Source organism: Schistocerca nitens, chromosome 2 (assembly GCF_023898315.1).
Source record: "Schistocerca nitens isolate TAMUIC-IGC-003100 chromosome 2, iqSchNite1.1, whole genome shotgun sequence".
Taxonomy (NCBI): Eukaryota; Metazoa; Arthropoda; class Insecta; order Orthoptera; family Acrididae; genus Schistocerca; species Schistocerca nitens.
In genome coordinates, this window is record NC_064615.1 from 615,462,318 (window position 1) to 615,534,406 (window position 72,089).

Below are 72,089 nucleotides of genomic sequence, written 5' to 3' on the forward strand. Positions count from 1 at the left end.
CTGTAGTTTCCCCTTGCTTTCAGCCGTTCGCAGTACCAGCACAGCAAGGCCGTTTTGGTTAATGTTACAAGGCCAGATCAGTCAATCATCCAGACTGTTGCCCCTGCAACTACTGAAAAGGCTGCTGCCCCTCTTCAGGAACCACATGTTGGTCTGGCCTCTCAACAGATACCCCTCCGTTGTGGTTGCACCTACGGTACGGCCATCTGTATCGCTGAGGCACGCAAGCCTCCCCACCAACGGCAAGGTCCATGGTTCATGGGGGGATGAAAAATATTATCAAACCATAAAAAGAGAAATAAGCTCGGACACTGTGCACCTCCGTATGACGTCGGCCACTTTGGGGTGGGGGGGTGGGGGGGCAATTGTAATGTATCAAATTGTTTTTCTTTTCTTTTCTACCAAGTTCTTTTATAAAGAAAAGAACGAAGTAGAAAAGAAAATTTGCGTGAGTTGTTCGTCCCTATAAGTGATAGTGACGTATTTCCGGTTCCGCCGAGTTAATATTGTTAAAACATCTGTTCGGGCGGACGTATTACGAGTTCCATCGAGTTAATATTGTTAAAAAATCTTTTTTCTCCATAAGTGGTAGCGGGTGGACGTATGAAGAGTTCCCCAGCATTATTATTGTTCAAAAGTGTGTATTCTAACTGGACATTAATGAAATGTTATAAAAGTTATATGGGAGACGAGTTTATTAAAAACCATCTATTCATTATTCCGTGACACGCCGAGAATCCTGCACACAGAGTATTGAAGCAAACAAGACTAATTTGCGTGAGCATCATAATGAGCTCTATGCATAAGGGCGATAACGGGAAGTACATAAATTTAAACGGTGAATGTTGATCTTAAATGTATTGAATACGGTATTGAAGGTCTGTTGATATTAGTGCCAGTTAAAATTCACTCAGGATATGTGTACCTTCCAGTTTCTACCAGTCATTCTTTCAAAATTTCCCCTTTAAATTATTTAGGCAGTTTCCAATAGGCAGTTTCCAATAGATATTACATTTTATTACTCTCGAAACCATTCAAATTCTGCTAGCAAAAACGAACCAATCCATTCATCATTAACAGCAAAACCTGTTCCACGTAATTTCTGAGCATTATCTACTATCTGGTTCACATAGCTCGTCACTGAATCACATTTTTCTAGACCTGTTTGATATCAGTGTTCTCAATAAATTTATCCTTCTCGCAGCCCAGTGTCGTCAAACTTTGATGTTAGTTTCTTCCCCTAAGTCCACTATTGTTTTTGCATGTCTTAAGTGAACATATAAAGATTGATCATTCGTAAGAATTATCTTCGCTGTGGCTTCTAATGAAACTATTCTGAGACACATTTCGCTAATCCTTCAAGAATAAGCACATTTTCGATAACGAACGCCCAACATCCGTACTTCTCATATTCTTTCAGTTTCGTCACATTCAGATAATACGTTGGCATATTTGTCGACTCGAACAATTCTTCTATGTGAACAGCAGCAGCCACTGGACTTTGAAGCACGACATGTGGGTCTTTAAACAGCGATTCCTGATACTTTTAACGATCGGTTACTTGGGTACCTGGGCCCATAACATGTTGATGTTCCGTGGATATTGATAACATAATAAACATGTACATATTCGGTGATTTATTGTAATATTACACACAATAAATATGGACAAACTAGGACTGAACAGCATGTAGGAAAAAAGACGTAAAAAAAAACAAAGATAATACCACATAACCCACTTCGCAATGTGTATGGTAACTGATTGATGGCTTTACTGTTGGCTGCTCGCCAAGAACGCTTTGTGGTTAGCATTAGATTGCCACTTGTCCTTGTTTCTTAATCGTCCCCAACGAACTACGAATAAATATTTTATAGCAAGTACCTCCTTTCATGATACCTTTAAGTGAAGGCCGTGAGTTGTATAAAACCTACTTTCCAAACTGTTTGTGCCTATGACATCGACATTCTGGAAATAAGTACATATTTCCCCAAAACTCTTTTTACGAAATTAATTTCACGGTTCACACATTACCAAATCGGCAAATCATGACGTTGCAGGACATTCACAAAGAGTACGTTTGTAAGGGTTAAATTGTTTAAACATTTCCTCAGTTTGGTGCTAGCTTTGTAAGTCTCATTTCTATAAAAGTCATAGATTCTCCAAGTGGTACAAGAAAAAAATCCTTATTAGTCAAAGTAGTTACTTCACTTAATTTTGTTATGTTCGTTAGTTCACGTACTGGAGACCCAGGCTTCACAAATCCACATGTCTTTAAGTTTTATTTTTCCCTTAACACTGCGGAAATTCCCCGGCCGAGACTATTCCCTAACATAAATATTTTCTCGTATTTTACAATTTTCGCACTCGGTTGATCAAGTAGCAACGGCCTGTTTACTTTTTTGGATTAATTTCCTAACTTTTCGGCCTTGGCTGGCGTGATCATTGAATCTTCAGCAGTGAACGTAACAAAGTTTTTATGCACTGAAGTTTCTCTGTTTTTATACACTGAAGTCCCACTGTTTTTACACTCGGAAGTTTCACTGTTAATTTGAGATTGTACTTCCTGAGTACAGATTTCTTCCATTTACGACTTGTCTGCCGAGGGCGAATCTTTTTACAGTGTGTAAACTTTTAGATGGCAGACCTCTCCGTAGTCCTGAGTCGGTAAACGTCGGGAGGCTTCGGTAGGCACGCAGTTTCGACTGCTGCCAACATTACGTAGCTGACTGTCTTGTACAAGGTAGCCATTGTCGTCTGCTTCGTTATTGTTTTGCGCTGTACTGTTCTGCGTGTTTTTATTGTGCAGTTGTGCTAAACATTATCAAAATGAGTAGTTGCTGGCCCATCTCGGGAGTCGCCAACAATTTCCAAGCCTTTCGTCTGCTTTTGTGTAAGTATGACGCGCAATTTGTAGTGCCAGCACTGCAACTGGTAGGCGTGCCTTGTCACCCCCCCCCCTCCCCCCACGGGTCCACTCCCATCGCCAGCTTGCTTCCTCCTCTCCCCACACTCCCCTCACAACTCTGCCATCTTACAGTTAACAAACTGTACTTCATCAGCGTTTCACATTTTTCAGTTTGAAGTTTCTTTACGTCTCGTTTTAGAGAACCAATTATAAATACGTTCATTTAGCTTCGAAATTTCGCCCTTACAATTTACGCACGTTATCTATTTACCACCGAAATTTACTGTTTATCGCGGCTACACACGATTTACCTCTACGCTCGCTGCAATTTTGCTTCCTGTTGCATGTGAACTGTTTCTTGCCATTGCAGAGACATAATTATTTAGAAGGTTATTAAATGTACAGTATCTATTAAAACTGATGTGTTAAATCATTTGATGAAGAATGAGTTGGATATTCTGGTACTTCACGTGAAGGCATCCATGAAATGTGTGACTGCAAATGGGAAATGCCTTAATGGGTTCTCCCATCAGTTACCACACCGAGTGTCAACTTTGTTTGTTCATTTAGTAAGTGTGGTCTTCTTTCTATTTATCACCTTTTTTCCACTCTCACACATTTACAAGTTATATAGGTCAGCTACGGTCTTTTGCAACAGTAATAAAAGTCGTATTAAGTTGAGAGATGTTTTACTTTATTTTAAAGTAGGCCTATCTTGAGTCGTTTCTGGTACAATATCGTTTTTTCTCTTACAATTTTGTCTTTCATGGTCATTAACAGTTTACCTGCTGTACTTATTATTATAAAGGGCTATTATTGTTTTCGTTTTTTGTTATTTATTTCATTTTTCTTTGTCTTCCATATGTCTGTGTTGCATATTGCAAAGGAGGTGGATTAATGAAGCTCCCTTATAAGCCATCCTATATGATTTGTAATCTTGTCTTCCATTATATGCAGCACATACTGAGTTAAGTTTGTCTCTCAGTGTCACATTATCAATGAAGCACACCAATACAGAAATGCATCATCACAGCTTAATCCTTACGAACCATTGCAATCAGACTACATACATGATAGCGTGTAACAAAAAAGAATAAAATAAATTACACATTATTGTCCCATTTATGATCGTGTTTTCTTGATTCCTTTTCCTGGGTACTGTGACCACATCTGGTAGAGTACACAAATGGAGAGGCAAGACACAAAATATCACCTTGAAAACCAATATTTATCATCAACACAAGATACTAACACACATCTGGTTGGAGCTGAGCATATACAACCTGGTGGTCCTCTTGCAATAGTTCTATCCATTTTCCTTCTTGTAGGTCTGGTTAGCTCATCTTCAGTCGCTAATAAATTTTCATTCCTCTTCCATTCGTACTGTGGATTTGATGACCTTGCAGGTCATTCATCTATGGTCACTCCTTCACAATGTCACACCAGAAGCAGAAACAAGGAAATTATTGACAGGAAATTGACCTTTCTTAGTTCTGTGAGTCATCACTTCTGTAGCTGATAAACAAAAACATCAAGAGCCTTATTCTGCAATCAAACAATAGGAAGACGAGGTTAGAATATCATTAACTATGCAAATGAAAATCAATATTCATCTCAAAAATGACAGAAATCACACACACACACACACACACACACACACACACACACATCTAAACAGCCACATTTCACATATTTACGACCAATATCTCTGGCCAGAGTGGAGTAGTTGTCAGGTAGTGTGCAGTGTGCCTGCTTGTGTGAATGTGTGTGCGTTCTTCCTTCTTTGCTGATGAAGACTTTGGCTGAAAACTTAGTATGCAACAGTCTGTTTGCTGTGAATGTTTGCAACTCTGTGTGTCATATTTACATTGATTAGCAGTCTATCTCTATCATAACTGTTACCTCTGCAGCATGTGTGTGCAGGTATTTTAATTCTGCATTCCATATGCGGGTATTCAAAAACTTGCTTCACTGCTCACTGCAGTCTTTAGCGAAAATTAAATATTTTAATGAACAGGAGATTTTGAAACAGTTTCTGGACTCCTCGACTTCCATGACATTTCGAAGCATTATCACTCTTTAAAAGGTTTTCCCACAACTGTGAAAAATCGCTCCTGATAGGAGTAGTTTTTCATAAACTGGATGTCGAACGAACCAGGTGAAAGTAACGCAATAAACAGTAGTAAGTGCGCTATGAAAATATTGTATCACCAGTGATTTCTCCATACTCATGGAGCAATTATTTGTGCACATGGTTGAACTTCAAACATGACAAATATTTTTGTTCTGCATCTGCATTGAAACCAAGCACCTGCAGCCATTATCGCTAACCAAATTTTTTGGGCCTAACCAGGACTCAATAGCTACAATATTCGTCGTTTGTGACTAAGCACAAAGAGTTATGGAATACTGAAATTTTCACCAGTATCAGTTAGCAAATCTAAACTTGATAATTTTTTAGCTCTCCCTCGAATGGTGTCATGTTATCTAACTACGAAAAACGTTTAAAACAAATTCAAGTTACACAGTTTGCAAATGTTTAAAACGAAGTGCCATGATGTAAAGTTTTATGACATGAACTTCAATCCAGCATGTAATCAGATTTTTGACTAAGTAAAGTCAGTTGTTATACAGCGCCAGATCTATGATATTTCTGAACAGGTGCAAAAACTTGGTAGTGGCACCCACCCTTGAGCGTTTGAGTTTTGATGTAAAAATTTAGAAAAAAACTCGATTTTTCAAAATACATTTATTTTGTAGCGCACGTCTTTCTGAGGAGTTTGATATATAAAACAGATATGTTCAGGTAAAGGTAAGACATGTTATTCGGTCTTCAGTGAGGCAAAGTGCAGTGTCACGCCTCTTCACACAGAGTTTTAGTACTGTTGGTCCACAATATTTCGCTCTGTGGAATTCAAACGAGTATATTTTGTAATAGGAACTATGAAACCTATACTCAGGAGACTGGGAATTAAAATATCCCATTGTGCCTCTCCAGCTCCCAGTCGGAAAGACTGACATACTATCCTCCTTCAAAAGGAAATACAAAGCTCGCAATTCGGTGAGATTACTAATGACAGAGAGAATAAGAACTGTTCAAAAAATTTGTACTCTTAATTGCCTATTACGTGATAACTTTCTCTTTTGTGGGACAAAATGAAATACAGAAAACAAAAGCCCACTAAATACAAGAAACAAGCTAGAGTACACATTTCTTCAATCTTTAAGTCCTGGCATTTTTTCCTCTCTAAGTTTGCTACAGCTTTACACTGCGTGCTTTTCTTTCTTTGAAAGAATCTATTATCTCATCAAAGTTCGTCAAACGTTTTGGTACATGTAAAATCGAAATGTCGTTGTCTAATACTGAAAAAAAGCTATTAATACGAATAGTACCCAAACATGGTGTGATTTCTCGAACTGATTACGTCTATTTTGTCACTGCCTGCTACATAAAACGAAATAGGCCTTTCTAATATTGCAGCCATTGCAACAGACGACAAATAATAGAGACTGTTTTGGTACAAATGGTCATTTTTGTGTACTTAATTTACATAAGTAACAAGAGAGAACATAATTCACGATGTACCAATACAAGATGCCTATTGTGCCTACTACAAGCAAAAAGTTTTATTTTAGGAAATAGTTTCACTTTTCATTCATGTGTTCCAGTTTTTTAAACATGAGGTCGAAAAGTAGTACTAGTGCAAAATTTATATATAAATTTGGAATCGTCATATCCTTCCATATAATTTGTGTGATGTCCCTATTTCTTCTCCTTCCTCATTGCAACAATCTTGTCATCATTAATTCTGTAACTATTCCTGTCATTGACAAAAGTTATTCTCTGGTTAACTTTGCTAACCTTGCCAGTATCAGAAGTTCAGTTATCTCGCGTTTTTTCTCCATTTAGGGCTTTAGGCATTATTATGTGTCCATACAACGAGTTTTTCACGCTGTTTCGAGAATAGAACTTAAATCAACTCCTAAATAGGATCTGTACAACTGACGGGGTAGCGATCTAGCGAAACTTTTCTGTCTAAATTTCATTTTCTTTGATAAACCGATAATATGTCATCTTTTATGCTTGTTATTTCTGTTAGTCGTTTGTTTCCGCTCTGGTAGTCTGAATCTATGGATTTCGCTAATAATTATGACAAAGCTGGGCATTTGCACACCCAGTCAACCACATAGACTAACAATGATTGGCGTTCGCGTGTTTGGGTTTATTCGGCTCAGCTCGTATAGTTCTGTCCCCTTTTGTCTGTGGTAAAGTTTTTTGTTTCCAGATGCGACACGGATTCACTTGACAGAGAAATCACGTACACTGTGCATGCATTCAAAAAAACCTAATGAGTTCAAAACAGTTCAAAAACCAACTGGGATGCATTTCGAAATCATATGAATAATCGATAGACTAACATGTGCTGGATGCTAGGCGCTTTGTGAAAAAGGATTTTTTTTTCTTCAAGAACATGACTTTGGCGCCTCCTGAAATTGCTGCTGGAGTCAGATACCCCAGTTTGCCCCCACCCCCTCTCCCCACAGATCAGGGCCCAGTCATACCCAGACTGGTGAAACATGTCACTTCACATCTTGAGTGCGGTTGGCTACAATGCGATTGCGAGTTTGCAATAGATGCTACCGCACACGCCCACAACTCCGAAGTACGTTTTGTAAATGTAAGCTACAATCAACGTTTATACATAAGTGCAACGACGTATGTTATCCTAACAATGGAGAGCCGACGATGGAGACTAAGCATTTGATAGTATATGAAACCAGAAAATAAATCACCCGAAGTTAATGACAATATCTATGAAAAGTCGTTCCAAATCGTTACAGTAATAGCCATGTGTAAAACGTCGTATAATAATGTAAATCTAAGCATACCAAATAACACACTATCCACACTCACAGAAAGAAATAAAGCAACACATTTATAGCCTACCCGGCTGCAGAGAGAAAAAGAATTAATTCTGTATACTTTTACACTCACCAATTTACGATGTCAATGGCGCAATTCCATCCAGTTACGCTTCACTGTCGTCGGAATCGGCGCCAAAGCCGTTGTCTTCCTCCTTCTCATCATCATCATTAAGAGAAATCATTAATTGTTCGTTTTCATTTATAATGCCGTCTGTAGTCTGTGCTTCTCTTATCAGTTTAGCAACATGGTCTACTTTTTTCCTCCATGACGTAGCGTCTACAGTAGCAAGACCTTCACGTAGCAGTTTTTCCACTTCTGCTGTAGTAAAAGTATTGTTGTTACTTCTAATGTAAGCCTTGACTTCACTCCAAACCAATTCAGCTAGATTAAAATGGCAGTGATAAAGCGGAAGCCTATGACGTATTTACTCGTCACAGGATTTTTTTTGTTTCATGAGCGAGTATAACAGCAGCTTTGCCATGCTCATTTCCGCAACAATATCTCTCGCCTGCAACCACTGCACCATAGTTTCTTCACGGCACTAGTGGTGGGAGTTTTATCTAAAATTGCGGAATGGTACGGTCCATCAAAAAAACTGTTGGAACACTAAACTGGAGCAACAAATATTTAAACCACTGTAGAAACCGTGGGTGATCCATATCCCCATGATAGTCGCCGGTTTGTTTCGATCGAAAAACGAGAAGTCCTTCAGGCAAAAAGCCGTTTCAAGTTCCTGCATGGGCTGATGACCACTGCTATTTGGAGTATCATCCATCCAGCATTTCTCAACTGATTCTCCAGTGTTCACCCAGGTTTCGTTTAACCAAATGACTGAGAGTATGTCCTTTCCTACAATTTTGTGTAATAAATGGTACGAGCTGCGACGACATGAGCATTTTCTAGTAACAGCTTTCGCCCATCTAACTTTTTGAAATGGAAGCCCATACTTTTTAAAATCATCTTAAGTGACGTTTTCCCCCCAGAGAAAAGTTCACTTTCTTTTAAACAAATTAGCAACTTCGCTATTGTGGGATATTCTTTCCTTTTATAGTATCCATATAAGTGCCAATGAATTGCATCGGACTGGAAAGAATCAATATATGCAACAGGACGATGCTGCTTTTTTTCTTGCCCAGAGTACTTAAATACACACTGTTTCTTCCACAGGGGCTTTCTGCAACACTGTTTACTTCACTGTCTTGTAAGTCTTGAAGTAGCACCCCTTTCCTTATAACTTTTCTTTCACTGAGTCCTAGAGTTTTGGAGGTACACTCTAAAACTTTATCGGCAGGAATCGATGCAGGCCCATGAACAGAAACAAATTCTTTTTCTTGCTTGTAAAACTCACACGTCCTCCGTAGCAATTTCAAAGCCTGACTATTTAATGGCACTCCACGGCGCAACGGATTGTTGCTTGGTGAACGACATCGTTTTGTTGACACTGTTTAAGAAACAAAAACTGTAGTCGAGGCAGTAACACAACACAACAGCAGGCTTTCGCGCACTAACATACAATGTTTACACGGTAGCTGGCAACGTGGAAGCGTCAAAGACGGAATCGGCTTTTGTTCGGTGCTGTTATTGGTTCAGAACGCGCGGCGCCTCCCGTTCCTCACTTGTTCGTTAGTTATACTACCAAATCTACAGCGCTTGGGGAGTGACCTTGAAGTGACATGTTTCAGCGGGCCAGTTATAGATATCAAAATTTTTTCACATGTAGCGATATGTTTGAACTTGAAATGAGGATGTGATGTTTTTTTTATGACTGGGAATCGAACGTGGCACTTACCGCCGATGTATTCTATCCATGAATTATTTTCTCATCAGTAGGCAGATGTGTGCATGTTTGGCTAGAGAAAATGGCTCACATATGTACCTTTTGTGGAGACCTAGAGGAGTCTGCAGTCTTGGGGAAAACAATGAAATGATCGAACTGTATCATTTGGTATGGGTCAGATACAATGAAAGGCGAGATCCCAATTCGAATTCCAGTCCAGCACTAAATTTTGCAGCGTACCAAGTTCAAATAAAATAAGAGAACTGGGATCTTAAATGATCATTGCCTCATTAAGTAAAATAAATTTTCTGCTGTAGGAAGCTCTGTGCCTACACAGTTTTTGTTTGCCATGATTTCTGCCTCTGCTATGGACAAACCTAAATTATCTCTGTTCCAGTTGGTAGTGAAAAGACGTGATGTTTGTAATGTGGACCCTGAACTACAATGCAACCTGATGTTCTTCAGTTGGCATTATTAAAGTTAAATGAGATCTGTTTGTGTGTGTTTAAAATACTTGCCAGAAGTAGGAATCGAACCCATACCTAGAATCAATCCGTCAGACCACTGAAGCCCACATTTGTTGCAGTCATGATTGTCTTATAACTCATGTTTTACTTAGATTATTAATTAGGCATGGTGAAAAAAATTCAATTCTCTATCAACTGGTTAATATTAAAATATGCATTGTACTAACTCGAATGGAATTCATATTACTACAATATCCTTCTGACAAATGTCTATTTTAATGAAACATAAACTATCTGTAACTGGAGTATGCCTAATCCAGGCAAATTAGTAAGGCATTACTCATTCTGGGCTCCAAAACGGTCTGTATTTACTTGCAGTCCTGTGTCACAATGAAATGGCATGAAAATGTGGTTTTTCATAAATAAAATAAACAAAAGTTATTTACTGGTTTTTGATCTGACTTCTTGTAGCTCTATCACAAAACAGCTAAAAATATATCCTTCAGCAGTAACCAAAGGCAGTCCTATTTTTACAGGCAACCATGTTACCTCACAGCTAGCAGGATATTACAGGATCGAGCATTCCCTTATTGCTCCAGTGCTGGCCAGGATAGATTAAACTTGCAGCACAACAGACAAAATTAACTGCAGTTTCCACACTGAACGACTTTTCCGGATTCAAATTAATAACTTTATTTAACCCGTGAGAACTTGCGCCCTTAAAAGGTATGCGAATGCTCGCATGTCGGGCATTTTGCTTATACTCAACAAGCAGTATAAAATGTACCTAAAATGTTTAAATAGTTTGTTTTTTGACTATTTTTGCAATAAAACACCCATATTTTAGTTTTTAATGTATTTATTTGCAGTACACAACGGTGAGTTTATTTATGTTTTTGGCAATAACCTTAGGACAATTGCAATCGCCATTCTTCTGAGGCACTTATAAAAAAAATGGAAAAAAATAAAGAAAATACGTATCTTGTGACTTAATCTTCATCATATATCTGAGCTTTGCACGTATCACATAACAGTGCAGCATGTTCATTACACAAACATGTTTAACAATGAATACAAGCCATTTTTGTCTTCCGATTTTTGTGTCTTAAACAGACTTGACATATACCACTGGGTTTGTCAGCTTTTGAAACTTCAGTTTCATTGGTAAATTGTTTTATAACTTGCTGTAGAGAATGAGATAGGTTTTTCCATTGTACTCCTACTCACATTTTGTGGCCGTGTTAGCTCAAGAGTACTGTCTTCTATCAATAATCACATTTGTATTATCTTTATATATTATTTGACTGTCAATGCTAGTAACATTTAAAATCGAAAAAAATAATTTCAGTGGCCGCCTACATGCTCTTCGAGCCACGGAGCATTCTTCTTTCAGTCGATCCGCCACATCGATACCTCCTTTTGTCCGATTATAATACGTGATGATTTCGGTTTTGTGTATTCCCCAATTGTTGGATCAATCTGATCTTTGTCATAGAGTGTACGTTTTGTTTTTTTATTTCATATGTATGAAACTGGAACATTTTTCTCACGAAAACCAAAGATAATGCTCAGTGTTGGTCTTATTTTAGTATCTAGGAAGATAGGAGGGATTTCTTTTTTATTCTTTCATCTACATCTACATCTACATGATTACTCTGCAATTCACATTTAAGTGCTTGGCAGAGGGTTCATCGGACCACAATCATACTATCTCCCTACCATTCCACTCCCGAACAGCGCACGGGAAAAACGAACACCTAAACCTTTGTGTTCGAGCTCTGATTTCTCTTATTTTATTTTGATGATCATTCCTACCTATGTAGGTTGGGCTTAACAAAATATTTTCGCATTCGGACTGTGACTGAAATTTCGTAAATAGATCTCTCCGTGACGAAAAACGTCTTTGCTTTAATGACTTCCACCCCAACTTGCGTATCATATCTGCCACACTCTCTCCTCTATTACGTGATAATACAAAACGAGCTGCCCTTTTTTGCACCCTTTCGATGTCCTCCGTCAATCCCACCTGGTAAGGATCCCACACCGTGCAGCAATATTCTGACAGAGGTCGAACGAGTGTAGTGTAAGCTGTCTCTTTAGTGTCCTTGTTGCATCTTCTAGTGTCCTGCCAATGAAACGCAACCTTTGGCTCGCCTTCTCCACAATATTATCTATGTGGTCTTTCCAACTGAAATAGTTCGCAATTTTTACACCCAAGCACTTAGTTGAATTGACAGCTTTGAGAATTGTACTATTTATCTAGTAATCGAATTCCAACCGATTTCTTTTGGAACTCATGTGGATCACCTCACACTTTTCGTTATTTAGCGCCAACTGCCACCTGCCACACCATACAGCAATCTTTTCTGACTGTACCAACTAAAGTTGTCCTTTTGCTCATCAATTCGTCAGCCAATGGAACCCAGGTGGAATAATTATCAGTCACTGTATTTCTATCAGTGTATAATATAGCTTGTGATAAACGATTAACGACAGCAAATCCAGTGTTATCGATTTTGTATGGGCCATTTGACTGCTCGCCAGGGAAAATTTCTACTTGATTTGTGTGAAAACAATTAGAGTAGCATAAAGTATACACCTTGATTCCGTCCTTACCAGGTTATTTGCTGTGTATATAGGGAATTTATAGTGGCCTCGAAATGCTTCTAACATTTTATCAGTCGTTACATTTTCTCCTATCTGATAATTCGGTAGACATTTTGCGACAAATGAATCAAATATTTCAGAAATTGGGGAGAGATTATCATACTTAGACCTCTCTGAGCTTGTCTGAATACAGTTAAGCCTTACAGTTGTCATCAGAAAACGAAATCTAGTACCGCTCATATCGGCTCGAAAAATAGCAGTGCCATATTTGTCCCACATTTCCTGCACATTCAAATGAGGCATTTTTCGTACCAGCCATGTATAAAATGCCAGTAAACGCTTTCAATTCTATATTTATCAGTCTCTTTACGATCTCTCTCTCTTGAAAATCGAGCCTTGACATATCTAATATGAACATTAGTATTTGTTACCATGTCAGTCAACATTTGTTAACTTACAAATAGAGGAAAACAGTCTACAATATCTTTGGCATCCTATGCCACAGCTCTTGTCTCTCGTCTACCAATAATAATATGATGAGATCTTGTCATCACATTGGAACGTCCTGGATTATAACTCCACTTTGTTTGTTTATCTTTGTCTAAGTAAAACAACTGACCTCCTGCTCAGATGGAAGACATTTCCACCTGTACTTCATCTGATGACTATTCCGTTTCGGTACCGTGGTCGCTATGTTCACTGTCCAAGTCACTTTCGGTGTTATCGGCTGTAACAGATGCTACTGCAATATCTTGTTTGTCGTCTTCTTCCAGCCAAGCCAAAATTCTTTCTTTTAATCTATCTGTCTACAAAAATACAAAATAATGTAAATTTACGTAGATACGTAACGATCGTAAACATTAAAAAAACCACAATAAATCGAGAGAAATGCACATAAAATGATATTTTAAGAAATATGAATAACAATATATACTCACGTCGACACTCGCACGATGAGCAAAATGCCGTACGGCGAAGATCTGCCTGAAAATGTATCTGCGAGCAACACACACTTACTGGCGCAATGACAACAGTTTGTGCTGGTTGGGGGAAGTACAAAACCCAGCTACGTGAACGCTGAAGGCACTCTTGACAAAATGCCGATTGTTTTAAAATTTGTGTGGGCAAAATGCTCTTAGCGCGAGTTCTTGCTGGTTAACACCTTATTTGAAAACCATTCCGATCATTTAATGGAAATTATATAAATATATCAAGTGAAATGTGTAGGTAAATTCTGTGTCAAACTGAAAATAACTCATCCATCACATGATTGACATGCATATCCTGCATTGTTGCCAAGACTCTGTTTTACTTCTAGCATACTTCTAGACAGTGACAACAATTTAGGTGTCAAAGAAATGGGGTCAAGCACCGAAATATCAAATGTATAGATATCAATGAGTTCTTTTTGCATTTCTGTATTTGGGTTTAGGGACTAGAACATCGCCACTAATAATACTCTAGTTGTATTGTAAATGTTATGAGTAGGCAACAACCTTTTTTGTAATAATAGACGAGGAAAAATTTTTTCTATAGATCGATGCAGATGCCAATGTACATGAAAGACAGGCATACAAATGAAGAGAGAGCAACACAGCAATTATGGCTTATATGGAGATCCATTTTTTTGTCATGTGTTGTGAGTGTGTACATCCATAGTGAGACTTTATAAACTGTGAACGACATGAAGTTCCAAATCAGGGAAGGCTGCAAGGCATAAAACCAAAAGAAATGATAAAATATGCATGGTCAGAATTCTGTTGAAAATTAAACTGGTGAATGTATGCAGTGAAACTTCGATTTCAATTTCTGCTGACGTGAAACGTAAAGCAGTTGTTACCAGAAAGTCTAGAATAAGTCAGCCTTGATTACCAGAAAGTCTAGAATAAGTCAGCCTTGATTAAAACTGCCATTCAGCCCTTAAGTACTAAAAAAAAATACGCATTATCTATTCATTATGATTAACTATATCAGCTGCTGGAGTGATTATAAAAATGAGAAGCACCTATGTTGAAAAACGTTTTGACTTCAATGTGCTTAAAACAGAGTGTGGTGCTGAGGTTCTATGCACTGCTTACACAGAATGTTATTAATTTTGCCCATGGTGTTTTAATGTTCACAATGTCTGTAGGTTACCACAATATGAGAATTATTGCCAGCACAGATGGGCAGACGGTTCTAGAATTTGCAGAGACTGTCCATATGCTACTGGATCATAATGCCAATCTACTACTAAATAAAATTATAGATCATACTTAATTTCTATTTATTTATTTATTTGTCCAAGAGACCATGTTGGTAAATAGAATGTACATAAGAAGTTGGACATCATTTAGCAGAATATTGTTTCTATCAATTTAACATCATTTATCTCTTATGGTTACTCTACCTAGTATTGGAACATTATTTGTATTTGCAATGTTACTACGATTTCAGTGAATAAGACAGGTATGTTGTTATTCATACTGGCACATTGTTATTTGCCAAAATGTTCTCTCAGACTGTAGATGCAGTGATCAATTAGATACGCTTTTACTGCAGCTTTGAAACCTGCTATGTTGTTTATTGAGTATATATCACTTTTTAGTTTCCTAAATATCGTTTTTTCAAGGTGCAGAACTTCATTTTGGCAGAGCTTAGTTGTTTTATTGTGCATATGGAGATCCACTTTTTGCCATGTGTTGTGTGTACTTCTTCATTTTTGAGGAGGAGTGTGGGATTTTCAGTTGCATACTATTGTATGAATACTGTGATCTCATACATATGAAGGTATGGAAGCGGAAGGATTTTCACTTTTCTGAAGAGTGACTTGCAAGATCTTCTATGTTTGCCACCTTCTATGATTATTATGATTCTCTTTGTGTTTATAATTAAGAATAGTTGGGATTACAAATGTAGATTTTGCCATGTATTTGCAGTTAACAGTACAACTAAACATTGTAGTTCAGGAACTCTTCTATCGTATAAAATGATCCTTGTGGTAGGAACTGCCTTAAAGCTTTCTTAAACAAGAGCTCATCTTCTACTAAACTCTTAGTTCGTGAAGGGACAATGTTAAAAATTTTGCAGCAAGTGACATGGACTCCTTTCTGTACCATACTTAGATTTGTCTGTTCATAGTGGGTATCATGTTTTCGTCTCATCTTGTGAATACGATACTCACTGTTCAGTTTAAAAATGGATATTTATTTCCTTATGAAACACATCATTCCTCTAGGATGGACTCTACACATGATCCTTATGGCTCTTTTTTGTGCACATAGTACCTTTTTACCTACTGACTGATTTTCCAAAATTTAATTCCATATCCCATAATGGCGTGAAAATAACCATAATAGGCTGACCTCAAGGTTTCCATACTTCTATAAGAAGAAACAAAGCATATCACATATGTCTGCTTGTGTCTGTATATGTGTCTGGATAAGTGTGTGTGTGCAAGTGTATACCTGTCCCTTTTTCCCCCTTTCCACTTCCGGGATTGGAATGACTCCTTACCCTCTCCATTAAAACCCACATCCTTTCATCTTTCCCTCTCCTTCCCTCTTTCCTGATGAAGCAACTGTGGGTTGCGAAAGCTTGATATTTGTGTGTGTGTTTGTGTGTTTTTTATTGTGCCTATCTACCAGTGCATTTCCATTTGGTAAGTCACAGCATCTTTTTTTGAAAATATAATGTATTTAAAACAAAAAAACAAAACTTACACACAAAAAGACCACTCATCACTTATATTTTTCTTTAATACACACGATATTCCTCACCTATCTGCTGTACCTTTAGAATATTGTATAGTTTTCTCTTTTTCTTACTTGAGATCTTTATTCCAGTGGTTACCCAAGATTTATCTCAATTATTAAACCTCAGTCTACGTTTATTTATTGGGAATGCAGTTTCTTAGTAGTTGTTAAATATTTCCACAAATCTGTTGAACTTTTTACGTGTACTTCCGTGCTCGTATACTGCATTCCATGTTTTCTTAGCTTACAGTTGTCTGAAGGTGCCTGTATTCTGTTTGCTTGGGGTTCATTATTGTTTGGCTAGTTCTGTTGGCATTGTGTTTTTAGGTATCAGTATTGTATGGAAATCAATATACTGTCCATTATGGTCACTTAATCGTGTTCTTATGGTTCCTGCCGGGAAGTCGTTTTTTTCTGCATATGTGAATATTTAGTCAATAGTGGTACATGTACGTATAGTTTTGGTGATTTTTGTGGGAGAGCTTGTAGTGGGCTGTAAATTATACGTTGAAAGAATGGTTATGAGATTTTGTTTTACATTTCAGTTTTACTGGAAATTTATGTTGAAGTAACCACATACTATTATCTTTTTCTTGTCGGCTTTAAGTCTGCAGAGTGCACTGTCTAGTTTCTGAAGGAAAATATGTATCACATGATACCAAAGTACAATAACTGTTGCAAAACTATTTGCTTCCCACACAGGCCATGGTGTTCACAGTGAGACTCAGATGCACACCAGCAGAAGGCCACACTAGACGTTAATTTCTTGCCATCCTCTGACATTCCCAAATACGACTATAGCCACTCCAGCAACGAACAGTGAGTAAATCAGTTATATGTTAATTTAGGTTAAGATAATTTATCATTATGTAACAGTTTTCTGTATGCATAAGCACTTGATGATGGGCACAGCATGCTTCAAATGCATCATAATGTGTTAAATTAAACATAAAATAAATAATTAGTCTGTGTCTCTCTGCCTTAATTTGAACTACACTGAGAAAGGAATGTTCACATACTTGATTCCTCAGTAGCTGAGTGCTACTAAAATGTAACCATAGGCTTTAATAAGACCTTTTCCTCCTTCTCTACTGTAACTGAATTTAAGTAAGAGATTCCTATGAAACCCTCAAGTTTGTACTGCACCAATGCATAGGTTTTATATTATTTTATATTGTTCATAGTATTATGGCTGTCCACATTTCTGGACAATTATTTCTTCCCGTTCTTTCCTTATGAGCAGGACTTTTGAAATAAAATTATGTTATTATGAATAACAAGTAGTACAATAACTTGACAGTCCAGTTACACTTTTTATCACTAGTTGTTGTGCCTCATAAAACAGTTTCTGATGAGAATTAATTGTCTTGGCAACAAGACATTTGCTTAAATCAAGACTTTCTCAGATAACAATCTACCTAATTCAGACTGCTCATTAATATGTGCTTTCATAGGTCATATGAACAATTTATCATCAATTAATTTATTCTGGGAGATAACTGCCTTCACAGTAAGAATAATGTAATCTCATCACCTATGTATTAAAAACTGATGCTCTCAAATCAGCACACACCCAGGCACTTATTATCAGTTTCTCTGTTTCACAAGTGGTAAATTATCTCGTATGTAGTAGGTAACTCCCGGCAAAACTTGAACTTTGTTTTATCACAAGTCTTATCTCACGAAAGTGCATTACAGTAATTTAGCATATGAGCGAGCAGAGCAAGTTCACATGTGAGTATTTGATGGATATTTTATGTTACAATAAAATTATAATTGCTGATATACATCTGTATATATAGTAGTTGAGGGGAACACTTCTCTGCCTAGTAGGTCTGTGCTTTGACATTTTCTCACAGACAGCAATGCCTCACATAAAAATTGTGTATCTTGCCTTTGCTCTTTTCGTATATGGTTTAGTGAAGCAAACTGAGGTAATACAGCACTTAGCTAATATATACTATGTTTTGAGAAAGCAACGTTCTGTTTTATAACAACTGAAATATATCAGTACTTTTATACAACCAGTAATTTTGTGCTTATATCCAATAATTTGGTAGTACTTTAGTAATGACTGTGTGTATTCCATTGTCATTAGTTTTTATCTACTTTTCGAAACTAACTTCACAAGAAAGTTTATACAGTTTATGAAACAATAGTAACTTCTATGGATTAATTATTTGCAATGTGTATCTCCTATCGTAATAAACTTGACATTAATTTTTTTCATAGGGTGCACCACGAATATACATAACAGTCGACACACCTCTGGGTCCCATAAGAGGTCGTCAACTTAATACCACAACTGGCAACCCTGTTTATACCTTCAAAGGAATTCCGTATGCTGAACCACCAGTTGGATCATTACGTTTTAAGGTGAGCAGAAATATTCTTTAAAATAGTTTAATATTTTGTGGATGTATAATGAAATGCTATTATAAAGTTGTGCAACGGCACTATTATAGTAGGTTACTGTTTTTTTGCAAGAAGTAAGTTAAATAAATGTCAATTTGGTAATGTTGTTTAATTTTTCTTTTCAAATGTTAGTTTAATGTATTGTCAAACAACTATGTTGCAACAAAATACCCATAATTAATTTTCATATATCATAATGTGTGTGAGGTGTGGTTATGTGAATGTGTATGTGAGTTGTCCACTTTAGAAGTAGGCCTTTCGGCTGAAAGCTCATTTGTTTAGCAGTCTTTTTGTTGTGCCTGTCTGTGACTCTGCATGGTGAGTAGTAGCGGTCGGTAAGCAGCAGCGGAACCCTCATGTAAAAAAGGTTACAATTATACAAACGTTTGAGGCCAATGGCTCCTTCTTCTGGCAGAAGGGGTGAAGGGTGAAGGGGTAGAAAGAGGGGTGAAGGAAAATGACTGGAGAGGTATAGGAAAAGGAGTAGTTTTCGAAAATTCACCCAGAATTGCAGGTCAGGGGAGATTCACTGGGCAGGATGGGAAGGAAAGACTTATTGTTGGGGACTGCACTGGACAAGATTTGAAAATGTTAGAGCTTAAAGGTGGAAGACAGGGTAATATGCAAGACAGAGATTACTGATACAAGATTGAGTAGACTGAAAAACTAAATTCATTGTATGTAACAGAGGTAGAAGTGGATGGCGAAAAACAGACAGGTAAGAAAATGAAAGATGTAGAAAACTAAAATTCAGTGAAGACAGGAGCAGTTACAACAAATAAATGCTAAGATTTATGAAGATAGCGTAAATTAAGGCGAGGCTGGTGGCAAGAACCAATGATATGTTGTAGCACAAGTTCACACCTGTAGAGGTCTGAGAAAGTGGTCTCTGTGGGAAGAATCCAAATAGTGCATGTGGTGAAACAGGCACCTATATCATAACTGTCATGTTGTAGAGCATGCCTGCAACAGGATATGTTGTGCTGCCGGTACAGACCCTCTGCCTATGACCATTCATTCTAGCTGATAATTTGGTGATAGTAATTATGGCAATGTAAAAGGCCAATCAGTGTATACACAATGCTGGCATATGATGTGTTGTTTCTCAGGTGGCTCTCTCATTGGTAGTACATGTTTTGACAATTACTGGGATGGTGTAGGTCGTGGTAGGAGGATACATGGATCAAGTCTTGCAATGGAAATGGTTACAGGGGTAGGGGTAATAGGGTAGGATGCTAGGTGCAGAAGGAACATAAGGTCCGACAAGAACATTGTGGAGATCGCGAGGGCGAAAAGCATCTATTCTAGGTGTGGTGGGGAGCATTGGAGCAGAATGGATCTGGTTTCAAGGCATCAGTTTAGGAAGTCATAGCTCTGTTGAAGTAGCTAATTAATATATTTCCAGACCTAGATAATATGAGTGACAAGTGCAGTGCACCAAAGTTGTCTTTTGGAGGGATCGGCAGTACCAGGACTGGATATGATGGCCCAGGAAATCTGCTTTTGAAATAGGCTGGTAGGGTAATTATGTCCAATGAAGGTGGAGGTGATAATGGTGGTGTATTATGTAAAGAGACTTCATCTGAAAAAAAAAAGTTTAGCTCAAATGTGAAGACTGTATAGGAGGAATCGTTTGACATGGAAAGGGTGGCAATTGTCAGAATATAAGTAGTGATGTTTGTATGAAAAATAATCAACTACTGGTGAAAAGAAGAATATGTAAGCTACCTGCTTGGTGTGTGGACACCTATTCTATTTACTGTAATTAGAGTTAGTTGGTGATTCTACTATAAATTTCCCTGTACATTTACTCCCATATATTTAATAGATGTGACTGTTCATAGCGTCATTGAACAGTAAATTTTTCTTCTTTCTATTATGTAGAATGTATTAAAATGGTTGATTGTAAATTTTTGGAACAGGTGTTAATCCTTTGCAGGTCTTCTTGCATTTACTATGCTTATCTACTATTTCAGCTTTCCGATAGGCAATGGCACCAACCACTACACAGTGTAGACAGAAACACTATAAAAATCTTGTAAGCATATTGGAGGGTAGGTTGTGCTGGGAAGTAAATGTTAAGAAAAAAATCAATATGCTGTACCATGAGTTAATTAGCATTGAAGTTAGTGTATCAGGTCGCTATCCATGCAAAGTCAAGTGGCTTGCCAGATACAGTTAGTGCCAGTTGTTCTCATGGTGTAGATAATAGCCCATAAGGTTGCTCAGCCCTTACCTGTGATTCAGTGTTTGATCCTTCCCATCTGTAATTCTTGCATCACTCTCCTCTTCAGATGTAGAAAACCAAACCTAAGAGCATTTGGTGACATCATCACTGGTGGGCTACTTGATTTGTGCACGCAACAGCATTACTGGCTAACTTTAGTGCTAATTAACTCAGAAATGGTGCAACATACCAAATTATTTTTTCCCTATTTTTTGCCTACGTAGATCAACACCTTCAACCCATTACATGCAGTCTCCCATCCTTCATCAAAGACACCAACCACTCTCTCGAACGCCTGGAATCCTTACCCAATCTGTTACCCCCGGAAACCATCCTTGTAACCATTGATTTGCATCAATGGTTCCTTATACACAAATATTCCGCACGTCCAGGGCCTCGCTGCGATGGAGCACTTCCTTTCACGCCGATCACCTGCCACCCTACCTAAAACCTCTTTCCTCATCACCTTAGCCAGCTTCATCCTGACCCACAACTTCTTCACTTTTGAAGGCCAGACATACCAACAATTAAAGGGAACAGCCATGGGTACCAGGATGGCCCCCTCGTACGCCAACCTATTCATGGGTCGCTTAGAGGAAGCCTTCTTGGTTACCCAGGCCTGCCAACCCAAAGTTTGGTACAGATTTATTGATGACATCTTCATGATCTGGACTCACAGTGAAGAAGAACTTCAGAATTTCCTCTCCAACCTCAACTCCTTTGGTTGCATTAGATTCACCTGGTCCTACTCCAAATCCCATGCCACTTTCCTTGATGTTGACCTCCACCTGTCCAATGGCCAGCTTCACACGTCCGTCCACATCAAACCCACCAACAAGCAACAGTACCTCCATTATGACAGCTGCCACCCATTCCACATCAAACGGTCCCTTCCCTACAGCCTAGGTCTTCGTGGCAAACGAATCTGCTCCAGTCCAGAATCCCTGAACCATTACACCAACAACCTGACAACAGCTTTCGAATCTCGCAACTACCCTCCTGACCTGGTACAGAAGCAAATAACCAGAGCCACTTGTTCATCCCCTCGAACCCAAAATCCCCCACAGAAGAACCACAAAAGTGCCCCACTTGTGACAGGATACTTTCCGGGACTGGACCAGACTCTGAATGTGGCTCTCCAGCAGGGATACGACTTCCTCAAATCCTGCCCTGAAATGAGATCCATCCTTCATGAAATCCTCCCCACTCCACCTAGAGTGTCTTTCCGCCGTGCACCTAACCTTCGTAACCTGTTAGTTCATCCCTATGAAATCCCCAAACCACCTTCCCTACCCTCTGGCTCCTATCCTTCTAACTGCCCCCGGCGTAAAACCTGTCCCATGCACCCTCCCACCACCACCTACTCCAGTCCCGTAACCCGGAAGGTGTACACGATCAAAGGCAGAGCCACATGTGAAAGCACCCACGTGATTTACCAACTGACCTGGCTACACTGTGATGCATTCTATGTGGGAATGACCAGCAACAAACTGTCCATTCACATGAATGGACACAGGCAGACAGTGTTTGTTGGTAATGAGGATCACCCTGTGGCTAAACATGCCTTGATGCACGGCCAGCACATCTTGGCACAGTGTTACACCATCCGGGTTATCTGGATACTTCCCACCAACACCAACCTATCCGAACTCTGGAGATGGGAACTTGCTCTTCAATATATCCTCTCTTCCCGTTACCCACCAGGCCTCAATCTCCGCTAATTTCAAGTTGCCGCCACTCATACCTCACCTGTCATTCAACATCATCTTTGCCTCTTCACTTCCGCCTCGACTGACATCTCTGCCCAAACTCTTTGCCTTTACAATTGTCTGCTTGTGTCTGTGTATGTGCGGATGGATATGTGTGTGTGTGCGAGTGTATACCTGTCCTTTTTTCCCCCTAAGGTAAGTCTTTCCGCTCCCGGGATTGGAATGACTCCTTACCCTCTCCCTTAAAACCCACATGCTTTCGTCTTTCCCTCTCCTTCCCGTCTTTCCCTCTCCTTCCCCTCTTTCCTGATGAGGCAACAGTTTGTTGCGAAAGCTAGAATTTTGTGTGTGTGTTTGTGTTTGTTTGTGTGTCTATCGACCTGCCAGCGCTTTCGTTCAGTAAGTCACATCATCTTTGTTTTTAGATATAAATTATTTTTTAACAATTATTTCTCAGCACATCTAACCTGCAACAACCTCACAAACTTTTCAGGTATATTTATAACAACCTTGTAAACATTTTCTAGTCAATAATGGTTCTATAACAATCTCCTGTGATGCATTGTAAGCTAATTTGGATTCCATTGATTTATTTTCATTAATAATATCATGCCTAATTCATTTGTTTGGAAATCCTCAACCCATTGACAAAAGTGATATGATCTTACATACTCTTATATTTTCTCATTAGATGACAATGAATAACTTTATAAAATATTTTACAGAAATCAATTAACACAGCATCAATCTGCACATTGATATGTACTACGTATGTGTGTTATGTACAAAGGTTGAGCTGGGTTTCATGTAATGTTTGTTTTTTAAATGAGTATGTTGATTTTGACAAAGTATTCCATTGGAATGTAGAATCACCTTAATATGTGATCATAAAACATGTCCAAATATCCTATAACTGACTGACTTCAATGATGTTGGCCTGTAATTGTGTGGATCTGTTTGATGACCCTTTATGAATAAATCAATGATGTGCGGTTTTTTTTATCTCTAGAAACCCATTATTCTGATAGTAATGTATTATATATTATCAATAGAACAGGATCAAGTTCTTTCATATTTCTGTATCCATCCCATCAACTACAGTCACTATTCTCCCTGTTATGCAACTGTAGATGATTTTCTTTCCTACGATCACATATTTCAATATCTGTCATCTTCATGTTGAAGTGATGATAAAAGTGAAGGAACATAATATAGTGTTTCTAACTGAAACAATTTTGGGAAGCTGAATTTGGTATTTAGGCCTTCCCTTTGTCATCCTACATTTTGATGCTAAGGTAAATACTGGACAGATGCCTTTGACTGTTTACTAATTTTGCCTAAGACCAAACTCTCCTAGGATTTTCTGAAAGAGGATAATATTTTACTTTTCAATTTGATGAATACTTCTAGAAAATCTCTCCTTGTTGCACATTTTTCTTCATTTAGTGTTTTGTTTCTATGAAAGCTGGTTACATTCAAATATATGGTAAAGCTTTCTTTTGTTACACAGCTACTTTCTAACAAAATTTCTGAACCACACCAGGTTCCTCCTATTGCTCACAAACCTGCCCAAGACAAATTTTACAATGCTTTTGAGGTTTTTCAGTTAACACGCAACCTTTCCATTATGTTATGATGTTGACTGTTCTAACACTCTTCTTACTATGGTGTAACACACAATCAGTGTTCAGATTTCAGTATTGAGTTTTGTGTGATTTCATTGTAGACTCTAAACAGAGCATGATCACATTAATAATTTGGTCATATAATACTGATCTCATTATATAATGGCCTTGTTATCATCATCAAGAGTGCCGAATTTTAATTCTGGTTTTTAAGTATGAAGAACGTGTAAATACCTTAATAAATGAAAGTGAATAATTCAGGTAGCAAAAGTTATTAAATAATCTTAACACATTTTCAGTTTGGTTTCTCTCTTCTGTATTTTGTCTGGAAAATAATCTTTTAAATGACAATGTGTTTAGTCTTCACAGTGATTACTTTACAATTTTATTACAAAATAAAAAAAAAATAAAAAAGTACACTCAAGTGTCTAATAACAACTGGAATTGCTCCTATACCAAAACTGGTATGAAAATACACATAGTTCACACAATGAACGCTTTTACAACCATCATTTCACTACAATTAACTGTAAAATTAATCATTACAAGCAAAACCAAAAGTAATTACATTTACATTATCAGTAAATAAATTATTTGATTTACTTTTCTGTAAATTTTGCATAAAAATGTAAGTTAAAAGATATATTACTACAAGTTATAGTCTTCTTTACATAGCTTTATTTTCAGTTAACAAGTTATCAAAATTACGTAATCCAAAATTTTACTTTTTCACTGTATTTACCACTATGCAGTAGTATTAACGGATACATATAAAGTACGTGACTAGATTACAACACACTGCTAACTTAATATGAAATCTGTTTATTTTTACACTCATATGGAAAAGCCATGCCTAGGTTTTTTATTATTTATGTTGACACAAGTGGTCTGTAAGAGTGTAAGGGTTTTACATTTATGTTTTCCTGCCATACATTAAGTGAATGAAAAGATTCAGCCTGTTACTAACCAAAATATCTAAGATGATCCTCCTACAAGTTCTCTGTTAAATTAATGGAGAAGGCATAGAGAATAATATCACTAAATTGCTGTTCACAACAACTGCCTTAATCTCTAAAGTCTCCCAGTCTACAGCTGATATGAAGAAATCTACTCCTAATTCTGTAACATGTTTGGGAAACTTAAGTGCAATTTGTTAAAAATTTTCTGTGACATGTCATGCCATTACAGTTCTTAAGGCAGAGGGTACATAAAAGCAACTGGTTATAAATGCAGTCCCTCATTAACACTTGTCCTCAACCAGCTTATTTTGTTATCAACATCTGCACTATTATGATTACATAGGTTTACTACCATTGTAGTGACTTGGTAAGACAGCCAAGCGATTCGGAGCTAGCCGAAAGGCACGCGTTTAAGCTCACGCAGACTGGCGTGAGGTCTGGAACAGGACAATGTCTTGAGATTTGCAAATAAAGTACGCAGATCTTTGAATACTTAACTTTAATCCATAATTGGAGAACATCGCTCTTGATGATACATAATTTATAATCTCAATATAAACTGGTAATGGCGCCTTGCTAGGTCGTAGCAAATGACGTAGCTGATGGCTATGCTAACTATCGTCTCGGCAAATGAGAGCGTATTTGTCAGTGAACCTTTCCTAGCAAAGTCGGCTGTACAACTGGGTCGAGTGCTAGGACGTCTCTCTAGACCTGCCGTGTTGCGGCGGTCGGTCTGCAATCACTGACAGTGGCAACACGCGGGTCCGACGTATACTACCGGACCGCGGCCAATTTAAAGGCTACCACCTAGCAAGTGTGGTGTCTGGTGGTGACACCACATTCCTCCCCCGCAAATCGGCGTACGGTTGTGTGATAAGGCTTCCGCCCGCCGTGGGGAGGATCCCATGATGACGTACGCGACGAGGTCGGGAGCCTAACAACAGGCGAGGCTGTGCCACCCGCACCCTGCCATTCGGTCCGAGGGGAGCTAGGAAACGCCTGAAAACATAGTCCAGGGTGCACGCCAGCATGCGGTGTATGCGCCCGCAAAGAGACAGGAGGGGCCGAAGATTCGACCTCCATTGGGGCGGGGCAGCCGACGGGCGAAGACGACATCTGGTCCAGAGTGGACAAGAGCTCCATATCGGAGGACAGCTGGGCACGGGAAGCGATCGGCGGCGCGTGACCCAGGGAGGCTCTTGGCGGCTGCAGCGAAGCGTCCACTGCGGGCGTCGCCGGCGGGAAAACAGGCGGCGGCGGCTGTGGCGGCGCGTCGCCATGGGGCAAAATGGAAGGCAGCGTCGGTAACACCTGGGGCTGAGGCGAGCCAGTAGATGGGTCCCCAGGGCGCTGACCGGACGGCACCGTCGCTGAAAGCAGACGGGGAGCGGCAGATCCCATGCGACGACGGAGGCGCAGCTGATTGAGATGCCGACGCACCTCACCAGAGGCCCCCAAAACCAAATACATAGCGCGGCCGAGGCAGCGAAGAATGCGCCCTGCGAGCCAACCCCGTGAACCTCGATAGTTGCGATAGTATACAACGTCGCCTGGAGCAAAAGCAGGTGGCTGCCGCTGCACAGGAACCTGATGCGGCGGATGTAGCAAAGACATCAAGGTTCGAAGAGGACGACCATGCAACAACTCAGCCGGTGAGCGACCATCTCGGGGCTGAGAGCGATACGAGGACAAGAAGAGCAATAACGCGTCCTCCCGAGAATGCGACTCTTTTAGCTTCAACATCTGTGACTTGAAAGTCCTGACCAGTTGTTCAGCGGCACCGTTTGACTGAGGCGAAAACGGCGCAGATGTCAGATGTTGAATACCATTGGCCTTGCAGAATGACTGAAATTCCGCGGACATGAATTGTGGGCCATTGTCGGAAACAATAGTCTGTGGAAGACCTTCAACGCAAAAGATAGCGGATAACGCTTGGATGGTGGCAGATGACGTCGTGGAAGACATCCGGACAACAAAAGAAAAATTACTGATTGAATCTACCACAACCAACCATCGAGCATTCCAGAATGGACCAGCAAAATCTATGTGTAAGCGTTGCCAAGGGGAAGTGGCTTTCGGCCATGCAAAGAATTTCCGCGGTGGTGCGGACTGTTGTTCGGCACACGCCATGCAAGAAGAGCACACATTCGTAATCGCAGCATCGATTCCGAACCAAGTACAGTGCTGACAAGCAAGTTGTTTCGTTCGCACTATACCCCAATGTCCTTGGTGGAGAAGTCGTAAGACAGAGGACTGTAACGAACGTGGGACCACGACCCTGGACTGATCATTATCAGAACGCAACAGCAAAACACCACGTCGAACAAAAAGTCTCTTCTTGTGAGCAAAAAATCGGCGAACCAACGGATCCTCGATCCGTGACTTTGACAAGGGCCATTGCGTAGCAACAAAACGCAAAACGGTAGCAAGGACAGGGTCGGCAGCTGTGGCTGTAGCTACACGACGAAAATCAATCGGAAACGATTCGACCACGTCATCGGTTTCCGAGTCAATGAACATGCAAGCAAGTTCGGAAGAATTGAATGCTCTATCCTCAGCAACAGGCAAACGGGACAACGCATCGGCGTTTCCGTGCTTAGCAGTGGACCGATACAAGATATCGTAGCAGTACTGCGAGAGGAAAATAGACCAGCGAATGAATTTCTGCGCTGTACGTGGAAGTACAGGCTTGTTCGGATGAAAAAGCGATGTCAAAGGTTTGTGGTCTGTGATGATGGTAAAGTGACGACCATACAAGAAATCATGAAACTTTGTAACACCAAATACGAGAGCCAAAGCTTCTTTCTCAATTTGTAAATAATTTCTTTGCGCAGACGAGAGCAATTTGGACGCAAAGGCAATAGGGCGATCATGCGATCCATCTTGGTGCGCAAGCACAGCACCGATCCCGAAATCCGATGCATCCACCATCAACAAAAGGGGCTTCTGGGGATCGAATGGCGTAAGGCAAGTATTGGAAAGAAACGCCGATTTCAACTGGCGAAAGGCGCGTTCGCATTCCGTCGTCCAGACGAACGGAACACCTTTACGGCGTAAGCGATGAAGCGGAGCTGAAACGGAAGAGGCGTGGCGCACATATCTGTTATAGTAATTGATTTTTCCCAGCACACTCTGTAGCTGCTTCAAATTCTGCGGCGAAGGCAAGTCTTGTATGGCACGGAGGTGCTCTGGACTGGGATGTATGCCTTGGGCATTGATTACATGTCCCAGATAGGGTAAGTCACGAGCAAAAAACACACATTTGTCCTTCCGCAAGCGAAGACCATTTTGTCGCAGGACCTGAAATAATGTTCTGAGATTGGCTAAATGTTATTCTTCCGTCTTTCCGGAGATCACAATATTGTCCAGATAGTTTGCTGCAGTAGGGACCGAGGCACAAACAGTTTGCAGATATTGCTGAAACAATGCAGGGGCGGATGCACACCCTAATGGCAGTCGTTTGAATCGATACAAACCAAGATGCGTGTTAACCACCAAGACGCGCTGGGATTCGTCTTCCACTGGTATTTGCAAGTACGCATCTGCGAGGTCCAACTTCGAAAAATATTTACCTGGGCACAGTTTGTCAAAAAGATCTTCTGGGCGGGGTAAAGGAAAAGTTGCAATCACTAGTTGTGGATTCACCGTAGCCTTGAAGTCCACACAAAGTCTCAATTTTCCGGAAGGTTTTGGCAATATTACTAAGGGTGAGGCCCAGGGAGAAGCCTGCACACGTTCAATCACACCTTGTGATTCCAAATCGTGTAAGGTTCTTGCGACCTCATCACGCAATGTGTGGGGAACATTGCGCGCTCGGAAAAATTTCGGTTGCACGTTTACTTTTAGTTCCAAATGGGCTTCATAGTTCTTAGTGCAACCAAGGCCCGGTGCAAAAATGTCTGCAAATTCTTCACATAGACGAGAAACACTGGCTGAAGGCACAGTCTGGTTCACAGATAGGACCTGATTGACTATAGACAAGTTAAACAACTGAAATAAATCTAAACCAAACAAGTTCACTGCAGAAGAAGAACGAAGTACGTAAAATGACACAAGTTTTGTTTGTCCCTTGTATGTTACAAGAAGGCTGCACTGTCCTAACACAGGGATATTCTGACCGGAATAACTATTTAACTTAACATTTGCGGCACGCAACGGAGGTGTGCCCAGTTGTTTGTACGTGTCTTTATTGATTAGTGAAACTGCAGCTCTGGTATCGAGCTGGAATGGGGCCACGTTGCCATTAATGTGTTAGAGAGAGTGGCACTGGGCGGAGTGGAATGAACTGCATGAATGCCCATGGGCGAAGGTTCACGAGCCTCAGTATTATTGGTTCGATTCCGGCGCGAAGCAAAGGGCCTGGAATGGTTGGGAGTGTCCGATCTGAGCTTTTTCTGGCAAACACTCTGAACATGTCCTTTTTTATTACAGAAAAAGCAAATAGCTTGGCGTGACGGGCAATTGTCACGCGAATGTCTAGTTGCACACCGCAGACATGATTTTAGCACTGCATTTGCTTGCTTGCACGGCACACGTAGCGGAGAGCTTGGCGGTAGCTGCGCGGACAGGCGCCAAGGCTGTTTACTGTTCCGTGCAGCGCGCCCGGCGGACCGGTTAATGTGACACACAGCTGGGGAAGGTTCAAATGATTCCTGAGCAAAGTCAAGTGTGTCTTGCCTATCCAATATGTCTATCACTTGTTGAAGGGAGGGATTGACTAGTTTCAAAATCTGTTCCCTTATACGAACATCAGAAACGTTCTGTGCAATTGCATCACGCACCATAGTATCTGAATAAGGGAGTCCACATTCACACTCAAAAGCACAATCCTTAGTAAGGCCTTGCAAAGTTGCAACCCACTCCCGATTAGTTTGACCGGCCATACGTTTTGTACGAAAGAACGTATACCATTTGGCAACTACATTGACTGATTCCTTGAAATATGCATCTAATGCAGACAAAATTTCGTCGTAGGACAGAGTTGCTACGTCGCGTCGGGGAAACAATTTCACTATCACTCGGTACGTCTGGACGCTTACACACGAATGCAAAAAAGGCTGCCGCTCAATACCTTGAATTCTGTAGGCGGCGAGATGGAATCCAAATTGGCGTGACCACTCCATCCAGCTTTCCAGTGCCGCATCAAAAGGACGAAAAGGTGGTGCAACTGCATGTTGTGGCTGCGGGAGTGGTGGAGCGGTGGCGGCCGCATCGTTTTGCATTGCACGTTGACCCTGGACGAGCTGTCCAAGCCCTTGGACAATAAGGCCTGCGTCTGCTGATTCTGCAAGCGATAAAATTCGGACAGTACATCTGGAGATTGTGGCGAAGCCATTACACAAGTAATTTAAGCAAGTATAAAGAAGAAGACCGTTTTTACACTCGTCGCCAAACTGTAGTGACTTGGCAAGACAGCCAAGCCACTCGGAGGTAGCCGAAAGGCACGCGTTTAAGCTCACGCAGACTGGTGTGAGGTCTGGAACAGGACAATGTCTTGAGAATTGCAAATAAAGTACGAAGATCTTGGAATACTTAACTTTAATCCATAATTGGAGAACATTGCTCTTGATGATACATAATTTATAATCTCAATATAAACTGGTAATGGCGCCTTGCTAGGTCGTAGCAAATGACGTAGCTGAAGGCTATGCTAACTATTGTCTCGGCAAATGAGAGCGTGTTTGTCAGTGAACCTTTCCTAGCAAAGTCGGCTGTACAACTGGGTCGAGTGCTAGGACGTCTCTCTAGACCTGCCGTGTGGCGGCGCTCGGTCTGCAATCACTGACAGCGGCGACACGCGGGTCCGACGTATACTACCGGACCGCGGCCGATTTAAAGGCTACCACCTAGCAAGTGTGGTGTCTGGCAGTGACACCACAACCATATTATTCACAGTTGTAAACAGACATGAACCATCATCATACAGTGTATCTTAACAATATGTAAGCATTCAAAATCAAAATCTGATTTGCCATTAATTTGTGGTTTCAGCTTGCTTTCTGTTACTAGCAATATGTGAACGTCTTTACTATTTGTAAGCAAGACAAATTCTGGAATCTTTCCATGGATTCTCATGCAGTAATTTAATATTATATTAACATTTTCTTTCACCTGTCTACAAGATTAGATACTACTCTTTGTAAGTAATAGATCATAGATTCTGACATATTTGGCAGTCCTTTAAAGTGGTATCTGTACTCTAAAATACCCACCTGTGGATGACACACATACCCTGCTGACATAGTTAATCCTTTCTGGTGGTGGTGGTGGTTAGTGTTTAACGTCCCGTCGACAACGAGGTCATTAGAGACGGAGCGCAAGCTCGGGTTAGGGAAGGATTGGGAAGGAAATAGGCCATGCCCTTTCAAAGGAACCATCCTGGCATTTGCCTGAAACGATTTAGGGAAATCACGGAAAACCTAAATCAGGATGGCCGGAGACGGGATTGAACCGTCGTCCTCCCAAATGCGAGTCCAGTGTGCTAAATCCTTTCTGCATATGGTGCATGCCTGATGTATTAAGGAGGGACCAACAATTATTCACTTTATAACTGAGGTTTATTTTGATATCCAAAATGATCACAGAATTGTATGACTCTCTAGTTTCAGCCATCCACTTCACACTAAACCAAAGAAAATGAATTGTTTCTGGGAGTAATTTTGCAGATTCCATCCTATTTGCAAGGCTAGCTGTCTCCACCAGTTCAGTAAGCTGCCTGTAAGAAATGGTGGTATTCTCTGAACACAGGTAGCAGATGTCATTCAGGCTCTCATGGCTGATTATTTTCCAGTGGCTAAGCCAAGTGTAGTTAGTAGAGCCACTGGAAGCTCCTCCTCTGTACCTCACATCAGACCACTAAATTTTCATCCTGAGTGGACACTGGTCTTCCTACACAACCTACACGTTATTTCTCCAAGTGATTCCATCACCTGTCTAACATTGGAGCTGTTAATGGTCAGAAAACCCACACTCTGCACTTGTTCAGAATTTTCACTGATGTTGGTCACTGTCCCAACTGTAAGGCAATCTGTGGTGACTCATATGCATACATACCAATGACCATACCTCAAAGCAGTTTTAAGGCATATAGAGCAGTAGTGCAATGCGTACCTCCTCTCCATAGATTTTTGAGCCTGTCACTCTTAGCTCTTCTTCCTTAGCTCAGTGAGAACTGGCCACATCAAATGAGTCATAAATCATTGAGAAATCATGTATCACAGACAATCTTAGTCCCAACAGCACGTTCAAGTTTTCACTGAAAGTGATCAGTCTTCACCTTGATAGGAGCAGTACCTATCCATCTACATGAGAAATATAATACTAACCCATGAAACCAACAGACACAACCTAAGTACCCCTGCTACGCTCCTCCTGGCTATAAATTCACAAAAAAAACCTCACTACTCCTGTGACAATCGATAAAACACTTTAAAAAAAAACTACCTTACAATAATAAAAACACACCTAATATTCATTTTTTTCTTTTTTTGCAGAAGCATGAAAGATAAAGACTAAAGCAAACATTGTGTACAAAATAGAGACTATAATTGCTAGTGATTACTCATGCTGCAACAACTGGAGCATTGTTTACTTTTTATGATACTATTTCCAATGGCTATAAAATTCAAAATGAATCAGAAAACAGTTGAATGCTGAAGTGATTTTTAACTACAGAAATGAAGTCTATTCATTTAATACAAATGGCCATAACATAAGCAAACAGAAAGAAATTAGTAAACACTATGAAACAGATAAATAGACAAATATTAATTGCTTCTTCACAGAAGAGTCTAAGAAAAGTAGTGAAGGAAATGCTGTGTACAGACTAGGTACTACTGCTACATGTGGCTGTTACAATCTTAATAACTGAACACTGCTTTGCATGTAATGAAACTGACAATGTTTCACCTTTAGAAACAATAGTTAGGTTGCTTCTGTAAAAACGCCAAGGGTATAATGCTTTTTATAATGGAATGTATGACTTTTCATGTGAGAACTAAGAAGTTAATTTATCAGAAAGTAAAAACTGCATTATATGAATATTCAGATCATCAACTAAGGCCTTTCTTTTTGATCGTCATTATCTAAATGTCTCAGAGTTACCTTCTGTATCAGCGAAATCATAGTTATACCTACTCAGTGACTTAATTTTCAGTATAAATAGGGATGAAGAGTGTAATCCATTAATCTCATTATCGTTTTGATGTAATACTTACAGATTATAAACTCTCCCTCTGAAGAATGTAATTTGCTAATAGTTTGCTTATATTTTATGGCATGTGGTAATACTACCATACACTATGTTATTAATGTGAGCATTATCAAGGAATGGATAAAATAGAGGAATAGTAAATATTACTAGATGAAGTGCTCAGTGCATATAAATATCAGAAATTAAAGTAACTGAAGTGGCTGAGTTGGTGGAAGTGGGGATGGGGTATAGATGTGTGAAATTGAATAAAAAGTTCAGTACACCGAAATAAATGTAATACTTTGAAATTTATTAATACTTTTCATTTCAGTTATAAATGAAAAATGAGATACAGAAACTAAACTTTCTCTGCATTTGTTTGAAAATCACTCTTCAAGTTATATTTATTTGAAGAGAAACATGGCGTAAATATTAATTATATTTTTGAAGAAACAAACATTATCAAATATTTCACATAGTCAGTAACATGTTCTTGCTAAGATATTGAACCAGTGAAATAATCAGTGCATGATTTTATTCTGACTGAATTAATAGATAACTCATTACAATGTTAAGTATCTGTACAGATTATGACAACACATCTCTTTGTACATTTTCATTACTGAAGTTGGCTTTCCCTGCACGTATTTGGTATCACTGTATACACAGAATGTGAGAGGTTCTTTCTCCATCCATACTGCAATACTTAGGAAAAATTCCTTAAAACTCATCTGGTACACCAAACGCAAACACAGCATACCTGACCTCGATAATGTATATTATGGCACTTGTTGTCAAAATGTGTTCATCTAAAAGTTTTTAATAAATGTTTATCTAATAGGAATCGCCAATACCAACAATTATAGATGGAAGAGAGAATTCTGAGTGTGATTTCAACATTTAGGCATTGATTTGTTCACCAAGGTCTACCCTAATGTTTTTAAAAATATTAAACTTTTGAAAGCGATAGTATAATACTCTCCTCATTAATAAATGGTACAGAATGAGACTATTATTGATAAGATTATTGTCAAATAGTTTGCTTGTCTGCATAACTATTGAAGCACCTAGCTTATTTGCTGTTCACTGAAATAAGAAATTTCCTAGTTTCCCCTCAACCTCCTGACATGGTTTGCTCTCATCCTGGAATATGAGTTCTCCTAACCCCTTCTAACCTTCCACAGTCTTTCCTTCTTTCCTCCCTTAGAAAGGCAGTGATCATTTCAAATGCTAAGAATAAATTTTCATCTTCTATGTGTGCCTATTGGTAGTACTACAATTTTTCCTCCTGAAGGTTTGCCTATCTCTTCATAATTTTACTGTTTTCCCCAAGTGAAATTTCATTTTGATATATTTTTGTGTATTTTTGTAATGACGTGTCCACTTTTACATGATAATAATGCAATTTTTATTCATTAAAAATTCACAGACACATCATTTCCTGTGAAACAAACACTTGTCTCTCAATTATAATAACTAAATAATAATATGTTTTAGAAGAACTGTACAGTTAGCAGTTGCATAACAATGTGATTGTAAATTTACCGTGATTTGCAGCCACCAGTACCTGTGTCTTCTTGGACAGAAGAAAAAGATGCTCTGCAAACACCAAACCGATGCATACAGATGGATGGTTTGGGAAACATAAAGGGAGATGAAGACTGTCTCTACCTGAATGTCTTTAGCCCAGAGGTAATTTCACAAGAGATTTTCTAATCGATGTAGTTACTGTCAACTTAGCAAAAATTAGTCTAATGGACTGATCCAAATGTTGCAAATCTTTAAAGATAGAAATGAACTAACAGATGAAATAAACACAGAAACACAATATTTATGTACTCAGTATTATGATGCATAAGAGAGAGCACAGAAAAAGAGATACATCCAGTTTTCTTCTGTTGTTTTCTCTTTCTCTATAGTTATATATAGTTACTAGTTCATTAGCACAATAACTGTATCTCACACCTAAACGCTGTTTCACCGTCAGTGATTTACTAAGTGGAAAATACTTTTTCAAGTGACATTTCATCTACTAGACAGAAACAGAGCTAAGTGGAACCACAGCAATTACACAGTTCATCCACAAAGTTTACTGTCTGTTGGACCAGAAGATGTAGACTGCAGGTATATTTTTGGACCTTACAAGAGCATTTGTTTCGGTAAACCATAGGGTATTTCTTAAAAAGCTAAAATCTTATAGTATTGGGGATCAAGCTATGAATCTTCTAACCACATACCTACTGCATCATAAGCAAAGCACTAAATTGTCATACAAACTAGGTAATAAAATTATGGACTCCCAGTCCACCAGTGAACTTGTATTACAAGGTGTACCACAGGGCTCAATCCTTGGACCCTTTCCCTTCCTTATATATATTAATGACATTGCACAACCCATTAACTCCCATATTGTAAGCTATGCAGATGACACGTCAATCTTATTCTATGGGGGTGAATATAATGTTCTAGAATCTGTTGCTACTAGTGGTGTAACAGAAGTAACAAAATACTACAATGATCAGGGACTCTAGGTGAATGTCACCAAATCTCAACCACTGACATTTAAAACAGGCAGTTCTCACCACAACAATATGAATAGTGTGTGTAATATCTCTGCAACAGAAAATAGCAACTGTAAATTCCTGGGTGTGTATGTTGATGAAAATTTGTGGTGGACATACCACATTAATTTCGTATGCGGAAAAGTCAGTAGTGCCATATATCTCCTCAGCCACCTTGCAAAGATACTTCCTAGCCAAGCACGGAAATTAGTATATTATGGAACACTTTACACCTTTCTCAATTACGGAAGTGAACTATAGGGCTGTGCAGCTGATGTACTTTTAAAAAGAATACTACTACTACAGTAAAGAGCAATAAGACATTTACATGGAATGGGACATAAAGATTCATGTCGTGAAGTGCTTGTGCAGTACAAACATCTGACAATATATTCCCTGTACAACTTCAAAATAGTCATATTTTTTATAAGTTGACCAACAGAAGCTATCCAGGGCAGTGATGTACATGATCACAACACTAGAACAAAGTGTAAAGTGTAACTATTTCTGTTTTTGGTATAACAAGCTACCAAACGCTCTAAGAAGATACACAGAACATGTTTTTAAAACAAAATTAAAATGTTTTTTAATAGAAAAATGTTTATATTCTTTCAACAAATTTTGTAATGATTGTAACATGAGGCATTAGCAGATCAGTTGTAATGTGATAAACGTAAAAAATAGACATAAGAAGCAACAGCTACAGAATATAGTGTATTTTATAAGTGTAAATATAACCATGGTATTAAGTGTGATGTTTGCAAAAGCCATTATTACGATAGCTCCACCAAAAGGAAAATGTAAATAAATAAAAAAAAGAAACTACATATGTTTCATGTTTTACTACCTCTCACTAAAGTTCATAACATCTCAGCAAGTATGATCTTAATATGAAAATCATTTCACATACATACTTCATATGTGTCTACAAAACCTATAATATTATAGGATACAAAGAGAAAGGATGATGAAATATATAAAAACTAAATGAAAGACACTACTACATAATAAATTCAACGGTTTGTTATTTGCTGAAGTAAAGCTTGTGTCAGTATAAAGTAGCATACCAAAAATAAACACTATCCTTACAGTTATACACTGGATTTTCATTTTCTTTTTTCTGATTGCTCTTCATTCACAATTCTGATATAGTTGGATATTAAAAACTGAAGTACAGAGCCTAAATATTTAATAATGTGTGATTGTTATTAAATTGGAGTTGCCATCTGATACAAGTGTCCCAAGACCAGTTCTGGTCCTGATACATGTTGGCTGCTTCAGAACTGGCTATGCTCAGCAATGTTATTTAGATTATTATATTGATCATGGAATAGTGGTAGTATCCATACAGTATCGTCTTGGAGCTTTAGGTAAGAAAATTGACAACACAAGAAGAATCTTGACTGTTAAAAGTAATTATTTACAAATGATAATTCACTTATTAAATATAATATTACGACTAGATTGATTGATTTTTAATTGGTCTTGTTTGTTTACATTATGCACAGAGTGTCTGTTTTGAATTTAGGACAAGTATATAAGGGGCATGAAATTGTCGTCTTCACAGTAGAGATGGGCAAACCGAAACACGCAACTGTTTCGAAACAAATGAAACAGTACAATGTAATGTTTCGGTACGCTGTTTCGAAACAGTTTGTGTTTTGTAATCTAATAAACCTAGACATTTTATCATCTTGAATGTCTACTGTATAGGTATGTCCATATAAACACAAATGAGGTGCGAGAGCGCTAATCATATCGCAGAAAGTATGAAACTATCACTTAGGCGTCTTGGCAGTTTCGTATTTCATGCAGCAAATGCGCTGCTTTCGTGTCGTGTGACTTTCATACTTGGCTGAGGACAGCCATAGCTGAAGACAGAAGAACCACCACGAACGGAACTGGAGGTGGGAGCGAACTGCAGAAACAACGGATATGTAACTGGGATTCCCACATTCCGCTAGTATGGGAATATACCCATCCTGCTAATTCCCATGCACATAAAGGGAATCATTGTGGATAATAGGCACAGTGACTACAGACTCACAAATAATGCCAAATGATTCGAATAAATAACAAAGTACAACAGAAAAAATTTTTGTCTTTCAAAGTGTTTCGAACCGTTACTATAAATTCACCATGCTTCCCAGCCCTTCCCGTTCACCATTACACTATCAGTGATATGTCAAACAGATTGCTTGCAAATATACCAACATTAAATTTATGTATATGTATAATAACTGTCACTCTACGCCTTTTTTTATTCAAAATGTTCTAGGTTTACTTGCGTTTCTTAATATAATTACTGTACCTGAACAGAGAAAGGTATGTTGTAAAAAAAAGTGTAATTTAACTGAATGATTTTCACATTTTATTATTTTGAATGTGAATAGTAAGCGTTGTTTTATTGTTTGGTTAATGTTTATAAAGCAAATGTTACGCCATTTCGGAATAGGACAGTCATCTAGAAACGAAGCTTTGTTTTCGGATATCTTAAGCTTCATGCTATTGCTTGTCGAAACGATTTCGACACTCTTGAAAGTGTTTCACAAAGTGGTATGTTGTGTTTCAGTACCTGTGCCGAGCCCGAATCTCGTCAGACACAGAGCGGAATGAAACATTACTGTTTCGATACAATGAGTCCGTTCCAAGCACAGGTGGACTGAAACAGCCTTATTTTGAAACAACGATACAGTTTCTGTGTCTGGCTCGAGACCGATCTGGTCCGGATATCCGAGACAGGGGCGGAATGAAACACCACTGTTTCGAAACAGTGAACCACAGCCGTTCCGAAACATTGAAACAGTTCCACGTATCGATACACTGTATCGAAACATAGAAACAGTGGCCAAGTCTACTTCACAGTATGTCATCTGAATCCACCGCGACAACGTCAATTATCTCTGACGAGCTGCCAGAAACAGTAAGTACATTTCTGTATAATGGACACTTCGTACAAACTTGCAAGAATTGCCGTTTGTGGAAGACTCCAAAATGCCTTAGATATCTATGAATTGGAGCTACCACAAACTGTACGAGAATATTGCAGTTTCGTTATTCAAAATTTAATTACATGCTAAATTCATATAGACTGCCAGAATGCTACATATTTGATAAAAGTGAAAATGTTCCGATGATTAATGAAATAGTTACTGATGCAATAGAAGCTTGTTCAAAAATTAGAGCGGGTATTCCACTTACGTGGCAAACACTCGGTTTGGTTACAATGTCTTTCTTTGATACTACTACATTCTGGCAAAGTAGATTTAAAATTAAAGTATATTTTTATGAAATTACTTATAAAGAATTTGTATATACTATCTGTGAAAATTGCTTATACAAATTAACTGATTCATGGCAAAACCCGCTACTACAACCGCTTATAAATGGAATGAGAATTAATATGTTTACGAACGCACCATATTTTTCATATGGTGTAACTTGTCCGCCTCATCTTAAACAGTATAGCCATTGGTGCATGTTTTGTGCAAACAGTCCATTATTCAGAAGTGTACGTTGTGGTGGCGCGTTAAGTGCGGTATCTGATTCAGATGAAGACGATCCTGATTTGAATGATATCTTTCTTGCAGAATGGTAATGGAGAATTTGCTGGAAGCAGTGCAGACCATCTTCATTCTTTTGGAGGCAGAAATCCCCACACCGTCCGTGAAGGCGATGATATACTTAATGACGAGATTACATTGCAAGCTGGCACAGGGAGATGGACTCTTAGGCAAATACATGTTTACAATTTTGAACTATTTGACTCAATTCGAAAGTTCTTCATTAGTCTCGTCCTTTGGTTTCCAGAGCTTCTCCGAATATCTGAGATCTCTGAACGACAAGTCAACTTACCCCAGTATTTAAAAATATTTAGCCTTAAAATTTCAGTGTAAAATAGTAAATTAGCAATAATGATAGTTGTGTTGCATGTTTTTTTTTCTCTCAATTAATATTTGGGTCTTCAATTTACATACTACAATACATTCAAGTGATTACAGGACACACTTAGAAGTAACAATAGCATTACTCATTCTTTACACATATACTCCTCTAGACTACAAAAATCTTTTTTTGTTAAACAGTTCTTTAGAAGTTTGTGGAACATGCTTTTACTTGTACTGTCCTGTACACTACACTCCTAAGAAAATACATTATCAATTTCACTATTAAGTATCAAGGATCTCTATCAACAGCTAAAAGTTCTGTGTGGTACACATATCTGCTAGTTTGTTTCTTGTGTCATATGAATGATAATCTACATCTTCATCAAGCAATTAATTGCCCTCGATTAGTTGACTTATTGTTGTTAAAAGTCCTATGAAAATGTCAGTATTTTTAGATTATGAAAGACAATTCTGCAAGAATCTGTTGGTTCTTTATACAAGACAGTCCTAATGGCCTTTTTCAACACAAAATTCATTTGGTATTATTGCTGCTGGCGTTTCCTAAAATAGTAATTCCATTTTGTCAGTATGGTTCAAACAGCATGGTACACTGTTCGTAGAAGTTGTTTGTCAACATAGTGAGCAAGCTATTTCATAAAAAATATCACACTGTTAAAAAACACAGCATATCTATGTAAGTTTCCTTGTCTCTATTTGTGAACACTATGAACATTCTTTAAAATGATGTTATATTCCTTTTTACAGTTACTTACAAGAAAGTAAATCACCATGAATACTGCTTTTTCCAGATTTATAATAAATTCATTCTGTATGAGCCATTATACTTTGTTACTTGATATGAACATGCTTCTTTAAAGTGTTTCTTCTAGATTCACTAATGTCACGGGTCAGCATTCCATAGTCTTTGATCTTTATGACTGACATCACCAGTTTTATAAGAAGGTTGAAGTCAAGTAAGCCTAGTGGAAATTCTTGAGGTACATTGCACTTAATATGCCAAATTCAGATCTGCATCCAAATTCTCTTTTGCACATACTGACATATGGTTTTACCCATTGTGCTGGATGTCCATGTATGTTGTAGCTTTCAAGTTTTTCAGTTAGTGCTGTATTGTGATAGTGTCAAGAGATTTAGACCAATCCAGAAACATAGCAGATACAGAGTTTGTATTGCCTAATGCATGTATAACAGGTTTTGTTAGGCTGGAGATAGTAGTTGCTGTATATTTCCCTTTATGGGAACCATGTTCTGGAATCAGAATACTATGTTCCTCTGGGAGCATCACATGCATTGAGCATCTCTTTTGTTTATGAGTAACCAGTGGTTAAAGACACCAGTCTGCAGTTATTCACATTGTCCTTGTCACCTTTCTTATGTTATTGTTACTTTTTCTAGAATTACTTCTTTTCTAAGTGACCAGTTTACTATATCCAAAAGAGATTATTTCTTCATTTATGCACTTTATGAAATAATTTGATACTTCATTATCTTTTGCAGACTTCTTGGGTTTCAATCTATGAATTCTTTTTATGAGTTCTGGTTACATCATTGGTTCCAGGAAAATTAAGTGGGATGGTTGTCAAAGTGTTCTAGACTGCTTTGATCCTTGGTGACATCTTTTCCCCTTTAAATTTTTACAGAATTCTATAAAACTGTTGTTGAGTACATTAGCAATTTCCATTCCATCTGTAATTATGCTGTTCTCACTTCTCATTAAAGTAATAACAGTAATAATAATAATAATAATAATAATAATAATAATAATAATAATAATAATGGTGGTTTTGTGGAAGTCTACATGAAAATGGTGCATTAGTGCATTAAGAAACACATTACACTTCTCATTCGTGCCCTGTATTTGTGTTTTCCCTGTCGAATATTCTTTCATCTCAGTTATATAAAATATTGGTGTTTTGTTGATTAATAATCCTGAGTTCTCTATTGCATAGTTTTATTCTGTTTTCGACCTCTTGTTTTTATAGCTATAAAATTTTAAATGAAGAAAACTTGCTGAAAGAAGAATAGAAAACATTCATAGGAAAATTGACATAGAGACATAATTTCTGCACATGCACCAGCAGGAGGCATGCCTCCTGGCGAGATGTGCACTTCATTTTTCAGTTCAGTCTTTTTTGCTGATACGTAATGTATAGTTATTTCTCTGTAGGTCATGATCCACAAATGTCCAGTACTCATTTGTGTGCTGGAGACTTCTAAAGTTCATCTGAGTTAAAGTACTATGTGCTCTAATATGTTATCTATGCTTTCTTAGTTACAATCCACAGCTGTATTGAAACAAGCCTCTTGGATTTGCAGTAATGATAAGCAGCCATAAACTCTAGATATCAATATTTTGACACATCATGCCATTTCCAGCCATAAACTCTACATGTCGGTATTTTGATGCATCACGCCATTTTTTTTCCTCAGCAACATGCTACTGATAGCTAACACACCACAACAATTATATTAGTTGTAGTGAATTTTTTGAATGAATTTGTCCTATGACTTACAGTTCAAAGTAGGAGTATGTGAAACAAGAGGTCACATGCCCCTTGTCAAGAGGAGGAGGACGAGGGAGAAGGAGATTAGTGTTTAATGTCCCATCAGCAACAAGGTCATTACAGAGAGAGCACAAATTCAGAGTAGAGAAGGACTAAAAAAAACAAAAAAAAATGGCCGTGCTCTTTCAAAGGAACAATCCCAGTGTTTTCTTTGAGTTACAAAAAATCGCAAACAACTTAAATCTGGATGGCAAGACACAAGTTTGAACTGACGTCCTCCCAGATGCAAGTCCAGTGGGCTTACCACTGCATTACCTCACTCGGTTCTTTCAACAGAAGATACTCAATATTTTAATAGTAAACACTTTAATCTCACATTCAGAGGCACAGTTGCTGTAGTTAGACAGCCTTCTTACAGTTATGACCAGGTGTGCAGCTATTTCTATATCACATGATGATTGGAAAGTGGTTGCATTTTAGATGATTGACAAGTAATGTAGATTTCCAGCATGCCATCATTAGAAAAACTATTGGCCCACGATGGATTACTTCATATCAGAGAGTCAGTGTGTTGAGTCAGTGATATAAATGTTTATTCAAACATGATGAGTATGTTCCACTCTTGCATATGTGCTAACCATTTACCACCCAACATACTGGCTTAATTTCACTCTTGTGTTCATGCACTGTCTGATTCATGTTCTGTGTTCTTGTGTGTCTGATATTTGCAAATAAAATTTTGTTCAATAAGATAATTTGTTTTGGTGCTACTATTCCCCTCATCTATTGCCTATTGCAAGGGGACAGAAGTTACCACACATCAGTAGCACACCTCAGTAGATTAGTGACAATACTTTTGGAGCATGTATGTCCTAAAGATCAGTAAAGTATTAATATTTTAGATCATACTAACAATTTGTTATGTTGCTAAAATTGATCTGTTTTATGTAACTGAAGAACAATACATCCATATTCAAGTTGTGCATTTCTTTCTTTTTTCAGAAATTACATCATACTCCTCTTCCCTCCCCTCCCCCCTTACAATCTCTCTCTTTCTCAAATTAGAAAAGTAAAATATAGCACATCGGAGAATCTTCCTTCCTAATATCAACAACCTTTAAACTAATAAAAATAGTACATTCATGCTGTCTAATCATTTATTACTTTTGCAGATAATTAAAACTTTACTTTTATTCAAATTGCAATTTTTTGTCTATTACAAATTATATACAACAGAGTATCTGCAAAGAAATTTTTGTTTTCAAATGACATGTCTTCTGTTCCATGCTGAAAGAATTTTTGTTGAATACAGGATTCATGAGCACAGGTGACTCTCTCCTTCCTGGAAATCTTGGAATGAAAGATCAGGTTCTTGCACTGAAGTGGATAAAGCAAAACATTAGAGGATTTGGTGGTAATCCAGATGAAGTTACTATTTCTGGTCAGAGTTCAGGAGGATCTGCAGTACATTACCACTTGCTGTCACCATTATCAAAAGGTATAGCAGTAAAATTTAAGATTTGAAAATCATATAATATAATGTAATAGATTGTGGAGCAGCATACTGAGTCAACCAAACAGATAATTTATGACATGCACATCAACAATACCATCATTTCTTAAGGTGCAAAAAAGCTTGTTGTGTTACTCATTGCAATTACAGCCCCACTTCATGAGAAACTCAGAAAACTAATTTACTCACTCCTTTGGCAGAAAATAATCTGAAGTATTCTGGGATTTAAAAAGAAATATGATTCAATTCTTATTTAAAAAGCTATAAGATATTTCCATTCTAAATGTGTTGAAAAGTGATGCTACATACCAAAACATCAACACAAGTCCAATAAACATGGGTCAAGAAATGCAATCATCCTATCTGAAATCTGAATCTTAATTCATAGGAGAAGATGAACATAATGTCCACTTATGATATTTTTCCATAGTGGTGTTCATTGTTAAATTCATCCATGACAATGCCTCCCTCTATGATTTTTACTTCTCTTAGCACTAGAAAATCAGAGATTTTGTGATGGCTTTGCACTGCACTATTTTCAAAGGGCAAAAAACTCCAGAATTGAAATGTAAGAATGCAAAGTGATTACAAATATCACTAATTTCCAATTGAAATTGTATGAGATTGTACTGAACAACAGACATATTTAAAAGGAATTTTATCAGCCACCGAAATCTCAATTACCACTGAAATATTGGTATTTTCAAGATGATGTCCCTGCATTATTCATTGTGTAGTCTCATAATGTGGAACAGTTTTCAGATGCAAAGTCCATACCCCTTCACCATGTTTCAAAATTAGTAATAGAAAGTAATAATAAATTGTTTTTATACATAAACTTGTTTTGTAACTCCTGTTAGTTAGTAGAAACTTCTCTATTATAGTTTTTCTCTGCTGTTTACTTTTTTACTCATGGGAAGGTAGAAGACATTTACAGCATATTTCAGAAACAAATGAATGGCAGTAAATCTCATTACAGTATGATAATGAGGGATGTAAATGCAAAATAAAGTAAATATTAATAATTTGAGTGAAATGCATAAATGACCAGTGTCATATTAGTAATAATATTTAACATTGCAGGAGCAAATCATTGTGACAGAAATTAACAAAGCCAAAAACAATTTCATGTCAAGCAAAGATCTTAAGTTGACATAATGTACTTATTTTCTCCTTTCTTTGTGTTGAATAAACAATTTTTGTGTGCTAACAGGTCTTTCCAAATGAGCTATAGCACAGAGTGGATCTGCACTTAGTCCTTGGGCATTTACTACAAATGCTACTGACAGAACATTCCGTTATGCATCATATTTGGGATTTATTGGAGAGACCACTTCAGAACTTATGGAGTTTTTGATGACTGTTGATGCAAAGGAATTTGTCAAAGCAAGGGGGCCAGCTTTGGATCCAAAGGTAATGATTCCAGATTTGTCAAGTGTTGAGAGATGTAGTATACAGAAGTTAACAGATTTATGATTCTAATCTGAACAACCTACAATATATTTAACTGTCAAAGGATTGAAACACACCTTGTTTAAGAGTAGTCTGAATTAGCACAGTCTGTGTTTATTTTCCATGTATTTGTCCATCCAGACACTGTTAAAGAGATAGGCAGAGAGAGAGAGAGAGAGAGAGATTCGCCATATTCTCTATTTTGTGAGAAATTATGGTCCAAAACATACTGAATCAAATGACAAAGAATAATTTTCAAAGCTCTTCAGTCAACATGATTACAGAATATTTTATTAAAGAATATTGTCTTATTTAATAGGAGATTCAATTAATGATTCACATTACCTTATATTTAAAACTGAAATTTACATTAGAAATGTCACTGGAAGTTCTCCTAACATATTCTGTCACTTCTACTCACTATACACAAGATGATTTGCTCACACCCTCGACGTGTTAATTCATTTATGATGGATCGATCCCTTGACTAGCTTCTGACATGTTGACAGTGGTTTATACCATACTTCCACTTTACCTTTTCTACACTGTCTTGTAATCATTGGAAATACTGTATAACATATATACTTCGTGAATTCCCAGCAAATGTTCTGTTACAAAAGAAAACATAGATTATGAATCTTTGTGTTTAGTTACTAGAGCTTAATAAAGCATTGTTTTAAATGGAGAAGTGTCATGGAATGAAGGGAAGAAAAATTAGTTACAAATGAAATTGTAATGGTGTGAAGTTCATTACAGTTTTCATGACCAGATTCACAACTTTTCTTCCAAATTTGAATTTCAAATTTTTCTTTGTGAATGTGACTAAAACTAGATCACAATGTATATTAGAGAAGGAGATTCAGTCTTTTTAAAAAAAATTAGTTACCTGCCTGTACTACATAACAAGAGGTTTTTTGTAGATAAAGAAATTGCAAGCCAAGAAATGAAATATGAAAGAAGCAGTTGTTCGTAGGAACATGCCCAAGGCTCTTTTATGGAACTGAAAAAAATTTCATTGCAGTAGATAAACTGGATTGAACTTATAGTGTATGAAAAATACACCAATAATGAATATTTTCTAAAGTTTTGACAAGTTTGTTAAAAGATCAAAATGAGCAGATGTGGACTGATATCTTAGTTCTTAACATATATTTCAAAAATTCTGTGGTCAGGCCCAGAGAAATGTGCAGAGGTTACTGTCCACAATTTCAGCATTGTGAAATATGGTGCCATTTAGATGCAGTATGGAAGGGGATAGAACCATGCAACACTCAGCTTCTGCCAGGGTTGCAAATACTGTTGGCTGTATTATCCTTCCAAGCAGCTCCTCAGTGAGTCTCATACGACTGTATGGAACTGTTCTAGTGCTGCCACCAATGGAAAAATCTATCAAACCATGAGTGTTAAAGCCTGCTCATCAACATTGCACTGCTGATGACCTCTCAGCTATAGATGCCTTCATACCAATGCACTATGACATTTTTTCCTTAGTAAAATTTTGCCTTTTAATATAGCAAAACATCACTGATAAAAAAGTAAGCCACTAAGAATTATGTTTCCATCAATTGTTACATGATAGTATAAGGAAAGAAGACTTCATGTTATTTCCATTTAGACAAACCGCTGTCTCAGATATTTATATGAGATGCACAACAAAATGTTGAACAAATCCCCTTTGAGCACAAAGTCATTTAGTGACATGAATTTATGTAAGTTGATATTAATATTTGTGTACAGATGATTTGAACGAGTAAGACCACAGAGATTTCAGTTCAGCAAATGTACTTGTAGCATAATGTGCAGGAGTAGATAATAAACACATAAGCAATGGAGATGTTGAGTCACAAATAGGTACAACAAAAATTCTATGCTGGATTTTCCATTGTTTGACTTAAACAAATAAGTAAGATTTTCTTTCATTCCAGGACCATAAAAATGCCCTTATCTGTGTTTGGGCTCCACATGTGGAACCAGAAAACGAAGGTGCATTCCTGACAGAGCATCCAGCTAAACTGATATCAGAAAACCGCTATACGCATGTGCCATACTTACAGGTGTTACCAGCTATGAACTGCTTGTTAGGACACAAGGTATGATTATAGATTATACATATATTTATTCATAGAATGAGCAGATTTAACACTCAAGATAACAGCTGCTTCAAAGATATGGATAAAATGAACTTGCAATATATTTTTTAAGAGTACTTTCGAGTGAAAAGTGCACAATTCTACCACTACCACAATATTAAGTTTATACTGAGGACTGTAAAAAAATAACTTCATCAGCCTCAGATGCAGGTTTCACTTGATAATATGATGATCACCAGATCAGTTATGACTATGTAAATTTTTTTAACCATGACGAATGCAATAAAAGTTGTTAGCTTATAGTATTATATTTGTATACAATGAAATGAAACTTTTTGTACTCTATCTTTAAGCAACACTAAATAGATACATTCCAGTATCTCATTTTATTCTGTAATGAAGCAAAATCATTGCTGTCTTAGCTTTTCAAGCATTGGCCATCTACAAATTCTCAAAATAACGCAAATACACAGTTTCTAATTCATCAATTTGAAAACTTATTTTTGTGTAGCTCATATGTAATTGAAATAAATATAAATATAATACAGGGACACATTCCACGTGGGAAAAATATATCTAAAAACAAAGATGATGTGACTTACAAAACGAAAGTGCTGGCAGGTTGATAGACACACAAACACAAACAAACACACAAAATTCAAGTATTCGCAACCAACGGTTGCTTCATCAGGAAAGAGGAAAGGAGAGGGAAAGACGAAAGGATGTGGGTTTTAAGGGAGAGGGTAAGGAGTCATTCCAATCCCGGGAGCGGAAAGACTTACCTTAGGGGGAAAAAAGGACAGGTATACACTCGCGCACACACACACATATCCATCCGCACAGACACAAGCAGACATTTGTAAAGGCGAAGAGTTTGGGCAGAGTTGTCAGTCGAGGCGGAAGAACAGAGGCAAAGATGTTATTGAAAGACAGGTGAGATATGAGCGGCGGCAACTTGAAATTAGTGGAGGTTGAGGCCTGGCAGATAACGACAAGACAGGATATACTGAAGGGCAAGTTCCATCTCCGGAGTTCTGACAGGTTGGTGTTAGTGGGAAGTATCCAGATAACCCGGACGGTGTTACATTGTGCCAAGATGTGCTGGCCGTGCACAAAGGCATGTTTAGCCACAGGGTGATCCTCATTACCAACAAACACTGTCTGCCTGTGTCCATTCATGCGAATGGACAGTTTGTTGCTGGTCATTCACACATAGAAAGCTTCACAGTGTAGGCAGGTCAGTTGGTAAATCACGTGGGTGCTTTCACACGTGGCTCTGCCTTTGATCGCGTAAACCTTCAGGGTTACAGGACTAGAGTAGGTGGTGGTGGGAGGGTGCGTGGGACAGGTTTTACACTGGGGGCGGTTACAAGGGTAGGAGCCAGAGGGTAGGGGAGGTGGTTTGGGGATTTCATAGGGATGAACTAAGAGGTTACGAAGGTTAGGTGGACAGCGGAAAGGCACTCTTGGTGGAGTGGGGAGGATTTCATGAAGGATGGATGTAGCTCTCCAGCAGGGATACGACTTCCTCAAATCCTGCCCTGAAATGAGATCCATCCTTCATGAAATCCTCCCCACTCCACCAAGAGTGTCTTTCCGCCGTCCACCTAATCTTTGTAACCTCTTAGTTCATCCCTATGAAATCCCCAAACCACCTTCCCGACCCTCTGGCTCCTACCCTTGTAACCGCCCCCGGTGTAAAACCTGTCCCATGCACCCTCCCACCACCACCTACTCCAGTCCTGTAACCCGGAAGGTTTACATGATCAAAGGCAGAGCCTCGTGTGAAAGCACCCACGTGATTTACCAACCGACCTGCCTACACTGAAGCTTTCTATATGGGAATGACCAGCAACAAACTGTCCATTCACATGAATGGACACAGGCAGACGGTGTTTGTTGGTAATGAGGATCACCCTGTGGCTAAACATGCCTTGGTGCACGGCCAGCACATCTTGGCACAATGTTACACCGTCCGGGTTATCTGGATACTTCCCACTAACACCAACCTGTCAGAACTCCGGAGATGGGAACTTGCCCTTCAGTATATCATCTCTTCTCGTTATCCGCCAGGCCTCAACCTCCGCTAATTTCAAGTTGCCGCCGCTCATATCTCACCTGTCTTTCAACAACATCTTTGCCTCTGTACTTCCGCCTCGACTGACAACTCTGCCGAAACTCTTTGCCTTTACAAATGTCTGCTTGTGTCTGTGTATGTGCGGATGGATATGTGTGTGTGTGTGTGTGTGTGTGTGTGTGTGTGTGTGTGTGTGTGTGTGTGTGTGTGTATACCTGTCCTTTTTTCCCCCTAAGGTAAGTCTTTCCACTCCCGGGATTGGAATGACTCCTTACCCTCTCCCTTAAAACCCACATCATTTCATCTTTCCCTCTACTTCCCTCTTTCCTGATGAAGCAACCGTTGGTTGCCAAAGCTTGAATTTTGTTTGTATGTTTGTGTTTGTTTGTGAAATAAATATAATTTTTATGAAAAGGTGATTTATTCTTGTTAACTTTTTCTGTAAGAAAATGAATATTTGATTAAATTGAGACATGAGTTAACTCCAGAAAAGCACAACATAAACTGTTTACCAAAATCTTTCTTTCCTCATCACTTGTGATAATAATGAAATAACAATTACTTACTTCAATTCCAATGGTGATTTGTCAGTTACAACTCAATTTGTTATTGCTAGTGGGATTTTATTAACTGTCTTGCTCAATACATGTAGTTTTGCGCTAAGAGTAGATAGTTGATTGTCAAGAGCAAAGTGGCAATTTGTGAATGCAACAAACAGTTTACCTCAAAAAAGTCACAAAGTTACACAAAATGAACAAAATTACTTAAGCTTTGACTGTTTATGACTAAATAGTACACATTTCAAATATCCAAAACTTTTCTTTCATATTATTTTAAACATTTTCTTGGAACTTGATTGAGTCAGTGATCAGCATACTGGATAAGAATTAATTTTGTGTTTACAAAAGAAAAGAGCAAAATTTTTCAACAGTATCACAGAGAAGGGAAAAATTATGATTATTTTTGTTGATGAGACAGTCAAACGCTTTTCACAAGTGGTGTACTTGTTAAACTCTCAACTATAAAACATAATTTCTAATTTGACATTAAACACATCTAACATTTACACTCTGCATGCCGTTTGCTGTGTGTAATGCAGGGTACTTTGTGTCTACCATCACTTTCCCCCTTATCTGTTCCAGTTGTGAATAGGTTGCAGGAAAAATGACTGCCAGTAAGCCTCTTTGTGGGTTCAAATCTCTCCAATTTTTTCTTCGTGGTCTTTTCACAAGATGTACATTAAGGGATGGAATGTATTTGTTGATTTTTATAGGAATGTATGCTCTTGAAACTTAAACAATAAACCACAGTAAGATGCTGAATGTTTGCCTTGTAGTATCTGCCACAGGAGTTGGTGGATCCAGTCTGGGACACATTTGTACTTACATTTGAATAAGCGAGATTTGGCTGATATAACCTCATTTTATGACTAGTTATATCTGTCACTCTGACTGATAATCTCACAGAAAGAGAATCATTATGACATTATTTTCAATATTATGATATTGGCTTATGCCTTCTGATAGGTAGCTTTCGCAGTGACAGGGATTATAGATTGGGAAGAATAAATGTTGTTACATACAGCAGGAGCTGAGAGATTTGGACTATTACTGAGATATGAGTATTTACACAAGCAAATTCACAAACATATTGCCATTGTCTCTAGGCCCCAGTGCCACTGACTCCAGACGAAAGTGCCAAGAGACAGAGACAATTTGTCTATGTAATGCGCTTGTGTTAATGTACATGTGAATTGTAGTAAACGAGGAGAACATTGTCATATGCCTCAAAATTTTAGCAGTCATCGTCACTGTGCCTGTCTACATCTCAATGCCACTTCTATGTCATGAGTAGCACTTTATCATTTCCATATTGTTGTTATTCATTTTCTGGACTTTCCAACATTTGAAAAAAAATATTTGATCAGTCCAGAGGTAGTCATTATCATGTGATCAGGGCAGGGATTACAATTACAGGGGATGGACAGAAATATAACAACACCAAGAAAAATGCATGCCTCAACATAAATAAAGGTGCTAGCCAAACCCCCTGGTTGGATGCTGTATTTGACCACAGGTGTGAGCTGTGCAGTGTCCTCGATATGTTGCAAGTATCTTTCATGATTAGAATACTGTTCTGCGTAGTAACCAAGGTAACAGAAGCATTTGGTGTTACAAGAGACACCATTTTGAAGGTTTATACCACACATACGAAAAGCAGAAAAACCTCTCCTGCTAACTCACGATGTGGATGAATGTGTGTGTTGTGTGACTGTGACAGGCAGTCACTGAACGGGACTGTGATGAAGAAATAAGAGGACAAGGGCTCTAAACGCTACAACAGAACTGAATGTTGCACTTAGAAACACTGTCAGCACTAAATCAAAATGAAGATACCTCCAAAAGCAGCAATTTGAGGGTGAAGTTTAATGTGAAAACCATTCATCATTGATGAAAGTGACCAAGCATAGGAAAATGTGGTGTCAAAGATATAAAAAATGGAATATGGAGCAATGGAAGAATATCATTTGGTCAGATGTGTCTTGTTTCTCACTGTTTTCAACTTGAGGCCATGTTTATGCCCAAGAGTGAAACAAGGTGAGAGTGTGATCATGATTTGGGCTGCCATATTGTACTATTGCTTGTACCCTGTGGTCACTCTGTAACACTGTCATGGATTACATCAGCAGTTTTGCAGATCAGACCCATCTCATGGTTCAGTGCTTTTCCCCAATGGTGATGCTGTGTTTCAAGGTGGCAGGGCCCCTGTTCACACAGCATGCACCATCCAGGACCAGTTTTGTGATACAAGGATGAAGTGTCTTCAGGTCTCCCCCAGCCACCACAGTCACGAGATCTCAGTATTATTTAGCCTTTTGCAGCTGCTTTTGAGGGAAGGTTGTGTGATCACTATCCACTATTTTGCAGGAAAATTAGTATACAATTCCCTTGAAAACTATTTGGGACCAGTATTTATCCATTCTGAAATGACTAGAAGCTGTTTTAAACGCCAACAGTTGCCTACAATGTATTACGCATGTTAGTGTGTTGTACTTTTGGTATTTCTCTATTTTTGTCCACCCTGTTCATAAAGTGGACAAGTGGAAAGTAGGTAATACCCAATAATATCAATATTATTGTGAAAGAATGAGACCTCAGAAGTTATGAAAATATTAACTAATAATACATTATCTATATGTCTGATGAAGACTTGGAGCAGTATGCATTCACAAAATTAAATAAAAAATATAACAAAAAATGTAAATGGTAAAATACAACAAAGAGTTAAAAACAACTGTGGATAATATGTCACAAAGTACACAGGGTGTTACCATTGCTATAAGGTACTCACTGCCATGATCTTGACAGCTTTATGCAGAGTACGGATGTAAATATGGAGGAAGATCAAGATGTAAAAATGGAGGAAGATCTAGATGTAAAAGCAGTTAATGTAACTGGCATGAACTTTTTATAACAGAAGAGAATCTGTTAATGTTTTGATTCACTATGCTTAAAAGCAGTAAGTATAATAGTTAATATAAGAGGAATTGTACTAAAAAATAAAATTGCAATAAAAAACGATGAAGATATTCACTGTCACGTAAAGCAAATGAGCGGGTGGACAGAGAAAATCAGACACAGTACGTGTGAGAGCAAATACAATAATTTTTGATCATAACAAATGAGCTACTGCACCAACAGTGTATCTATTTGATGCAGTAACTTCTAACTCTTAAAGGACTGTAATAAGTAACTTTAGAAGGATGCATACAAGAGTAAAACAAAAATTTCAGAGATAAATTTCTGTCCAATTTAGTTGATCAACAACAGAGAACCAAATTTTACAAATTATTAACAGACAAAACAATTTTTTGTGTAGTGTAGTGGCTATACTTTTGCAGTTTTGTAATAACCAAAATATATTTTCAATCCCAACTGGTCAATATTTGAGTATAGTATAATGTTTTACCACAGGTGTCTTTTTTTGACAGTGGTGCCACTTACTTGCATTTTATTTAATGTATCACTGACAGCAAACTTCTATGCACCTCCCTATAAAAATACCCACAAAAATGAACGTAGCCTGCAGCTAACAGTTACAACCTGTCTCAAGTAAAATTATTTTTCTAATAGTACTGTTTCATTCAGACCATTCTCTGTATAACCTTAGCACTGCCTCCTGCCCTTGCAATTGATACTTCTGTCTGTTCCAAATAGGAACATTCTCACACACTTAAAAAAGCTAGTAAATTGTCTTCAAAACAAGAGAGGAACATTACTTTCTTTTTATACTGAAGTCTTGTATGGAAATGAAATATTATATGTAAAATGTCATATTCAGAGTAATGATATCTGCTAATATAGCCAGTGGCTATACAAACTAACTAAATTTTTACTTCCAGCTGATGGGCTATTTGCAACTGAAGGAGCAAAGAATTTGAATGACAACTTTGATCTCTATGTTGCTGATGAACTTCGCTTCTCAAGTGAAGAACAACAGCTGAAAGTAGCAGAAGAGGTCCGGCAGTTTTACTATGGAGACAACGAGATCACTCCAGCAATGAATGACTCAACTGCAACTGTAAGAGCCAATCTTTAAAATTTGGGTTTAAGGAGATGAAAATTTCCTTTCATTACTATTCTGAGGAGGAGGTACTGAACAGGTTCTAGGAAGATAAGGAATTGCATTGTAAAATTCACAGCTGTTTTGCAATTTTTATTGAAGAGAAATTATTTTGGTCCAACATCAAACCGTCTTCAAATCTCCTGCACCACTTGTTTCTTGTTTTCTCCTGCACATGCTTGTTTTTGTTGCACCACACTCAAAGATGGTCTAATGTTGTACCAAAATTGGTTGTCTTCGATAAAAATATTAGTACAACTGTTTGTTTTTGAATTCAGTATTTAATATTTTAACTGAAGTGTTATCTCCTATCACATATTTATGGAGGGTGTGTATGTACAAACAAATCTAGCCAACAGAATTGTACTTCTTTCTGTAAGTGTCATGAAAACAGTAAATCTTTATTTTTAGGATGTTCTGATAGTGAAAATGTTAATTAAAATGAATGATTAGCTCTCATTTTGAAGTTACGATACCTTTACAATATAGCCTGTATAAACTTTCTCAAAGGAAGGTCACTGAATGCACAACTGCTTTGCAAGATGTTTAGAGATTTCTGCTAGTAATTTAATAATTAGTGTTCACCAGTAATTGGCTAACAATGATTCACTCCACTTTCCCTGGTATCTCATTTCCATGTCTGAAATTTGCTGATAGAAGCACTCTCAACGCTGATTGGTTACAGTACCACAGCTGTCAGGGAAGAAGTCCGACTGATAATCTAGGAAATCTAAATTTAATAACATGTTACACCCCAATCTATTGCAGTAATGCAGAAGATTTGCAACAATATCCTTACAGCTTTCTCCCCTCTTATTTCCTAGAAAGTTTGTTGCACTTGAACAAGGGCATCCCAAGCAAACTTTTCATCACCTGTAAGGATGATGCTTAAATACTCATTGTCATACAGTTTGTGTATTTGAGGACCTATAAAAGTCCCCTCTTTTAATTTTGCCTTGCTAAGACAAGGAAATTTCTCAAGCAAACAGAAAAATATTTACCTAGTTTTGACCATTGTCTTAATAAAGTTTTTCATTAGGCTGACTATTATATGAAGAGCAAAGAAAATTTTGTCCTTGGATACAACAAGCACTTTGTGCATAACATTATGAGATTTAGGTTCAAGTGACTGACATCAGTCTTTCTTTTTATAATGAAGTGCTTTTGTGCAGCTGTCCCAGAGGCACAGGAAGCAATAGAATATGGTGTAGCCAGGTTGTAGCCCAAGTAATATGCCTGTGACTTTCAGATCCCTAGAAATCTGCCATTTAAACTTGTTATAGTTCATTCACAGAAACAGTTGTTTCATGTTATTATATTTCTTTCATGTATGGTGCATATCCAATCAGAATTGATGATAATATGTCGTCATTATGCTGTAGCACACACTTGAGTTACTTTGGAGGAGTCAATGAAAAACCTCCACTGATCACTTTTATAGTCAATGCTCATAGCTGCCATTAGTCCCTGTACATCACTACAAAATACCAAGTTCTTTTCAATTTCGAAAAATGGAGGGAATGGCATATGTCAGTTACATAACAGTCACATTTACCATCTTATCAAGGTAAGTCCACTGTTGTTGTCTTGAGACCAACAGTTTGCTTTATCTTTCGGCTATGTAGATCCCTCACTGGACCATCAGATAAACACAGTAGTAATTTCTTAACCTCTGTTCACTCACTGTTACACACAAAACCAGGATCTTTTGAAGAACAGGGTTTTGAAGGTGCAGCACTAGTTTCACTACTGCCCTTGTCACTATCTTAATCACATAGGACAGGAACAGTGAGTCCCTTTGTGTGAGGCACTGATCACTTGGCTCATGGTATTTTAGGATATGTCAAGGAAGACTTTCTGCTTGGAAATACCATGTGTTAAAGAAGTTGTCATAAAAAGAGTAAGAATTATTCACATGTTTTGATGGTCCTCACAGATCATGTACAGCAAAGCCCATGGAACGTATATTATGATTCAACCATGAATGAAAACTTGAGACTGAAGATATGCAACATACATGAGGAGCCTAGGGCTTGTCCTGGTCCCTGATTTCACAGCCAAAGCAGTCGGAATGCCTTCCTAATCCATGGCAATATCGGTGCCTGTCTGCAAATGTAGCAAAAATTTTCAGCTTTGTTTATGCATTTGTGAGGCATACTGTGTCACAGGAATTTCAATGAGCACTCACACTAATTACACATCAGCAACATGTTCTACCAGCACAGAACTGGAACACAGCTTGTAACAGGCTGAAACTATGCTCAAATGACACATGCTCCACTCCTCCCTCTCCCCTGCCCCTTATTGCTACTAGACTGGGCTGAAAATGGTGACAAAACAAACGCAGCTATTGTTTCCTAAACTTCATCAGTCTATCTACCATTAGTGGGTTTGAAGAGCATTTGGGAAGGATTGACAACAAATGCTAACAAAACATAATGAAATGCACCCCTTTTAACTTGGAAATGAGAGCTAATTCATGTTTTTCACTATTGTTATCATTATCATGTAGTCAATATAGTTAAACTTTTATTTCATCCCAGTCATGTTTCCACTGTTAGCTAGTGTATAACTGAAGCTGAAATTAGGTGTGAGAGAAGAGCAGATCATTTCACAGACGAATCTGCCTCTGATAAAATATACCATTGCATTACTGAAATAGTATGTGGTGGGAGGGTTCACTCACAAGGACAGGAAGGAAGGTTTTGGAAGCACCTGTAGAACTAGGCTACTTAATCATTTGATGAGATTCAAAGTAACACTTAGGAATGGATGGCAATGATTTTGAGTGCAGGGTGGCAATGATTTTGATTTCTGCCAAAGACATCAGATAATTTTTTCAGTATGTCATATAGTTGGGTAATGAGAGGGGTGGTTTTTTCTGATTGATTAGTAGAGTGACTAACCTTTGTAAAAAAGGTGTGAAACAAGACAACTCTTTGTAGACATATCCTACATGATATTATCCATTCTGAGTGTGATCATATTCTAACAAAACAGTAGTGTAACACAAAGCTTTGTCTTACTTTGTGTTCCTGCATATATATATATATATATATATATATATATATATATATATATATATATATATATATATATATATAATTTTGAGAGTACTTGTTTTGTATACAATTAAACACAATACTATAAACAGTCAAGAAGACAAATGAATAGTTAATGACTTACTTTTAATACAAGAATACATCTGTTACATTTCTGAGATCATATATACGAGACATCAAATCAAATTTATTCTGACAAAATCCATTACAGACCACAATATCTATGAGTGAACTAATACATAACACATCCATAAAAACGTTTGAAAGTTTATCAGTGAATTACAGAAAGAAACATGTTTTCGGGATGAAGTTTTATTAAGTGTATTTCTTCCCACAGTCACAATGTTGGCCTATTAGGTTAATCTCTAGTAATAGCTTACAACAAATTATATCAATGCATATTTTAACTTCTAAAATGACACTGTCTTGGTGACTACAATTATTGATTCATTATTATGCTGTTCATGTTCGCTTTAACACAAAATGGTACATAAAGTTTAAATTTTTTTACAGATGATATCAGATCTCCTTATTGTGGAAGGAATAGGCACCACTGTACGCAACATGAGTAGGGATTCTTCAGAACCTGTTTACTATTATCAGTTTTCATTCAATGGACCACTCAATTCATTCCCTGATTTCCCAGGTAATTGTTTTACATTCATATAAATACTGATCAACTATCAATTCATTCTTTTTCAATTTTCAAAGCTTGATAAGTCATTTAGTAGTAGTAGTAGTAGTAAATTATCTGTAATTCCACTTCCATAAAACATTCATTAATTATGCTATCTAATTTTCACAGGAGCTAGCCATGGAGATGACAGGAGATACATGTGGTATTATGAATCTCTTGAAACATGTTCACCAGGATATCTAACTGCAGTGCAGCTGCTACAGATGTGGACAAATTTTATCAAATACAGGTAAAGAAATTCATTCTATTCCATCTATTGCTTCACATGTTCTGAAGATCCAGTTAGATTGATAACCTTCATTTTTGTCATATAGGTGTCTAACGGATTAGCATCAGATGCAAAGAATTGTTAGGGGCCAACTAGTTAATATTAATTATGTAACTTTTTTCAGAGGGATCATCAGTGTCATCATCCGCGAGTGGCAAGAGCCTTATTGTGAAGATACTTGCCCTACAACCCTCTTCCATTTGTATCTGTTGAGTGCAATGTTTGTCCATTTAATGTTGATATTCATCGTAGCCATATTCTCCCACATATTCTCTCATTATGTGATTATGCATCTTCCTCTTCCTTTCATTCTGTCTATTGTCCTGCTGAAAGCTATTTCAGGAAATCTGTTCCCCATCATTCTTGCTACATGGCCAGGCTGGTTCAGCCTTCTCTTCTTTAGCATTATTATGATGTTATAGTGTTTTCACAGTCTTGTAATTCGTTTTCTGTTATCCTTCATTCTGTGTTACTTTCATCACATACATGTCCAAAAATTATACTTAGCGTTTTTCCTTCTCATATTAACAGTTCATCATCATCTTTCTTTCCAAATATTAACGTTTCACATCAGTACCACAATACTACTATAACATACAATTAACGTAAGTGAATTTTTTAAGTTAGTACTAAGTGTGTTTCTCTGTAAGATATCAATAAAATTTAGGTTTTTATATGCATTTTTGTACTTGAGGACAATATTATGAAAATGGAAGAGGATGTAGATGAAGATGAAATGGGAGATATGATATTGCGTGAAGAGTTTGACAGAGCACTGAAAGACCTGAGTCGAAACAAGGCCCCCAGAGTGGGCAACATTCCATTAGAACTACTGACAGCCTTGGGAGAGCCAGTCCTGACAAAACTCTACCATCTGGTGAGCAAGATGTATGAGACAGGTGAAATACCTTCAGACTTCAAGAAGAATTTAATAATCCCAATCCCAAAGAAAGCAGCTGTTGACAGATGTGAACATGACCAAACTATCAGTTTAATATGTCACAGCTGCAAAATACTAACATGAACTCTTTATAGACAAATGGAAAAACTGATAGAAGCCGACATCGGGGAAGATCATTTTGATTCTGTTAAAATGTTGGAACACGTGAGGCAATACTGACCCTATGACTTAACTTAGAAGAAAGATTAAGGAAAGGCAAACCTACGTTTCTAGCACTTGTAGACTTGGAGAAAGCTTTTGACAATGTTGATTTAAATACTCTTTCAAATTCTGAAGGTGGCAGGGGTAAAATACAGAGAGCGAAAGGCTATTTACAATTTGTACAGAAACCAGATGGCAGTTATAAGAGTTGAGGGGTATGAAAAGGAAAATGTGGTTGGGAAGGGAGTGAGACAGGGTTGTAGCCTATCCCCGATGTTATTCAATCTGTATATTGAGCAAGCAATAAAGGAAACAAAAGAAAAGTTCGGAGTAGGTATTAAAATCCATGGAGAAGAAATAAAAACTTTGAGGTTCGTCTATGACATTGTAATTCTGTCAGCAAAGGACTTGGAAGAGCACTTGAACAGAATGGACAGTGTCTTGAAAGGAGGATATAAGATGAACATCAACAAAAGCAAAACGAGGATAATGGAATGTAGTCAAATTAAGTCGGGTGGTGCTGAGGGAATTAGATTAGCAAATGAGACACTTGAAGTAGTAAAGGAGTTTTGCTATTTGGGGAGCAAAATAACTGATGATGGTCGAAGTAGAGAGGATATAAAATGTAGACTGGCAATGGCAAGGAAAGTGTTTCTGAAGAAGAAAAATTTGTTAACATTGAGTATAGATTTAAATGTCAGGTAGTCGTTTCTGAAAGTATTTGTATGGAGTGCAGCCATGTATGGAAGTGAAACGTGGATGATAAATAACTTAGACAAGAAGAGAATAGAAGCTTTCGAAATATGGTGCTACAGAAGAATGCTGAAGATTAGATGGGTAGATCACATAACTAATGAGGAGGTATTGAATAGAATTGGTGAGAAGAGGGGCTTGTGGCACAACTTGACTAGAAGAAGGGATCGGTTAGTAGGACATGTTCCGAGACATCGAGGGATCACCAATTTAGTATTGGAGGACAGCATGGAGGGTAAAAATCGTAGAGGGAGACCAAGAGATGGATACACTAAGCAGATTCAGAAGGATGTAGGCTGCAGTAGGTACTGGGAGATGAAGAAGCTTGCACTGGATAGAGTAGCATAGAGAGCTGCATCAAACCAGTCTCAGGACTGAAGACCACAACAACAACAACAACATAAGCATTGTTTGATGGGAATCTGTTCTATTATTGTTACTTATAAGACATTCTAAGTAATTGAGGCACTCTACTGTTTCGAAAGTGAATTCATCTACAACCAACCATGCATCACTTCAGATTTTCTTACTTATAACTAGATATTCTGTCTTTTTTTCTGGTAACAAATAGCGTGTTTTTTCAGCAATTTTGTAATATTTTTGAATAATTTTGATTACTTCTGTTTTGGAATTACTCATTAATGCTACAACATCTGCATAGTCAAGTCCAGTAATGACCAGCCCTTGCAGCTGAATCCCTTGTTTATTAGTTTTAATAAATCTCCTATCAATTTTCAGTAAGATGAGATTGAATAAAATAAGTGAAGTGGGTGTCCCATCGTCTCAGTCCAATGTACACTTTTTTTAAGAGGATACAGGATTTCTAAAAAGTTCCACATCAGTGTTGCAACATTTAACCTTCCACATACTTTTCATTTTGTCTTAGGCAAGCTGCATTAATGTATTAAGAAGCCATCAGATTTTGTAGAGTGTCTATAATTCTGAATTACCTCCTTTCAGTGATCCTTCTCCCTACCCTGGTGGAAAAGTTACTGCAGACTGGAATGCATATAAGCCAGACAACCCTAATTATCTAGAAGTTGGCTGCACTATTCAACCTGGTACATCACCTAACAAGGATCGCATGGATTTCTGGCACGGTGTTATGCCATAGATTAGGCACAGTAAAGCATGAAAGTTATTTATATGTGATCAACATTTTGTTACAAGAACACTTAATGAAAACAAACTATGTAAGGACAATGGAAAATAAATAAAGAAATGATGCACAATAAATATTGGAATTACTATTCCTTGGCTGTTTCCATCATCTTAAATCTATGAATATTTTATTTACTTTGTGGTGTAAGTGGGTAATTAAGTAGGCAATTAGTTTTGATATTGACCTACAAACATCATTAATCTATGTTCAGAGTATAATCTCCACAATCTCCTTTCTTTATTCTGTCTCTTATATGAAACCACTCCTCCATTTCACTGCATGGCATAACCAAGGCGATGACACATTCCTAGTCCATTTTGTTGCATTTGCTCTCCCCAGGTGTCTCCTCCAAACATTCCTCCAGCCTCTTCACCACTGTTCCTCTTCCTCAGTCCAGTTTACACAATTCTAGTTGGACTGCAGTGCCAGATCAATGCTGAGAGTCAGGATCATAGAGCTGTGTCTGTATATGAGAATGTTTTGTGAATCTGCTAAATTCAATTATGAACATTGTTCAGAACCTCAATAATCATTTAAAAATACTATGGTTTTCGTTATTGGACTGGTGGACTTGGTTTGGCCATATCAGCAGTGTAGAGGATATAAAGAAGATGAGAGATCACAGCTTTGGAGCACTCCAGCACTGGGATGGAAGGTACAGTAGTTGTTATTGTTAATCATGACAAAATATGAGCAATTAAACAGGAAGGACACAATAGGGTGGATATAGTTATTTGGAAGTGTGTATCTTTAATTTGAAAAGGAGACAAGAATGCCATATACAGTCGTAAATTTTCTCTACACTGAGGGAGACAAAAATAGTGGATTTACAGGATCTGAGCTGCTGGAACAGGCACAAGGGTGAAGTGCGAGAGCTGCTCGTCAGAGGAGAATTTGGAACAGAGGACACACAGGTTAATGGGAAGGATATGATGTTGGTTCAGGTACTGATGTATCTGTCAGATTCAAAGACCATGCTGAACACACGAACTAATTGCTTATGATTCTATAACACTGTAGATGTGAGACAACTGCTTGGGATCGTACTTTCATGTGGATCTAGAAAGGGTTATATTTACATTTCAGTCATGGAGCATTACATTATACCTCTTTATGAGGCTGTTATAAACATTTACTATAAGTGTATGTTAGGCATTTAGCCAAATAATAATCTCATTGCTGTTTCTTGGTAATGCCTCTGGTAAGCCAAAGATCATGCAGCTCATGAAGTGGTTCCCCTTTTAAATGATCTCTGCTGTTGTTTTGACAAATGTTAAAGTGAACTGAAGAGACAACTCTGAGAAAACAAGGCCAACCAACAGTTTTGCAATGTCTCCATGAAATTATGACAAATGGTCCACAGATAGAGAGTATATTGGTAATACAGCAATGACATTTTACTGTGAATGGTTTGCTGCCAATCTATGAGTTGGTGAAAGTGTTATTTCTATACATCTCTTTCAACACCATCTAGTATTTTCATTCCATCACTCGACTTAATTCGACTACATTCCGTTATCCTCATTTTGCTTTTGTTGATGTTCATCTTATATCCTCCTTTCAAGACACTGTCCATTCTGTTCAACTCCTATTTCAAGTCCTTTGCTGTCTCTGACAGAATTACAATGTCAATAAGTTACATAAAAATTTATCTTATTATGTGAAGAGCTTGTTTAATTTGAAATCCCTACAATAATTACAAATGTATTTCTGTCATCCCAAAACTTCTGATTGTAAACATTTTTTTCTTTTCTTGAGTAGCATTTTCTGAATTAGGAATAACAAAATATGTTTAAGGTAGTGAAAACTACCCACCATGCTTTGCTATCAAAGATGCATGGTATACATTTACTGTTTGAAATCTACGTAGTAAGATTATAAGTAAGTACTTTTACAATAATTTTATTTCAAAATAATAATAATTTTCTTTTCATTTCCTTTCTGGGTTTGTCAAGATCACTTTATTCTGAGTTATTTGATTCTCTAAAGCACTGCAGTTTACTGGTGAATAACTATAACTGTAACTGAAGCTGAAAATGTCCTGAAGTTATGTACAAATTTAATTTATGGCAGAGTGATTTACACATCCGAGTTATTCACTTCCTTCTTGAAAATTTTCCATTTTATTTTTTTATTCCTGAAATCTCAAACTGCATTCTCTTCAATCCAAGGCTCATAACAAATTTGACATAGAATTTTTCATTCTTTGCTCTATATTATTTACTATTATTTCTCCACATGATTATAAGTTTTTGCAATCATCTGGTTTTGTGATTCTATATCATCCAAATTCATTATGGAAGCTTAGCCATAATATGAATGTGAAGCCAAGTAATCCTAATTTCTTAAGTGATTTGAAAGATGAAGTTTCATGTTTGGAACCACATGAACTGTTAGTGGCCTTTAAGCTAGATGAGATTCACATCAAGTCATATGTAGATTTTGAGGCAGGAAATACTACTGGACTGACTAGATGCTGCTGATATAGCAAACAGTGCACATGTATTCATGATTCAGAGTACACTTCTCCTTTCAATCAGTTTTGCATGTATTTTCTGTCAAGAAACTAAATGCAGAAAGTTTGTTTAATCTAGGAAGGATTTAAGTAGTAGGTGTAGAAGCTGTTGGCTTTCAGATTGTATCATTTGTTGCAGATAATAATGCCATCAATAGAAAATGAATCACACATTTTGCAAATCCACAAGAAGCCAATTTTGTGACCCTTCTCCCACAGATAGTACAAGACCTCTGGTTTTTCTCCATGTCATCTTTCACATTCTTAAGTGGATTAAAAAACAACTGCATAAATTTAGAGAATCATTAGCAGACATTTTGTTATCTAGATTTTGATAATCCTGATATAGTTAGATATTAATATTTTGCTGCAGTTAGGGTAGTATATGGTACCAGGTTTGCTACACATTTCTCAAGTGAAATCCCCTGAGTACCAGGCGTGCTTTAGCATTTTTCCCTGACAAATTTTGAGATTTCAAGGCTAAGGAAGGGCATAAGTTGACAAAAAATGTAAGGATTACTGTATTTCTCCCCAATGTGAGCAAAAATCTTAAGTACTAACATCAACATCTTTTGCAATGAACTGCTTTTAGATGGAGAAAGCAAGCCACATGTTATGTGCATTTCATTAAGACCACTGTTGCTATTTTATTTCAGTAAAACGAAACATATTTCACAACAAAAATACACATTTCCTCAGAGTTGCAACACAGTTTTAAAATACTTTCACTGATTTCTGAAATAACCACAGAAAAAAGTAGGCCTCTTGATAGAACTGCACAAGGCATGTAAACCAACACTATAGTTGATCAACAATAAAATGTTGGTTCTACTATGGTCATTATTGTTGTTTATTACCCACTATATTATGTCTATGATTTTACAGGTATTGTTTGATTTTTCTTTCGAAAAATATATGAGTACATAGCGTACAAACCACCAGCGACTGCCACAGTTTTCTTCTGCTTATCATCCATACTTTCTAATATATAAACAACTTTTGAAGTTTCAAAATGTACTACAATAAATAAAATTTCACACTGTACAAGGTACTTGTGACGAGACAGTCACAATTCCAGAAATCCATTGCCTGCTGGCCTCTGGCCACCTATGAACACCTCTGTCCTGGGCCCACAGATAAACCATGAAAATCCACTGCACTGTGCCACGCACAAACAGACCAGGCTTACAGGCCAATCGGTGAGCCTAGATCCATCAGGCAGGGCCTACACGTTAATGAGAAATCATCGGTAGACCCGATCCGTTACAGATACCTGCAGAAATGGCCTGCCATTTTGGCCCATCATGGAAATCCATTTGTTTGGCCAGCTATTCAGATGTCACAAACAATATATTGATGAAATGAAACTATGGTGATCACTCAATGCAACAGGTAACTTGTACAAATTCTCTGAGAATCAGTACTAATGAGGATATGTAGCAACTCACGTTGAAGATGTTTGTTGAGCCACAGACAGACAAGTAGAAAAGACAATCATACTCTCACAGCTAAATTTTCGGCTAATGCTTTTGTCAGAGAATGAAAGCACACTCACATTCCCCCAATCATTCAGACACACCCCATTCACGCATGACTGCCATCTCCAGTTGCTGCATCAACAATCTTTAAGAATCAAGTCCAAACAAACCACTCCTCATGCCTCCCTGGCTCTCATCAGTAGCTGCTAGGCTAGCAGCAAGAAGTGGTGGCAGAAGTGACTGCAAGCTGAGGGGAGTCGTAAGAAGGGGAGAAGCAGTAAGAATGAGGGAGTAGGGAAGAGGCACACATACTCGGCTGCACCCACACAGTGATGATACATGACATCTCAGTAAACAAAACATTTTATATGCTGAGACAAAAACGAGTTTTTTGGTGGTTTTTTTTTTTTTCATGTTTCCCTGACACGTTTGAAATTCCCTGATTTCCACAACTTATGGCACCACTGGATACAGAAAGCCAAAAGCTGCTAAAATATAGTTATGAGATGTCAAAGAAAACTCTGTCGCCTTCAACTTTAGAAAGGCAAGATGTTCAACTCGGTACAAAAAGTTTTCAGTGATTATGTTGAAAGTAGTTTGGCTGAGTTGGTGCCAGTTCATAATATTGGAAGGGTACAGCCAAATTCATAAATATGATTAGACCCTCGTTGTGTATTTTTAATGTAAAAGCACCTCTGACCAATAAAGGAGAAGACATGTGCTATAGTTACCTTATTACTCTGATAGATGAGTGGAGAAGTTGAAGTTCTGAGAATGGTAAACTGTCCCCAGAAACACACACAAAACTTTGGATTACTACATATAATTAATGCAGGTAACTGAATACTATAGCAAGGAAGCGAATTATACATACTGTCAGCAAATTCTCTGGAACCTAGATTTGGTCTCTGTAGACAATTATCTGGATGTCAGTATCACATCTTACTTAGGCAGTTGCTGGAAACTGAAAAGAAGTTAAGACTTATGAATATCTTAAAAATAAATGTGTACCCACAAACGAAGTTGAGAATTGTAGAGATGCATAGTTGTGATGAAAGTATTGAGAACAGTATGTTTGATATTAGTCATTCAATTTTTAATTTCAGTATCAGTAATGATGAATTCAAACATGTTGAACCTAGTATCCCAGTCTTAACATGCATTGCTGCTTTCTGTTGGCACTCATTGATAAGAAAACTTAAGTGCACAGAGTGCACAGGTTTTTTAAGAAATGATAGGCCTATGAGAACTGACAGGCACTTTAATTTAATTAGACAACTAGACAGAGGCAGTCTCAAATTCTCTTGTGAATTTACTGTGACAGTAGTTGCATATATTTATTTGACTCAGAAAAAGTTGTCGGTAACTCCTTCATGAAGCTGCCGAATCAAAGAGCAGTAGCACCTGAACTCATTTTGAAAAGATATAGTTAATGGTGTGATGTGTAACAATTGATACCCTCAACTCAAGGTACAACAAATCTGTAAGAACATTACATGGACCACTGTAAATATTTGAATGAATAATTCTCACAAAAAGAAAAATAATAAAACTCCTATGCAGTCTCTTCAAGGCTTTAAGAAGAGGAATGCAAATTGCTCATTACTACCTTCCTCATATCACCAATGCAAAATATTTTTACTCTTTCATGCAGTGCATAGTGATTACTGTAAAATCAAAATAAGTGCAGGATATTGTCTCGAAAATACTAAGAAATGAAATGTAGAATTTTTAGGATACAGTTTGAAAATATTATCTTTTATCAGTACATATGCATTGCTAGTTACCTGTTATTGACCTTAAGATGGACCCATAATAAAGTGCTTTTATTCTTTAAATGCATATTGCAGCACTTAATGTTCACAGTAATAAGTGTAAAATGAAATGTAAGTGTTGCACAGTCTCTTGAAAATGCTACGAAATATAAAGTTTCATGCACAGTCCAAGATAAAATTCCCTCTGGATGGTTAATAAACGTTGCTTATTACATACCATATAGTTGCACTTCCAGATATACTCAACAGCAATTATAATTTCTCTTGAATTTCAGACTGCAAAGTCCAAGCTAAATTGTTGTCAGGTTTTTTTAATAAGAAATTGTTGAAGTTTTCATGGCCAGTTGTTGACATACTGTTTGTTGACATCAGCCTTGGGTTCTTCACCTGATGTTCATTTGGTGATTTTTCTGATGTTCCGTCAGCTGAATGGCTGGCATTATCCAAGATTGCCTCACCATTGCAGGTGGTGAATAACAACATAAATACTTATTGCACCAATTTTAAATAAGCAATACATGTTGATTAGCCACATAAGAAAACAGAAAATTTTTCGGTGTTCATATTTTATTACCCTTTTTCAATTTAGTGACTACTATCTAAATTCTGTCTGATACAATTAGTTTCTCTCATATTAACAAAAAACTGCATCTCTGTGAAAAAATTTGTTACTGATCTGATTTTTTTCCTATAAACAACTAAGTTCAAAGAGAAGGTGGGTCACTAAATACAATGTTTCACTGCTAGATGAAGGCAAAAAGTGCAGCAATTAGGCACCGCAATCACAATTTCTTTGCAGTATTTTATGAGTGAGTAAAGAGCAGCAACAGGACTAGCAATGTCGCAGTTGATGAGGGCCACTAAGTATGGCATCACAAAGTTGTTGGCAGGCCTTATATTCTCAGAGGTGTCGGCTGATGTGTGGACATGATGAATGCAGGTCACAGCAGTGTATTGGCTGTCAGATATACTTTGCAGTTTGCTATTGTTCATCTCCTGTGCACAATTCCTCTTGCTGTACCTTTGATGTGTACTCATATTTTTAAAGTGACAACTGGTTTATACAAATGTTTTATTTCAAATTTGAGCATATTTACACACAACTGGTGTCATCAAAGTTAACACACTAATAATAACAATAACAATAATATAAACTTGAGCAAATGTCATGAACTATAAGAAAATAATCCAAGACAGATACACCACATATTAAAAAAATGCCAATAAGAATAAAAAGTTTTCAAACAGGGCAATTACAAGATAAATGTACTACATATTTAAATGAATGACAAGGATACTGAGCAATTAAACAGATAATTAGCATTAAATATGTGAAATAGCAATAAAATAGTTACACGGTACGGCATATGTAAAGTTAGTAGTTCATTTATTATTCATTCTTGTAAGAAATGTAGGTCACACACACTCTAGGAACTCATGAGCAGACTAAATTACTTTACTTTTCATCTATCTCAAAAGACTACTTTTAATTTTACTGCCACTGTTTAGGCATTTGTAGGTAATTTGTTGAAGAAGACAGAACCAAGATATTTACGCCGGCCGAAGTGGCCGTGCGGTTAAAGGCGCTGCAGTCTGGAACCGCAAGACCGCTACGGTCGCAGGTTCGAATCCTGCCTCGGGCATGGATGTTTGTGATGTCCTTAGGTTAGTTAGGTTTAACTAGTTCTAAGTTCTAGGGGACTAATGACCTCAGCAGTTGAGTCCCATAGTGCTCAGAGCCATTTGAACCAAGATATTTGTAACTGTTATGATTTGTTGCAAGACTAGCATATGGCACATTAATTGTATGTCCACTTGTTGTGTAATGATCATGAAGTGTCTCCTTAGGTCAAATTTACTTAGATTCTTTTTAACAAAGACAAGGCAGTTGTAAATATACAGGCTAGGCACTATCATTATATTTAGTTTCTTAAAATAAACTCTAAGTGATTCATATGGACTGAGTCCTGCAATGAACGTTACAGGTTTCTTTTGTTGTTTAAACACTAATTTTGAGCCTACGGAAATGCTAGAATCTGTTGGGAATGGAAGAACACAAAATATTCGTTTAATAGAAGTTCTTTACTGACACTGAACCTCAGCTTTTACAGCGGATAGAGAACATGCTGATCTGCCACTTAATTTTCCTGTGTGAGTATCCAGCTGAGCTTCGATCTACCTGAAATTCTAATAACTTGACTGTTATGTTAGCATGACTGGAAGCAGTCAGACTGAATACAATGTCTTTAGTTTTACTATCATTCTTCTGCAGTACATTGGCATCAAACCAAGCACTGAGTGAGGTAGTGCACTGGTTAGCACACTGGACTCGCATTCAGGAGGATGACATTTCAAATCCATGTCTGGCCATTCTGTTTCAGGTTTTCTGTGATTTCCCTAAACCACTTCAGGCAAATGGTTCCTTTGAAACAGCATGGTCAACTTCCATCTGATTGTTCCCTGATCTGATGGGATTGATGGCCTTGTTGTTTGGCCCCTTTCCCCCAAATCAAACAACCAACTACTCAAACCAAGCTGTACATCTTTCCATTGCCCTACCACGCTGTGTTGCATATTTTCAAGGATAGTACCACATGTGATGAGTGTTCTGTCATCTGTTTATAGCAGTGCATCACATGGCACAACTGTGGATGAATCATTTATGTCAATACTAAAAAGGAAACATTCAAGGACAGATCCTTGCGACACACCCTTTAGAAATGGAAGACGTTCTGACATTTGATTATTTACCTTAACTAACTGTTTTTTATTGTCCAAGTAAGACAGCATTAGGCACAGAGCATTCTCTCTCACCCTGTAGTGGAAGAATTTTTTTAAAGAAAATATTGTGTAAACCAATATCAAAAGCTTTCCTGAGGTCAAAAAGTGTTGCAGGTAAGATCTTTATTTTCAAAACAATTGTATATTTTTGTTTACATGCTCTCAGCTGCTTTGACTGTAGAAAGGATGGATCTGAAACCATGCTGCGAGGAGGTAAGTACATCATTATGTTCATAATATTGACTCATCTCTTTCTGCATGCAGTATTATATTATTTTTTATACTACGGGTATAAGGGGCATAAGTCAATAGCTATATAGAGATGCTGTATCTAGTTTCTTATATACTGGTTTAACTATAGATATTTTTAAACATTGCAGATAAATACCTCCATTTAAAATTTATTGATTATTTTAATCAATGACATTGGAATCTGATTTCTGATATATTTAATAACATATTTTGAGAGGCCGTACTAATCCTCTGCTGTAGAATTACTGAACTTAGATAGTAATTCATTGACCATCTTCCCAGTTACACAAATCAAGTAAAAGCTGCCTGTCCTCTTACTGTTCATTTCTGGAAGCAGTGTCCCTGCTTTACTCACATCCTTTAGATGCTGTCATCTGCCTGAGGACTGACAAAATGTGCACTTAGAAAATCAGATGGAATTGTTGTCTGGTGTACTTAATCATCATAGTTTATTTCTGTTGTAATAATTTCCCACACAGCTTTGCATTTATTCACTGAACTCAGTATTTATGTATCATTTGTTTTGTACTTTGCTGCCTTGATTTCAAACCTGCAACTTCTTCTCACTTTCACATGCATTTCCTTGCCAGCAATATTATGCTTAGACTTATAATGATAGAGTAGCATTATGATTCTTATTCTACGTAGATGTGGGGTGTACCACTTTTTAAGATTTAGCAGTTTGGTGCAGCAATTATACTTCAAAATTTTCTCGTAACATTTAGGCCAACATACTTCAAATTGTTCAACTAACAGTTCTAAAAAATTATTGGTAGATACATTTGGATCTGCAGTGATTATTATATTATCCTATTCTATGAAATCTTGTTTAGCTTTAATTCATTAACTGAGATTATAATTTTCTATGTTCACTGGAAGTTTTAATCATTTTACTGTTAAAAGTTTGTCTAAGCCATAGTCCCCTCTTTATTAGAAATGCATAGTTTGATTGTGCCAAATTCTGTTTTGTTTAGGATTACATGAACTGAGGTTTTCTCTGAAGTATTCAGTTACAACAGGACAGGGGTCTGGCAGGCAACAGAACAATCCAGTTATCATTTTGTGTTCATACCTGATAATGAGTCTTGCCCAATCGATCTCAAGTGCAACTTCAGTTACTATGTCAGTGAATTTGAGTTTATTGCCTATTGAGACAAACACATGACTTCCATTTCCATTTTGCCTATCCTTTTGACATACACTTCAGTTTTCCACAAAGAAACCTCATTACTATCAATTTCAGGTTTCAACCAGCTTTCTGTAACTAGTATTATGTGAGCTTCACTGCTTTTCATGGGGACTTCAAACTTTGGCACTTTCATGCAACTGCCTCAGCAGTTTACCATTATATTTTAATTCTCTCACCTGTGGGAGCCATTTCTTTTGATCTTACTCTGATACTTCTGGGTTTCTTACAGCTGTCGTGATCTGGATTCAATGGAGAGTGACTAATCTAAAAAATTCTTGTGCGTACCCTACATACAGTCAGCTACTTGAGTAGCAACCTCAGATGTGTAGCACACCTGATCCATTTAGGAGGACACTAAGGTTCTCAACTCTATGCATAAATCCACAATGCTACAGTACAGCATGTTACAGAACATTCAAAGTCTCTGGTTCAGTCCTTCTCCTCGATTCAGAACCAAAGAGCCATAATAAATTCTGAACACAATGCTCAAATTGTGAGCTTTGTTGAAATTCCATACACAAGGCTGCTTTTCTAAACCTCCTGTACCTGACACTGTAATGACCTAAGTACGACCTCAATGCCCAGATGACAGGCATCATTTGTTCCAACATGTGCCACAATGTACAATTGGTTGCACCCTGTTCCCCCAGTGGCTGCCGGAATAGCATCTTCAACATGTTGAATAAGGCCCTCAGGCATACACACTGAGTACACCTGGTGTCCTTTACTATCCCTTGCTACCATTTCCTTAATGGCTACCATCATTTGCCATACATCTGAACTG

The 72,089-nt window shown here is 37.6% G+C and overlaps 1 protein-coding gene across 1 annotated transcript; it reads left to right on the plus strand.

Moving 5' to 3' along the window:
- The first annotated feature begins 17,968 nt into the window (after nucleotides 1-17,968).
- On the plus strand, nucleotides 17,969-45,380 carry LOC126235204 (esterase FE4-like). The gene is made up of 7 exons (XM_049943933.1): nucleotides 17,969-18,027; nucleotides 18,136-18,151; nucleotides 18,650-18,793; nucleotides 35,101-35,235; nucleotides 37,324-37,474; nucleotides 43,829-44,014; nucleotides 45,243-45,380. Exons 1-7 carry the CDS (start codon nucleotides 17,969-17,971, stop codon nucleotides 45,254-45,256), a joined length of 705 nt encoding a protein of 234 aa, XP_049799890.1. The 3' UTR covers nucleotides 45,257-45,380.
- The last annotated feature ends 26,709 nt before the right edge of the window (nucleotides 45,381-72,089 follow it).

What these genes read in the sequence shown, in the direction of transcription:
- LOC126235204 (XM_049943933.1), top strand. Translation starts at nt 17,969, where the DNA reads ATGCTCTCAAATCAGCACACACCCAGGCACTTATTATCAGTTTCTCTG. An exon ending in TTGGATCATTACGTTTTAAG is followed by an intron (nt 18,794 to 35,100) that starts GTGAGCAGAAAT and finishes CGTGATTTGCAG; the next exon opens with CCACCAGTACCTGTGTCTTC. An exon ending in TGAATGTCTTTAGCCCAGAG is followed by an intron (nt 35,236 to 37,323) that starts GTAATTTCACAA and finishes ATTAAATTGGAG; the next exon opens with TTGCCATCTGATACAAGTGT.